The sequence below is a fragment of the Entelurus aequoreus genome, linkage group LG21 (assembly GCF_033978785.1).
Source record: "Entelurus aequoreus isolate RoL-2023_Sb linkage group LG21, RoL_Eaeq_v1.1, whole genome shotgun sequence".
NCBI classification, from domain to species: domain Eukaryota; kingdom Metazoa; phylum Chordata; class Actinopteri; order Syngnathiformes; family Syngnathidae; genus Entelurus; species Entelurus aequoreus.
In genome coordinates this window covers 45,594,154-45,666,242 of record NC_084751.1, presented here as the reverse complement: position 1 = coordinate 45,666,242, position 72,089 = coordinate 45,594,154, and the positions used below count along the sequence as shown (strand labels likewise).

General features: G+C 38.5%; 3 protein-coding genes across 4 annotated transcripts in view; 2 read left to right on the top strand and 1 right to left on the bottom strand.

Annotated features, from left to right (window-relative positions):
• The first annotated feature begins 15,202 nt into the window (after nucleotides 1–15,202).
• On the top strand, nucleotides 15,203–25,340 carry si:busm1-57f23.1 (uncharacterized protein LOC368621 homolog). Its single transcript, XM_062032234.1, has 5 exons — nucleotides 15,203–15,301; nucleotides 15,392–15,558; nucleotides 23,120–23,271; nucleotides 23,355–23,456; nucleotides 25,106–25,340. Exons 2-5 carry the CDS (start codon nucleotides 15,471–15,473, stop codon nucleotides 25,199–25,201), a joined length of 438 nt encoding a protein of 145 aa, XP_061888218.1. The 5' UTR covers nucleotides 15,203–15,301; nucleotides 15,392–15,470; the 3' UTR covers nucleotides 25,202–25,340.
• Nucleotides 25,341–29,987: 4,647 nt separating this feature from the next.
• On the bottom strand, nucleotides 29,988–62,492 carry rassf6 (Ras association domain family member 6). Of its 2 annotated transcripts, none has more exons than XM_062032232.1 (11): nucleotides 62,399–62,492; nucleotides 54,026–54,089; nucleotides 50,117–50,195; nucleotides 48,777–48,937; nucleotides 46,212–46,306; nucleotides 44,324–44,523; nucleotides 39,625–39,726; nucleotides 35,590–35,641; nucleotides 35,389–35,507; nucleotides 33,174–33,271; nucleotides 29,988–30,393 (listed from the first exon to the last, which is right to left on the bottom strand). In XM_062032232.1, the coding sequence occupies exons 2-11, from the start codon at nucleotides 54,082–54,084 to the stop codon at nucleotides 30,318–30,320; spliced, it is 1,041 nt and encodes a 346-aa protein (XP_061888216.1). In that variant the 5' UTR covers nucleotides 54,085–54,089; nucleotides 62,399–62,492; the 3' UTR covers nucleotides 29,988–30,317. The 2 variants fall into 2 exon arrangements, with proteins under 2 accessions (XP_061888216.1, XP_061888217.1); XM_062032233.1 differs by lacking the exon at nucleotides 62,399–62,492 and adding an exon at nucleotides 54,239–54,317.
• Nucleotides 62,493–71,645: 9,153 nt separating this feature from the next.
• LOC133638780 (muscle, skeletal receptor tyrosine protein kinase-like) overlaps nucleotides 71,646–72,089 on the top strand; it is a 91,018-nt gene continuing 90,574 nt past the window's right edge. The window contains exon 1 of the mRNA XM_062031721.1: nucleotides 71,646–71,858. Coding sequence (XP_061887705.1) covers nucleotides 71,777–71,858 — 82 coding nt within the window. The 5' untranslated portion in view covers nucleotides 71,646–71,776. The remainder of the gene's footprint in view (nucleotides 71,859–72,089) is intronic.

The following is a 72,089-nucleotide window of genomic DNA, read 5'->3' as shown; positions in this document are numbered from 1 at the left end:
CTTCGAGCCATAGCAACCAGACTGGCGTTGAAAACAAACCGTTGCCATTACTCTTTAACCTGTCGACCTACGCTGGTTAAACCCGTCATTCTGCCTCCAAAATGCCGAAAAACTGTGTTGTTTTTGGTTGTGCTAACCACAACCGGAAACAGGGAAAACAAAGGTTGTATTTTGTTCTGCCAAAGCGCGATAAAAGCCCACAGAGACCAGACAAATGGCTCGCAGCTTTACACCGGGAAAACGAGGACGGTTCTCACTGGAGTCCCCCAAAGTCCCGGGTCGTATGTTCGGATCACTTCGTTTCTGGTAAATATAAGGAACAAAAATCCACCTTCTTAACCACAACTTGGCTATACCGTCCGTGCTAATGTTGTACTTGTTGAATTTGTACCTTATAACGTTCGACAGCTGAAGTTGTTGTTGTACAAAAATAACATGCGGTATATACTATATAGTCTATAGCCTAGCTAGCTATTTTCGAAAACCGGACAACGAGAGGATACCAAAGGCAGCGTTAAGATGGACACCACCGGGAAAACGTAAGCCAGGGCGGCCAAAGAACACCTGGCGAAGAACAGTTGTACTTAAACAATACATGTAGCCCTCAAATCTCTCAATATTTTATACACTAACACTTGATCTTGTTGTTGATAACTTCCGCGTCTCTTTCTTAGTAGTGCGCAGGCTAAGCTAACTAGCAAGCTAAGCTAAGCCTGAGAAGCTTTAAAGTTCAATGAGACGAGTCTGACGCAAATAATACATTTTCGTTTTTTCACACGATATGCGAATAAGTAAAAATGCGTAAATGAAGGATTTAACGCCGACTTCCAAGCCACAACGCTCGTTAAATGCTTTTTCTGTCAATGCTGTGTTCGCTATGAGCTGGTTTGTTTTCAACGAATTCCCGGTTGCTAGGGGATTGGTAGGCGGAAGTGACGTAGGTCCGCCCTCACTCATTGGACCAAAAATACAAAAACAAATCTGTCTGGAGCCACAAAAAATTAAAAGCCATATTACATACAGATAGTGTGTCATGAGATATACATTGAATTAAGATGACTTAAAGGAAACTAAATGAGCTCAAATATACCCACAAATGAGGCATAATGCTGCAATATGTACATATAGCTAGCCTAAATAGCATGTTAGCATCGATTAGCTTGCAGTCATGCAGTGACCAAATATGTCTGATTAGCACTCCACACAAGTCAATAACATCAACAAAACTCACCTTTGTGCATTCACGCACAACGTTAAAAGTTTGGCAGGCAAAATGAGACAGAAAAAGAAGTGGCATAAAACACGTCCTAGAAAGTCGGAGAAAGTTATACTTGTAAACAAACTATACGGTGAGTTCAAGGACCGCCAAAATTAGTAGGACAAAACGGCGCTCGCCAAATACTCGAATCAGTGAAGCATGTTTAATATAAACAGTGTGCTTTATAACAATTAGGGAGGTTTGTGTCATGTTTGTCCTCCTACGGAAACCATAATAAAACAAAAACTTTTTTTTTTTTTCCTTAGCTTTTTCCATTTTTCGTACATTTTTAAAAAAGCTTTACATAAATAAAACTACCATAACAAAACTGTCATTAAATAAAACTAAAACCTGAGCTATATCCTCCAAAACAATGCAACGCAAGTTGTCTTAATAGGATATTATTTGAAATAAAAAATGTGTTCTAAAATAAAAGGTGAATAAATAACTTCTTAGCAAAATTCCCGATTTTTTATGTGTCAGTCATAATTAGATTTTTTGGGGTATTTCACTCTGGTAAATATTACTAATAAGTAAGCTTTATTACTTACAATAAGCACAGCAAAAACCTGCCAACAGTAGCAGACATGGCAGATTATTTTTCTTATTTTAAGGAGTAATATTTTACATTTTAGTACATAATACTTAGGATGAGTAAATTGGTCTAACAGAAAGGGCCCGATTAGAAAAAAATATGTAGCTACTCAACGGTATTTACTTTGCCTTTGCATTCATTTTACATGTCAAATATCATGTAAATAAATAAGAGATTATTCTTTCGCGGGCCACATGAAATAATGTGGCGGGCCCCGGGCCTTGAGTTTGAGACCTGTGGTCCGAAGCATGATGATACTGATAAAGCATGTTACCCAGGATCACACCCCTCCCACCCTCGGGTGTGGGCCGCCCCACTCATTCAGAAGGAGTGTCGGAGTTGTATGAACGTCTTTTTCCGGAAAGTGTCTTCAGATCAGTTTCTCTGGTGAGATGAGGAAGTTTCAACATGTCTATAATAGTCTGACTTTCAATGAGTTAGTGAGATGAGGAAGTTTCAACATGTCTATAATAGTCTGACTTTCAATGAGTTAGTGAGATGAGGAAGTTTCAACATGCCTATAATAGTCTGACTTTCAATGAGTTAGTGAGATGAGGAAGTTTCAACATGTCTATAATAGTCTGACTTTCAATGAGTCACAGTCATTATTAAATCAAAATGACAGCAAATATAGCAATCAAAAGGGAAGTGACCAATCTGGTGGTATTTGTTGCCGTTTCAACACATGCAGGTAAATACATTACACCTAAATTAATACTTTGTGATTAAATAACATATTGAAAACAACTTTAATTGGCAAATGAACTTATGGAACATCTCACAAAAGTGAGTATACCCTTTAACCATTTTTATTACACAGGGGAGAATACTAGAAATTAGGGTTGTCTCCGTACCAATACTTTTTGATACTAAAATGGCATTATTGGCTTTATTTTAACATAAAAAAATAAAAAATATGCTTATTATTGCAATTTAGTCCTTAAATAAAGTAGTGAACATACTAGACAACTTGTCTTTTAGTAGCAAGTAAACAAAAAAGAGACTCCTAATTAGTCTGCTGACATATGCAGAAACCTGAGATGGGTAGGTTGTGAGTTCAAACCCCGGCCGAGTCATACCAAAGACTATAAAAACGGGAGCCATTACCTCCCTGCTTGGCACTCAGCATCAAGGGTTGGAATTGGGGGTTAAATCACCAAAAAATGATTCCCGGGCGCGGCCACCGCTGCTGCTCACTGCTCCCCTCACCTCCCAGGGGGTGATCAAGGGTGATGGGTCAAATGCAGAGAATAATTTCGCCACACCTAGTGTGTGTGTGACAATCATTGCTACTTTAACTTTTTACTTTATCTACCTATTATTTTGTCAACATTATGAGGGACAAACTGTAAAAAATGATTATTAATCTACTTCTTCATTTACTATCTGCTTATTTTGTCTTTCAACATGTTCTATCTACACTTCTGTTCAAATGTAATAATCACTTATTCTTCTCTTCTTTGATACTTTACATTAGTTGTGGATGATACCACACATTTAGGTATCGATCCGATACCAAGTAGTTACAGGATCATACATTGGTCATATTCAAAGTCCTCATGTGTCCAGGGACGTATTTCCTGAGTCTATAAACATAATATACATTTAAAAAAGACTAAAAAAGATTTTGTGATGCTAAAATATATCGATGTAATACAGTAGTAGTAGTAGTATCGACTACATACACTCTTGTACTTGGTATCATTACAGTGGATGTTTATTATTGCAATTTAGTCCCTAAATAAAATAGTAAACATACGTGAAAACTTGTCTTTTAGTAGTAAGTAAACAAACAAAGACTCCTAATTAGTCTGCTGACGTATGCAGTAACATATTGTGTCATTTATACACCTATTATTTTGTACACATTATAAAGGACAAGCTGTAAAAAATGATTATTAATCTACTTGTTCATTTACTGTTAATATCTGCTTATTTTCAGTTTTAACTTGTTCTATCTACACTTCTGTTCAAATGTAATAATCACTTATTCTTCTCTCCTTTGATACTTTACATTAGTTTTGGATGATACCACACATTTAGGTATCGATCCGATACCAAGTAGTTACAGGATCATACATTGGTCATATTCAAAGTCCTCATGTGTCCAAGGATGTATTTCCTGAGTCTATAAACATAATATACATTTAAAAAAGACTAAAAAAGATTTTGTGATGCTAAAATATATCGATGTAATACAGTAGTAGTAGTGGTAGTATCGACTAGATACACTCTTGTACTTGGTATCATTACAGTGGATGTTTATTATTGCAATTTAGTCCCTAAATAAAATAGTAAACATACGTGAAAACTTGTCTTTTAGTAGTAAGTAAACAAACAAAGACTCCTAATTAGTCTGCTGACGTATGCAGTAACATATTGTGTCATTTATACACCTATTATTTTGTACACATTATGAGGGACAAACTGTAAAAAATGATTATTAATCTACTTCTTCATTTACTGTTAATATCTGCTTATTTTGTCTTTCAACATGTTCTATCTACACTTCTGTTCAAATGTAATAATCACTTATTCTTCTCTTCTTTGGTACTTTACATTAGTTTTGGATGATACCACATATTTAGGTATGGATCCGATACCAAGTAGTTACAGGATCATACATTGGTCATATTCAAAGTCCTCATGTGTCCAGGGACGTATTTCCTGAGTCTATAAACATAATATACATTTAAAAAAAGACTAAAAAAGATTTTGTGATGCTAAAATATATCGATGTAATACAGTAGTAGTAGTAGTATCGACTAGATACACTCTTGTACTTGGTATCATTACAGTGGATGTTTATTATTGCAATTTAGTCCCTAAATAAAATAGTAAACATACGTGAAAACTTGTCTTTTAGTAGTAAGTAAACGAACAAAGACGCCTAATTAGTCTGCTGACGTATGCAGTAACATATTGTGTCATTTATACACCTATTATTTTGTACACATTATGAAGGACAAACTGTAGAAAATGATTATTAATCTACTTCTTCATTTACTATTTGCTTATTTTGTCTTTCAACATGTTCTATCTACACTTCTGTTCAAATGTAATAATCACTTATTCTTCTCTTCTTTGATACTTTACATTAGTTTTGGATGATACCACACATTTAGGTATCGATCCGATACCAAGTAGTTACAGGATCATACATTGGTCATATTCAAAGTCCTCATGTGTCCAGGGACGTATTTCCTGAATCTATAAACATAATATACATTTAAAAAAGACTAAAAAAGATTTTGTGATGCTAAAATATATCGATGTAATACAGTAGTAGTAGTAGTATCGACTAGATACACTCTTGTACTTGGTATCATTACAGTGGATGTTTATTATTGCAATTTAGTCCCTAAATAAAATAGTAAACATACGTGAAAACTTGTCTTTTAGTAGTAAGTAAACAAACAAAGACTCCTAATTAGTCTGCTGACGTATGCAGTAACATATTGTGTCATTTATACACCTATTATTTTGTACACATTATGAGGGACAAACTGTAAAAAATGATTATTAATCTACTTGTTCATTTACTGTTAATATCTGCTTATTTTGTCTTTCAACATGTTCTATCTACACTTCTGTTAAAATGTAATAATCACTTATTCTTCTCTTCTTTGATACTTTACATTAGTTGTGGATGATACCACACATTTAGGTATCGATCCGATACCAAGTAGTTACAGGATCATACGTTGGTCATATTCAAAGTCCTCATGTGTCCAGGGACGTATTTCCTGAGTTTAAGAATATAATATGAATTTTAAGAAAATATGCTAAAAAATATTGATCTAGATATAGTGGCATCGACTAGATACACTCCTGTACTTGGTATCATTACAGTGGATGTCAGGTGTAGATCCACCCATGGCGTTTGTTTACATTGTGACGCCGGTGAGCTATTGTATCCTCCTACGGTGTGTAGTGAAGCACGTTTAGCTATTCCTCGTCCTCCAGTGATAATGCTACTTGTAATAAACATACTTTATTTGTCGCCATGGAGGCCAGGATTAGCCATGTCTTAAAGCAGCTCTTCCTGAGGGCGTTTCAGTGTTATAACTTCACCTTTATATTTACTTTTTACACCAAAATGCGTCCATTCTCCCTTTTCTGTCTACACACTGTGTCTGCTTGTAAGTACTCCGTGTGTGTGCGCTGCCGAACATGCTCCTCTGCTCATAAAACCAGCAATGTCACGACGTAATGAAGCGCCGTCATGCCTGTAAAAAAATTAATATGGCGAACCGGTACTTTTCAAACAGAGTATATATTTTTGATTCATTAGTACCGTGATACTATACTAGTACCGGTATACCATACAACCCTACTAGCCAGGCATTAAAAAAATAGACCTAAAAATGAGCGATCATCAATCTTCACCAAGACGTCACTTTGGTCACTTGATTGACATTCACGGCGCCCGAGGGTCTTGTGAGATGATGCTAGCTGCTGCCAGATCATTATTAAGAAAAAACGACCGACAGGAAGGCGAGAAAAAACGTTTTATTTCAACAGACTCTCGCGCCGTACCTGCCGTCACAACTCTAAAGACATCCTGCCTGCCTGCGTTACCAAAATAAGAGTCTCGGAAAGCTGGCGGAGGACTTTTATTCTGCTCCATTTGAAAATGTGGACGTTATCATCACGACTGTCTGATTCCAATCAATGCAAGTCATCACAATCAACTTATATTCTTGTCTTCATGAAAGAAAGGAATGGTAAACATGCTCGTATTATCGTTAAACACCCTTAACTTGTTAACAAAAACCTTAAAAAAACTATTAAAAAAATAAATACAAATAAATAAATAAAATAAATGAAATAAATAAATAAATAAATGAATAAATGAATAAATAAAAATAAATACATGATTATAAAATAAATAAATAAATAAATAAATAAATGAATAAATAAATGAATAAATAAATAAATGAATACATAAATGAACAAATAAATGAATAAATAAATAAATGAATAAATAAAATAAATAAATGAATATAAAATAAATAAATACAATAAAATGCATAGGGTAAAATAAAATAAATAAATAAATAAAATAAAATAAATATAATACATTTATATAAAATAAAATAAATAAATAAATATTTAAAATAAATAAATGATATATATGAATGAGGTAGATGCCCTCCACTTGGTACATTGGAAAGTAGCTGGCCTGCAGAAAAAGGTGTGGCCACCCCTGCATGGTGTAGATGAGTGTGCATGCCACCTGTTGAACATAATGCATGTTGCGCCCCCTGTTGTGCATTTGGACTCATTGCATTAGGGCTTGGAAACAAAACTGTCAGGTGACGTCATTAAACTGCGTTGTAAAAACATGGCAATAAGACAGTAAGACAGGGGATTAATGAACAATATATTTGATATTATAGTTTATTTGTTTCTAGTGGTGTAAACTATGCTACATCAGTATATGGATCATATTCCTTAGCTACATCCATCCATTTTCTACCGCTTGTCCCATATTGTTACATTAATATGTCATGTCAATCAAAAGCAGAATTTTCTTCTTAAATTAAATTATTTTCTTTTTTATGACGATGCAGCACTTATTAAATGATGCAGGCACACCTAATAACCAATAATAATAATACCAATAATAATAATAATAATATGACCATTGAATATGTTTTTCAGCCATCACATGTGTCAAACTAAAGGCCCCCGGGGGCCACATCTGGCCCACCACATCATTTGTGAAAGTCGAGTACATTATCTTTTTATTTATTTTTTACTAAATGTTTTCCTTCTTTCTGTTTGGACTGAAAAAATACTTGTACTTCATGCAATTGCATATATATTCAACTTTAATATGATCTAATAACGCATGAATTATGACATTTTATTGAATAATTTATCTACCGCTTGTCCATATTTTGCTGTGTTTGTTGCATTTTTGTTGTGTTTTGCGTGATTGTAAAATATGTCCATCGAGAGGTGTGACGTTCATATGTTGTCAATATTCAGTGTTTTATCCTTCATAGTTAATATTGTAAATCCCAAATTCTTTATTTTCATGTACATTCTGGGTGTCTCATTCAGTAAAAAAAAAGTAAAATTCCATTCCGTTTTTAGCATTCAATCAGAAATTATTGTGAGGTTTTGTATTAGTGTTCCTAAAAATAGATATACCGGCAAAAAAAAAAAAGAAAACAAGTTGGTACTAATTTTTCTAAATACAAAAAATAATCCCAAGTGAATTAAAATGCAAAGTAAAGCCTATTTAATAGAAATATTATTTGTTACAACGGTGCGCCCCCTCCCTTCCCGTATCATGACTCTTTTTGGACGTCACCACATCAAAAAATCAACACAAGATGTCAAAACGGCCAAAACTGTCAGGTGCCCAGGGAAGAAACAATAGAAAAGAAGAGGAGGAGAAACGAGAAAAAGACAGAGGTAGCAGGTAGGTAACGTTAGCCTACATGACATTATTTGTCTGTTACAGAATGTGATAGTAACCTGGCTTTTTAGCATTAAGCTAATGTTACATGATTCAGCAATTGCTAATCAATAAATAGCTAGTTCTGTTTTAACGTCGGGTTAATATTGTGGAGGGGGCTAAATTGTTATGGAAAATAATAATGTAACGTTAGGTAATTACAGTACTCTCTGGTGTACAGTCATTTGTAAGTCATTCCAGTTAATGCAATATTAAAAAGCCCAAATAGAGAACTCTGTAGGATCCCCTTTTTTTGTAATATAGTTGTTAAAGTCATACTGGTTTGATATCTTGTTTTGTGCAGTGCCTTATTTATATTGTATTTTTAATTTATTTTATGCAACTTGTTGACACGTTTTATTTTGTGTTTATGTTTGTAAAAAATATTGTATTTCATATATTCATTTTTTATTTTTTGTATTCATTTATTTATTCATATTTTTTTTATCTTGTTAACTATTCTGATTGTTAATTTGCTTTCTTTAGGTAAAAAAAAAAGGTCAAAGACAAAGCTATTCGGTTTCTTGTGAATATATACACTTCACTGCCGATGTGGGGGGGCGCCACCTAAAATTTTGCCTAGGGCGCCAGATTGGTTAGAGCCGGGCCTGGGTGTGACGTTCATATGTTGTCAATATTCAGTGTTTTATCCTTCATAGTTAATATTGTAAATCCCACATTCTTTATTTTCATGTACATTCTGGATGTCGCATTCAGTAAAAAAAAATAAAATTCCATTCCGTTTTGTAAGGCGGTCTGTCATAACGTTCTCGCATTCAATCAGACATTATTGTGAGGTTTTATATTAGTGTTCCTAAAAATAGATATACCGGCCCCCAGACACATTTTTTTCCTCTAAATTTGGCTCCCCTGAGTCAAAATAATTGCCCAGGCCTGAGTTAAAGTATTTGTCATCCTCGCCACTAGTCGGCGCCATGCAGCCACTCACACTGGTGTTGGTGTTGGTGTTGAGTCGACACAAGGAAAACATTGACTTTTCATCACTTGCTCTAAATAAAAGTTTATGTTTAAGCAGTCATTTTGTGGTCAGGAGTATTTCTGTGTTCCAATAAGTTCTCAGTAATTACTCTCTCCCTGAGAGACGAGTGTGAGACCCACGGTCTTTCCCGTGGCTTCTTGATGCCAGGACCACCTCATCTCTCCTCCATGTGGAGAAGCAGCGGCTTTACTCGGAATTCCTCTGGCATGACGGAGCTTCTCACAGTCGCCCTATCTCTGAGGCTATGTCTAAACTAAGTCGTTTAAACCCTTAAACCAATCATTATTTAGACTAAGCCCCGTTTCGGCCACACTAAACCAGCGTTTAAGGTGCCCCTCCTCGGACAAATGTTTACACGGGTAAGTCAGTCGTGTATTTCTTGAATCTCCGGCACTTAGCTTTGTATGGACTCATTGATCGTTTACACAGTGAGTTCGGAGAGGAAGTGACGCCAGAAAGACAGCGCCCCACACAGGAAGTGACGTCAGAAAGACCGCGCCACAGCCAGCTTCATAATAAAGCGGTTTCGTAACTCGGAGCTAACCACTGGAAATATGGAAGCGAGTCATCCAGACATGCCCGTGTTTTTCCTTCTTCTACATGTACAGACGCTTGTGGAAATCACACATGAATACCTTAAGAGAAAGCCATTGCAGCTATTTGGGATACAACACTTCTCAGACGGCAAGAGAACTTTCCAATGTCCGGGTCAGCTGTGATGCTACTTACCGAAAAAATGTGTCCATTTGTCGAAGGAGAGTCAACGAGAGAGCAAGCTCCCGTGAATGTGATAAAAAAAGATAGCATGTGCTTTGTATTACCTGGCCGTCGAGGGAAGACTTCGGAAAACATCGAATGCATTTGGACTGGCAAAGCAGACTGTATCAGTTATTGTCCGCCATGTATGTCACAGACTCAACGTCTAGGTCCGGAGTATATAAAGTCAGCAAAAAGGAATGGGCAATGAAGGTGAAGGCAAACGAGTGAGGAGTGTCCTGACCAGATATCTAGATCCCTAGATTGATAAATGTTCTTTATCACATTGTTTACGTGTCTAATAAAGATTTGATAAATTGATGATGTCTCAGGTGTGATTCACTATAATAGGGCCCCACAGCACACTAGATTCCATCCATCCATCCATCTTCAACCGCTTATCCGGAATCGGGTCGCGGGGACAACAGCTCCAGCAGAGACCCCCAGACTTCCCTCTCCAGAGCAACATTAGCGACTTCCTCCTGGGGAATCCCGAAGCGTTCCCAGGCCAGAGAGGAAATGTAATCCCCCCATCTGGTCCTTGGCCTACCGCGGGGTCTCCTCCCAGTGGGACGTGCAACGAGGACCTCCCTAGGGAGACGCTGGTGAGGCATCCGCACGAGATGCCCGAACCACCTAAGCTGGCTCCTTTCCAAGCGAAGGAGCAGCGGCTCTACTCCGAGTCTCTCTCGGGTAACTGAACTTCTCACCCTATCTCTAAGGGAGATGCCAGCCACCCTTCTGAGGAAACTCATTTTGGCCGCTTGTATCCACGTGGACAACAGCTCCAGCAGAGACCCCCAGACTTCCCTCTCCAGAGCAACATTAGCGACTTCCTCCTGGGGAATCCCGAAGCGTTCCCAGGCCAGAGAGGAAATGTAATCCCCCCATCTGGTCCTTGGCCTACCGCAGGGTCTCCTCCCAGTGGGACGTGCAACGAGGACCTCCCTAGGGAAACGCTGGTGAGGCATCCGCACGAGATGCCCGAACCACCTAAGCTGGCTCCTTTCCAAGCGAAGGAGCAGCGCCTCTACTCAGAGTCTCTCTCGGGTGACTGAACTTCTCACCCTACCTCTAAGGGAGATGCCAGCCACCCTTCTGAGGAAACTAATTTTGGCCGCTTGTATCCACGTGGACAACAGCTCCAGCAGAGACCCCCAGACTTCCCTCTCCAGAGCAACATTAGCGACTTCCTCCTGGGGAATCCCGAAGCGTTCCCAGGCCAGAGAGGAGATGTAATCCCCCCATCTGGTCCTTGGCCTGCCGCGGGGTCTCCTCCCAGTGGGACGTGCAACGAGGACCTCCCTAGGGAGACGCTGGTGAGGCATCCGCACGAGATGCCCGAACCACCTAAGCTGGCTCCTTTCCAAGCGAAGGAGCAGCGGCTCTACTCCGAGTCTCTCTCGGGTGACTGAACTTCTCACCCTATCTCTAAGGGAGATGCCAGCCACCCTTGTGAGGAAACTCATTTCGGCCACTTGTGTCAGAAAAATTGTATTTAAATTATCAAAAAACCTTCCATTCTGAGTTTCCAATGAACAGACAAGAAGCTGTCTTTGTGGCACCAAGCCAAACGCTCGGAAGATTCCGCTGTGTACGATGGAATCAGACGGGAGGGGTCATCCATTGTCCTCAAAAACCTGCCAAAGCTGAATCCACGACAAGCCCAAGGCCGAGGGATCTTCTTCTTTTGTCTTCTAATGTGACCGAAAACAAGGACTGTTTACATACTACCCATTCCTGTTGAGACAGGTGTTGTTGCGTAAACATTGAACATCTAAATAAAAGAGAGGACGAAAACCTTATTCGTCAGAGCGTGGTGCAGGACTGTGCGTGGTGCAGGACTGTGCAGAAAGTACAGTGGCCATGTCTCTCCTCAATATTGAGTCCAAATTTAATTCTGTCTCTGTTTGATTCCTTGTCTCTTGTCTGTTTAATAGATGTCATCAGTGTTTGAACCTAACCGCTTGTATCCGCGATCTTATTCTTTCGGTCATGACCCACGCTTCATGACCATAGGTGAGAGTAGGAATGTAGATAGCTCGGTAGACCGAGAGCTTTGCCTTCTGGCTCAGCTCTCGTTTCGTCACAACAGTGCGGCAGAGAGACTGCAATACTGCCCCAGCTGCTCCCGTTCTCCGGCTGATTTCCTTCTCCATCTTTCCCTTACTCGTGAACAAGACCCCGAGATACTTAAACTCCTCCACCTGGGACAGAGTCTCGTCCTCTACCCGGACTGTACAAACCATCGGTTTCCTGCTGAGAACCATGGCCTCAGATTTGGAGATGCTGATCCTCATTCCAGCCGCTGAACACTCGGCTGCGAACCGATCCAGTGAGAGCTGAAGGTCACGAACCGAAGGTGCCATCAGGACCACATCATCTGCAAACAGCAGTGACGCAACCTTTAGCCCCCCGAGACGTATACCCTCTCCGCCATGGCCACGACTCCGCCTAGAAACTGGATTCCAGTTCATTGAAATACCACAACACTGGATATTGTTCAGATAAGATACGGACGGAGGGGGGGAGGGGGTCTCATAAATTAATAAAATCTTTGTTGGACACGAAAGTACACAATGTGTTAAAGAACATTTTACAACATTTAATCTAGGGATCTAGATATCTGGTCAGGACACTCCTCACTCTTTTGCCTTCACCTTCATTGTCCATTCCTTTTTGCTGACTTTATATACTCCGGACCTAGACGTTGAGTCCGTGACATACATGGCGGACAATAACTGATACAGTCTGCTTTGCCAGTCTAAATGCATTCGATGTTTTCAGTAGTCTTCCCTCGACGGCCAGGTAATACAAAGCACACGCTACCTTTTTTGTCACATCCACGGGAGCCCGCATTCTCGTTGTCTCTCCTTCGACAAATAGACGAAGTTTTTCGCTAAGTAGAATCACATCTGACCCGGACATCGGAAAGTTCTCTGGCCGTTCCTCCGGCACAACACACTCCTTGACAAACATACCCCACCAGGCTGCCGTTCTTCCAGGCCTTATCCAAAACCGTCGCTCAACATTGCTATACACTTGTGGTGTATCCGAAATAGCTTCCGCCTCTTAAGGTATTCATGTGTGAAGATGTCAGGTTCAAACACCGAACTATCTATAACACAAGACAAGAAGCAAGGAATCAGGCAGAGACAGAATTCAATTTTGCTCATGAGGAGAAACGTATTGGGCTGCACACTCAGTTACAGTTTCACACTACGCTCTAAGGCAGTGGTCCCCAACCTTTTTGTACTTGCGGACCGGTCAATGCTTGAAAATGTGTCCCACGGACCGGGGGGGGGGGGGGTGGGGGGGTGGGGGGGGTGGGGGGGTCAGTAAATTTTTTTTTTAATTTTTTTTTTGTCATAAAGAAATACAATCAGGTGTGCTTACGGACTGTATCCCTGCATACTGTATTGAATTATATTGAGATGTAATGTATATGTAGGGTTTTTTATGTTGATTTAGTTAAAAAAAAAAAAAAAAAAAAAAAAATATATATTTCTTGTGCGGCCGCGGCCCGGTACCAATCGGTCCACGGACCGGTACCGGGTCGTGGCCCGGTGGTTGGGGACCACTGCTCTAAGGTACAGTCCCACGTGCTCCTCTATTTATTCGGGAGTTCCCTATTTAACATCACTGAGGCTGCTTCTGAAGGGAGGGGTAATGCCAGCAGCCCCAGTTAGACACAATACGTGATTATTCAGAATGGAAATGTGCTGACACTCGTGACTTCGCCCTGTATCTGTTTTGTCTGCGTTGAGGTACTCCATGTTCGTCCTTGGCTGTCAGCAGGCAGGGTCTGGAAACAAACTGCTGACACGAGACAACTCGCAATGGAAGATTACAAGTTGTGCCTCCCAGACAGATATTGTTTTTTTACACACAGACAAATCATAATACAGACAGACAGATATTGTTTTTTACACACGGATAAATCATAAAATGGACAGACATTTTTTTTTTTTTACACACAGACAAATCATAATATGGACAGACAGATATTTTTTTTACACACAGACAAATCATAATACGGACAGACAGATATTTTTTTTTAACACAGATAAATCATAATATGGACGGAGACATATTTTCTTTACACACAGACAAATCATAATACCGACAGACAGATATTTTTTTTTAAAACAGATAAATCATAATATGGACGGAGACATATTTTCTTTACACACAGACAAATCATAATACGGACAGACAGATTATTTTTTAACACACACACAGAAATCATAACATGTACAAACACATATATTTTTTTTAACACACAGATAAATCATAATACAGACAGACAGATTTTTTTTTACACACACAGACAAATCATAATACAAACAGACACATTCTTTACACACAGACAAATTATAATACAGACAGAGACTTTTTTTTAAACACACGGACAAATCATAATACGGACAGACATTTTTTTGGTTTTACACACACACAAATGATAATACGGACAGACAGATAATTTTTTTTACACACACACAAATCATAACATGCACAAACAGATATTTTTTTAACACACAGATAAATCATAATACAGACAGACAGATTTTTTTTACACACACAGACAAATCATAATACAAACAGACACATTCTTTACACACAGACAAATCATAATACAGACAGAGACTTTTTTTTTAACACACGGACAAATCATAATACGGACAGACATTTTTTTGGTTTTACACACACACAAATCATAATACGGACAGACAGATATTTTTTTTTACACACACACAAATCATAACATGCACAAACAGATATTTTTTTTTAACACACAGATAAATCATAATACGGACAGACAGATTTTTTTTTACACACAAAGACAAATCATAATACAAACACAAACGGAATACAATCATTGTATTCCATTTATGTTTACATCTAACACAATTTCCCAACTCATATGGAAACGGGGTTTGTAGTTGAAATGTGTTTTGAGAGACATTGCAGAGATTTGGTGGAATGGCCCAAAACAAAGATGAATAACAAAGCCTAAAAGAGCTCAGTGCTCCCATAGAAGAGCACACATCTGCACACAAAAGGCACTAATGAGCATTTAATCCCCGTGTGGCGTCACTAGCAGTCAGGCAGGGGCTGGGTGGGTCATCACTGACTTGTGAAACATAGCAGCTGAAAAGTCACCAGCATACACAAACACCACACTCAGGCTGCAGGACTCCAGAGGGTGAAGTCACACAGGCGAGTTACTACAAACACCAAGTCTTACTTTGTATCTTTCTTACTGCTGTTACTGATATTTACATGTCATTTCTTTCTTTATTTCCTCAGGCTGTCGGTCCTCAGGATATTTCATCAGCACTCTCTTCTCCCGGTTTGCTTCGGTGGTGGCCGACTAAACTAAGCCAAGATGAATCTGCCTTTATCGCTGCTTATTTGTCTGTCGGTGGTCAGGCTGTGTGCGGGAGATGAGCCTGTGGAGGAAGTCATCGTGCCAAGTAAGTCCAACTGCATGGAAACTATCGTATTTTTGTAAAGTTTTATTATTGGACTTAGTTACAGAGATAATGGGAAGAGTCGACTTGGGATATAAAGAGGATTCATTGGCGTATATAACTGGAATATTAACAGTATGTAATAGAAATGTGAAGGACATGATGTCAACAACTGCAGTAAATAATGAATTTGATCACCAATGCTTTTATTTCTTATATTTTGTATTTCATAGTTAATTATTGTCTTGTTTTAATACTCCTTGCAGTGGATAGCAAATACATACTGAGTTGAGTTGTTGAGTTGAGTTTGAGTTTATTTGGAACATGCGTACAACATGATGCATCACAATTTCCAGTTTTTCTATTCAACATGTTTGAAAAGGAGTAGGAAGAAGCAGAGCTTATTTAATCCTTAATAAAAAGTGTTTAACAATATGAATTTGTTGTTTACATAGTTTGAGTTTTTTTGGAATATGCAAGCATACAACATGATACATCACACATGCATGCATACAACACGATACATCACACATGCATGCATACAACATGATGCATCACACATGCATGCATACAACATAATACATCACACATGCACGCATACAACATGATACATCACACATGCATGCATACAACATGATGCATCACACATGCACGCATACAACATGATGCATCACACATGCATGCATACAACATAATACATCACACATGCACGCATACAACATGATACATCACACATGCATACAACATGATACATCACACATGCACGCATACAACATGATGCATCACCCATGCATGCATACAACATGATGCATCACACATGCATGCATGCAACATGATGCATCACACATGCACGCATACAACATGATGCATCACACATGCATGCATACAACATGATGCATCACACATGCATGCATACAACATGATACATCACACATGCACGCATACAACATGATACATCACACATGCATACAACATGATACATCACACATGCATGCATACAACATGATACATCACACATGAATGCATACAACATGATACATCACACATGCACGCATACAACATGATACATCACACATGCAAGCATACAACATGATGCATCACACATGCACGCATACAACATGATACATCACACATGCATGCATACAACATGATACATCACACATGCACGCATACAACATGATACATCACACATGCATGCATACAACATGATGCATCACACACGCAAGCATACAACATGATGCATCACACATGCATGCATACAACATGATGCATCACACATGCATGCATACAACATGATGCATCACACATGCACGCATACAACATGATACATCACACATCACACATGCATGCATACAACATGATACATCACACATGCAAGCATACAACATGATACATCACACATGCACGCATACAACATGATACATCACACATGCATGCATACAACATGATACATCACAACATTTTAGCTGTTTGCAAATTCACTATGTTGTGGAATTTCAGTATTTTTGATTCAATGAATAACGGCTTTGTATGTTCTCTATATCCAACATTATGTATTATTATAACTGATCTTTTTTGGAACACAAATGAAGTGTACTTTAGTAGTTATTTCCCCATATTTCTACACAATAACCCAGATATGTAACATTAGTGAGCAGAAGAGAATATGGAGTGATTTTTGGTCTAGAACATATTGGGTTCATCTAAGTTTGTTTCATATAATAAACATACAAACCGCCATGTAAAAATATTCCGGCATGAATTCTGATATTATGTTGCCATGCCAAAATGTAAAAAAACAACAATATATCACAAATACTGTACACCAGAGCAACCCATGGAAAACATCCAGATCTGCATACAATGAAATTAGAACCAATTTATTGAAGACTAGGCTCATAAATAGCACGGTGTGCTAGTAGTGTCTGTACTGCAGTTCTACCTGATGAACACAGTACTTTGTAGACTAAATCCAGCGTATGCCAGACAGAATGACACCATGGTAACATGCAGTACGCCTCATGATCGTTTGTGACTCAGAGGCCAAAGCCGTCATCGCTGTGCTGTTATTTGCTTTGGCGGAGTTTGGTTTGTTAACCACTCGGAAAGAAAAACTGAGTCATTCGGTACTGAACGTGGTGGCAGGGAAAAAACAACAGAATATTAGGAATGGCTCTATTATACAGTACATGTTCAAGTAAAATAGCTCATTGTTATGTGGACAAGTATGTGTGTAGCACGGCTAGTCAAAAGGCGGAGTTTGGTTCAAAACTTGGGAGACAATTGTGTAGAGAAACTGTTGTGTAGAGAAACTGTTGTGTAGAGAAACTGTTGTACAGAGAAACTGTTGTGTAGAGAAACTGTTGTACAGAGAAAATGTTGTGTAGAGAAACTGTTGTGTAGAGAAACTGTTGTGTAGAGAAACTGTTGTACAGAGAAACTGTTGTGTAGAGAAACTGTTGTGTAGAGAATTTGTTGTACAGAGAAACTGTTGTGTAGAGAAACTGTTGTGTAGAGAAATTGTTGTACAGAGAAACTGTTGTGCAGAGAAACTGTTGTGTAGAGAAACTGTTGTACAGAGAAACTGTTGTGTAGAGAAACTGTTGTGTAGAGAAACTGTTGTACAGAGAAACTGTTGTGTAGAGAAACTGTTGTGTAGAGAATTTGTTGTACAGAGAAACTGTTGTGTAGAGAAACTATTGTACAGAGAAACTGTTGTGTAGAGAAACTGTTGTACAGAGAAACTGTTGTGTAGAGAAACTGTTGTACAGAGAAAATGTTGTGTAGAGAAACTGTTGTGTAGAGAAACTGTTGTGTAGAGAAACTGTTGTACAGAGAAACTGTTGTGTAGAGAAACTGTTGTACAAAGAAACTGTTGTGTAGAGAAACTGTTGTACAGAGAAACTGTTGTGTAGAGAAACTGTTGCACAGAGAAACTGTTGTACAGAGAAACTGTTGTGTAGAGAAACTGTTGTACAGATGTACAGAGAAACTGTTGTGTACAGAATTTGTTGTGTAGAGAAACTGTTGTACAGATAAACTGTTGTGTAGAGAAACTGTTGTGTAGAGAAACTGTTGTACAGAGAAACTGTTGTGTAGAGAAATGTTGTGTAGAGAAACTGTTGTGCAGAGAAACTGTTGTGTAGAGAAACTGTTGTGCAGAGAAACTGTTGTGTAGAGAAACTGTTGTACAGAGAAACTGTTGTGTAGAGAAACTGTTGTGTAGAGAAACTGTTGTACAGAGAAACTGTTGTGTAGAGAAACTGTTGTGTAGAGAAACTGTTGTGTAGAAAAACTGTTGTGTAGAGAAACTGTTGTGTAGAGAAACTGTTATACAGAGAATCTGTTGTACAGAGAAACTGTTGTGTAGAGAAACTGTTGTACAGAGAAACTGTTGTGTAGAGAAACTGTTGTACAGAGAAACTGTTGCGTAGAGAAACTGTTGTGTAGAGAAACTGTTGTACAAAGAAACTGTTGTGTAGAGAAACTGTTGTACAGAGAAACTGTTGTGTAGAGAAACTGTTGTACAGAGAAACTGTTGTGTAGAGAAACTGTTGTACAGAGAAACTGTTGTGTAGAGAAACTGTTGTACAGAGAAACTGTTGTGTAGAGAAACTGTTGTGTAGAGAAACTGTTGTACAGAGAAACTGTTGTGTAGAGAAACTGTTGTACAGAGAAACTTTTGTGTAGAGAAATTGTTGTGTAGAAAAACTGTTGTGTAGAGAAACTGTTGTGTAGAGAAACTGTTGTACAGAGAAACTGTTGTGTAGAGAAACTGTTGTGTAGAGAAACTGTTGTACAGAGAAACTGTTGTGTAGAGAAACTGTTGTACAGAGAAACTGTTGTGTAGAGAAACTGTTGTGTAGAGAATTTGTTGTACAGAGAAACTGTTGTGTAGAGAAACTGTTGTACAGAGAAACTGTTGTGTAGAGAAACTGTTGTACAGAGAAACTGTTGTGTAGAGAAACTGTTGTGTAGAGAAACTTGGACCAGTGTAAACACATGGGTAGATCCTGGTGTTGACATTTTCACCTTGCTAGCAAACAACATAGAACGCCGAGGTCCAAACTTGTGTTTTACATAACTGAGGAGTTCCTCAAAAGTGGTAAAGGAATGGCTAAATCAGGCTAGAATGAAGGTTTTAGAATGGCCTTCCCAAAGTCCTGTGTGGACAATGCTGAAGAAACAAGTCCATGTCAGAAAACCAACACATTTAGCTGAACTGCACCAATTTTGTCAAGAGGAGTGGTCAAAAACTCAAGCAGAAGCTTGTGGATGGTTTGGACCACGACTGTATATTATTGATTTCTCAGGCCCAGGCCCGGCCCTAACCAATCTGGCGCCCTAGGCAAGATTTTAGGTGGCGCCCCCCCCACATCGGCAGTGAAGTGCACAAGAAACCGAATAGCTTTGTCTTTGACCTTTTTTTTAACTTAAAGAAAGCAAATTAACAATCAGAATAGTTAACAAGATAAAAAAAAATAAAAAATGAATATATGAAATACAATATTTTTTACATACATAAACACAAAATAAAACGTGTCAACAAGTTGCATAAAATAAATTAAAAATACAATATAAATAAGGCACTGCACAAAACAAGATATCAAACCAGTATGACTTTAACAACTATATTACAAAAAAAGGGGATCCTACAGAGTTCTCTATTTGTGCTTTTTAATATTGCATTAACTAGAATGACTTACAAATGACTGTACACCAGGGAGTACTGTAATTACCTAACGTTACATTATTATTTTCCATAACAATTTAGCCCCCTCCACAATATTAACCCGACGTTAAAACAGAACTAGCTAATTATTGATTAGCAATTGCCGAATCATGTAACATTAGCTTAATGCTAGAAAGCCAGGTTACTATCACATTCTGTAACAGACAAATAATTTCATATAGGCTAACGTTACCTACCTGCTACCTCTGTCTTTTTCTCGTTTCTCCTCTTCTTTTCTCTTTTTTCTTCCCTGGGCACCTGACAGTTTCGGCCGTTTTGACATCTTGTGTTGATTTTTTGATGTGGTGACGTCCAAAAAGAGTCATGATACGGGAAGGGAGGGGGCGCACCGTGCGGGGGGAGGGGGGTGGGGGGGGCGTAATGTTGTAACAAATAATATTTCTATTAAATAGGCTTTACTTTGCATTTTAATTAACGTGGGATTATTTTATGTATTTAGAAATAATAGTACCAACTTTTTTTTTTTTTTCTTTTTTTTTTTTCTTCCTCCGACATTTGTGGCACTGGCGTGGCGCCCCCTGATGGACGGCGCCCTTAGCATTTGCCTATACGGCCTATGCCACGGGCCGGCCCTGCTCAGGCCATTGAATGAACTGCAACTAGACTGTTCAGTTTTTCCTAGAAGACGTTTCATTCAAATCAGTTCATGTTCATAGACTCAGATTGGTCAGATATAAACTGAATGCTGGTGCCAAAGCCCCAACTATTTATACTCCAACAAGATGTGTCCCTTTTGTGCCAATAATAAAACTGAATGGAACGCCAACGTGGTCGTTTCCAGTCTAATGGCTGATTTTGGGCTGGCAGAAATTGTTTTCCCACACAATACCAAAGTGCTAACGAGGGGGAATTCCATTCTAATGACTACTGCTGGCATTGATTTTGATGGAGTCGTTGCTTCCTGGTTGTATGTAACAGTTGGTTTATTTACATCACAATAGGGCGAAACCATCCTTGCCTGAGCACGCCCTCATCTGGTTGGAGAATAAATAGCTGGAATGTCGACTAGATGTGACCAATCTAAGTCTGTGTGCACAAACTGCTGGGGTGTGAGACAGAACATATTTTTAGCTCGGGGGTTAGCAACCCACGGCTCTTGAGCCGATCGCGGCCCTAGTGACTCACTGGAGCATTTAAAAAAAAAAAGACTGAACATGGAAAAAGATGGGGGGAAATATTTATTTTGTTTTAGTATGTTTTCAGTTTGAGGACAAACATGACACAAACCTTCCCAACTGTTAGAACTACCACTGTTTAATATGTTTGTGTGTACGCTTCACTGATGACAATATTTGGTGAACATCCTTTTGTCCTACTAATTTCGGCGGCTCTTGAACTCACCATAGTGTGGACTGTGACGCAACAGCCTGTTTACATTTGTTGTTTTTTTCATTTTGTCCACCAAAAGTTTTATGCTGTGCGTGAATGCACAAAGGTGCGCTTTGTTCATGTTATTGACTTGTTGGAGTGCTAATCAGGCATATTTGGTCAGTGCATGACTGCAAGCTAATCAATGCTAACATGCTATTTAGGCTAGCTGCATGTACATATTGCATCATTATGCCTCGTTTGTAGCTATATTGGAGCTCATTTAATTTCCTTTACTTTTATCCTCTTTGGATATAATTCAGCCCTTTGAGACACTTGTGATTTAGGGCTATATAAATAAACATTGATTGATTGATTGATTGAATTTAGTTTTGCATGCATCAGGACACATTATCTGTATGTAATATTGGCTGCATTTCTGATAGTTGTTTGTGTGCCATGTTGTTCCAGACCACAGCAAACATTACCTAGCTTGCCAAAGATTGTAATACATCTATTAAAAGAAGACAGCCTGACGTTTCCTTTAACTTGGCCACACACATCTATACCTTTGAGGGATTGAAGGTCCATAATATCATGGCTTACGTGCAGTGATTTCTCCAGATTCTCGGAACCTTTTGATGATATTATGAACTCGTCAGACCACAGAACACTTTTCCACTTTGTATCAGTCCATCTTAGATGAGCTCGGGCCCAGCAAAGCCGGCTGCGTTTCTGGGTGTTGTTGATAAACGGTTTTCGCCTTGCATAGTAGAGTTTTAACTTGCACTTACAGATGTAGCGACCAACTGTAGTTACTGACAGTGGGTTTCTGAAGTGTTCCTGAGCCCATGTGGTGATATCCTTTACACACTGATGTCGCTTTTTGATGCAGTACCGCCTGAGGGATCCAAGGTCCCCAATATCATGGCTTACGTGCAGTGATTTTTCCAGATTCTCTGAACCTTTTGATGATATTACGGAGCGTAGATGGTGAAATCCCTAAATTCCTTGCAATAGCTGGTTGAGAAATGTTATTCTTAAACTGTTAGACAATTTGCTCAGGCATTTGTTGACCAAGTGGTGACCCTCGCCCCGTCCTTGTTTGTGAATGACTGAGCATTTCATGGAAGCTGCTTTTACACCCAATCATGGCACCCACCTGTTCCCAATTAGCCTGTTCACCTGTGGGATGTTCCAAATAAGCGTTTGATTAGTATTTTTTGCCACTTGTGCCAGTTTTTTGAAACATGTTGCAGGCATCAAATTCCAAATGAGCTAACATTTGCAAAAAATAACAAAGTTTACCAGTTTGAATGTTAAGTATCTTGTCTTTGCAGTTTTTATTTACCATTTACACAACGTGACAACTTCACTGGTTTTGGGGTTTAGTACAACTACTTGCATCTCCTCATACCTCCCTGAGAATACGGCGACCTGGAGGAGAATATGCTCAGTAATTGGGGGAACACTTTTATCTCAAGGGTGCAACTTCTCTCCCAGGAAAAGTGCCACTCCTGGGCGGCTGGTTTGAAAGGAGTCCGGAGTCCCAGGAGGTTCAGGCTGCAGCTCAGCACGCCGTGGACACCTTCAACACCCACTCCAAGGCCAAGAGGTTGTTCAAACTGGCATCCGTCGTCTCTGCGCAGACTCAGGTGAGGTGCATGGAAGAAATGTTACACAACATAGATTGTGTGCACTATGCACGTTAAAGTGTGTGCTTCACAAACTTCTATAGGTGACCAACGGGATCAACTATCGGATCAATGCAGTGCTGAGAAAAACCAAGTGTCTTAAGGCTGAAAATAACGACGTGAACAGTTGCACTCTGGAGAAAAAGGTAACTATGATAACTCTGTTTGTGAATTTTCCATCCATCCATCTTCTTCCGCTTATCCGAGGTCGGGTCGTGGGGGCAGCAGCCTAAGCAGGGAAGCCCAGACTTCCCTATCCCCAGCCATTTCGTCCAGCTCTTCCCGGGGGATCCCGAGACGCCAGCTGGGAGACATAGTCTTCCCAACGTGTCCTGGGTCTTCCCCGTGGCCTCCTACTGGTCGGACGTGCCCCAAACACCTCACTAGGGAGGCGTTCGGGTGGCATCCTGACCAGATACCAGAACCACCTCATCTGGCTCCTCTCCATGTGGAAAAGCAGCGGCTTTACTCTGAGTTCCTCCCGGATGACAGAGCTTATCACCCTATCTCTAAGGGAGAGACCCGCCACCCGGCGAAGGAAACTCATTTGGGCCGCTTGTACCCGTGATCTTGTCCTTTCGGTCATAACCCAAAGCTCATGACCATAGGTGAGGATGGAACGTAGATCGACCGGTAAATTGAGAGCTTTGCCTTCCGGCTCAGCTCCTTCTTCACCACAACGGATCGATACAGCGTCCGCATTACTGAAGACGCCGCACCGATCCGCCTGTCGATCTCACCATCCACTCTTCCCTCACTCCTCACTCGTGAACAAGACTCCCAGGTACTTGAACTCCTCCACTTGGGGCAAGATCTCCTCCCCAACCCGGAGATGGCACTGCACCCTTTTCCGGGCGAGAACCATGGACTCAGACTTGGAGGTGCTGATTCCCATCCCAGTCGCTTCGCTGCGAACCGATCCAGTGAGAGCTGAAGATCTTGGCCAGATGAAGCCATCAGGACCACAAAGCCCAACTCCTGAAAAACAACCCCACACCATAATTCCTCCTCCACCAAATTTCACACTGGGCACAATGCAGTCCGAAATGTAGCGTTCTCCTGGCAACCTCCAAAGCCAGACTGGTCCATCAGATTGCCAGATGAAAAAGTGTGATGCATCAGTCCAGAGAAGGCGTCTCCACTGCTCTAGAGTCCAGTGGTGATGTCCTTTACACCACTGCATCCCACGCTTTGCATTGGACTTGGTGATGTATGGCTTAGATGCAGCTGCTCAGCCATGGAAACCCATTCCATGAAGCTCTCTGCGTACTGTACGTGGGCTAATTGGAAGGTCACATGAAGTTTGGAGCTCTGTAGCAAGTGACTGTGCAGAAAGTCTTTGCACTATGCTGACCTCTCTGTCAGTTTACGTGGCCTACCACTTGGTGGCTGAGTTGCTGTTGTTCCCAAACTCTTCACTTTTCTTATAATAAAGTTGATTTTGGAATATTTAGGAGTGAGGAAATGTCTTGCCTGGATTTGTTGCACAGGTGGCATCCTATGACAGTTCCATGCTGGAAATCACTGAGAGCGGCCCATTCTTTCACACATGTTTGTAGAAACAGTCTCCATGCCTAAGTGCTTGATTTGATACGCCGGGCCAAGTGATTAGGACTTCTGATTCTCATCATTTGGATGGGTGGCCAAATACTTTTGGCAATATAGTGTAGCTTGTCGCCTTCAGGATCCCACGCTCGACATGTGTAACAACGCTCAGTCTTGATTCCCAAGGTCAGAAAGGTGTTCATTTAACCAAAGTTTTCCTTTGCACTGATTTGATTTCCTCTCTTCGCAGCATCTCAAGTGCCACTTTGAGGTGATGTTCAACCCCCGCAACAACAAACATGAGCTGCAGGAGCACAAGTGCAAGAAGACTGTGCCCAAAGTTTAGTTGTGCTTATTTTTTCTTTAGGAACACTTTCTTTCATTTTGATACAATATTGAAGTGATTTAAAATGTTGCACAAACACAAAAAATATGCTTGGAATACTGGGATGCCACTTTATATTAAATGTAAGTTATTACACCAATGTTGTTTGTTGTAATCCTTTTTGTCACGGCGGGCTTTTTGCAGCTTACTGCGAGGTTTGTTCTCCCGGGATGCAAACGGACTATTCTGGACAAGGCTTGCAGGTAGGAACATATTTATTAATCTTCTCAAAACTCAAAGTACTACAAAAAAAACGGAAAACAAGGCAAAGGCACAACGTGCTGACCGCACTTGGAGCCAGGCCTGGCCCTAACTAATCTGGCGCCCTAGGCAACATTTTAGGTGGCGCCCCCCCACATCGGCAGTGAAGTGTATATACTCACAAGAAACCGAATAGCTTTGTCTTTGACCTTTTTTTTTACTTAAAGAAAGCAAATTAACAATCAGCAGTATAATATATTATATGAGAATGTTATGTTATGATTATCTTTAACCTAATATATAAAGGGGTGGAAAAGTGACTATTACCTGCAGGGCAAACATTAGCTAACCAGAAGGCAATAACAATGTAAACAAAAAACACCTGCTTAAAAGATCTAATACAAATGTCCCTGAGGAATGTAAGGTGGGAGTACTGTAATTACCTAACGTTACATTATTATTTTCCATAACAATTTAGCCCCCTCCACAATATTAACCCGACGTTAAAACAGAACTAGCTAATTATTGATTAACAATTGCGGAATCATGTAACATTAGCTTAATGCTAAAAAGCCAGGTTACTATCACATTCTGTAACAGACAATTTAATGTAGGCTAGTGCTACCTACCTACTACCTCTGTCTTTTTCTCGTTTCTCCTCTTCTTTTCTCTTTTTTCTTCCCTGGGCACCTGACAGTTTTGGCCGTTTTGACATCTTGTGTTGATTTTTTGACGTGGCGACGTCCAAAAAGAGTCATGATACGGGAAGGGAGGGGGCGCAGTGTTTGGGAGGGGGAGAAGGGGGGGGGGGGGTAATGTTGTAACAAATAATATTTCTATTAAATAGGCTTCACTTTGCATTTTAATTAACGTGGGATTATTTTTTGTATTTAGAAACAATAGTACCAACTTTTTATTTTTTATTCTTTTTTTTCTCCAACATTTGTGGCACTGGCGTGGCGCCCCCTGATGGACGGCGCCCTTAGCATTTGCCTATACGGCCTATGCCACGGGCCGGCCCTGCTTGGAGCTAAACTAACACTTAGCATAAACTATGGCAAGGAAAACTCACTAACTGTGGCATGAACAAACAAAAACTTACGTATACAAGGCATGAAGCGAACACTTAACATAAACTTGGAGTCAGACATGAACCGAACAATGACGCCAGGCCGACTGACCGGCAAAGGCAGGCTTAAATAGTGTCTCTTGATTAGAGCCCGGTGAGCAACCATGGCAACCAAAACAAACAAGAGTGCACAAAAAACAGGAACTATGGAGTTAAGCTAACAGAACATAACGAAAACATGATTTGGACAACGGATCATGAAACTTTTATTTCTCAGTAAGTGCAAAAACATGTACAAAATCATACAGCACAAAATATTTTTTAACAACCTACAGACCCTGAAAACACTAATTACTTTTTGGGTAAAAAGTAACTATAATATTTAGAAGCTTAGCCACCATTTTTGTGCAATTTGTTGAGCAGCTCGGTTTGAAAAGAGGCAATTATAAACGTAATAGAATGCTATAGGATATCTAAAGGATATCACCACATGGGCTCAGGAACACTTCAGAAAACCATTGTCAGTAACTACAGTTGGTCGCTACATCTGTAAGTGCAAGTTAAAGCTCTACTATGCAAAGCGAAAGCCATTTATCAACAACACCCAGAAACGCCGCCGGCTTCTCTGGGCCCGAGATCATCTAAGATGGATTGATACAAAGTGGAAAAGTGTTCTGTGGTCTGACGAGTCCACATTTCAAATTGTTTTTGGAAATATTTATCGACATCGTGTCATCCGGACCAAAGGGGAAGCGAACCATCCAGACTGTTATCGACGCAAAGTGTAAAAGCCAGCATGTGTGATGGTATGGGGGTGTATTAGTGGCCAAGACATGGGTAACTTACACATCTGTGAAGGCGCCATTAATGCTGAAAGGTACATGCAGGTTTTGGAGCAACATATGCTGCCATCTAAGCGCTGTCTTTTTCATGGACGCCCCTGCTTATTTAAGCAAGACAATGCCAAGCCACGTGTTACATCAACGTGGCTTCATAGTAATAGAGTGCGGGTACTAGACTGGCCTGCCTGTAGTCCAGACCTGTCTCCCATTGAAAATGTGTGAAGCCTAAAATAGCAGAAGGGAGACCCCCGGACTGTTGAACAACTTAAGCTGTACATCAAGCAAGAATGGGAAATAATTTCACTTTCAAAGCTTCAAAAATTAGTTTCCTCAGTTCCCAATCATTTACTGAGTGTTGTTAAAAGAAAAGGCCATGTAACACAGTGGTGAACATGCCCTTTCCCAACTACTTTGGCACGTGTTGCTGGCATCAAATTCTAAGTTAATTATTATTTGCAAAAAAAATATAAAGTTTATGAGTTTGAACATGAAATATGTTGTCTTTGTAGTGCATTCAACTGAATATGGCTTGAAAAGGATTTGCAAATCATTGTATTCCGTTTATATTTACATCTAACACAATTTCCCAACCCATATGGAAACGGGGTTTGTAATTAGGAAGTAGCTTGCTTTACAAATGGAAAGCAATATTGGTAAAGATTTAGACATGTTACTTGAGGCTGTCTTGCTGGCCTTTCTCTAGAGCACAGGTGTCAAACTCAAGGCCCGGGGGCCGGATCTGGTTCGCCACATCATTTTATTTGGCCCCGGAAATAATATGCGTCATTAAAGTGCTTCATACACTACCGTTCAAAAGTTTGGGGTCACCCAAACAATTTAGTGGAATAGCCTTCATTTCTAAGAACAAGAATAGACTGTCGAGTTTCAGATGAAAGTTCTCTTTTTCTGGCCATTTTGAGCGTTTAATCGACCCCACAAATGTGATGCTCCAGAAACTCAATCTGCTCTAAGGAAGGTCAGTTTTGTAACGAGCTAAAGTGTTTTCAGATGTGTGAACATGATTGCACAAGGGTTTTCTAATCATCAATTAGCCTTCTGAGCCAATGAGCAAACACATTGTACCATTAGAACACTGGAGTGATAGTTGCTGGAAATGGGCCTCTATACACCTATGTAGATATTGCACCAAAAAGCAGACATTTGCAGCTAGAATAGTCATTTAGCACATTAGCAATGTATAGAGCAGGGGTCACCAACCTTTTTGAAAGCAAGAGCTACTCCTTGGGTACTAATTATAGCGAAGGGCTACCAGTTTGATACACACTTCAATAAATTGCCAGAAATAGCCAATTTGCTCAATTTACCTTTAACTCTATGTTATTATTAATAATTAATGATATTTACACTTAAATTGAACGGTTTAAAAGAGGAGAAAACATGAAAAAAATGACAATAAAATTTTGAAACATAGTTTATCTTCAATTTCGACTCTTTAAAATTCAAAATTCAACCGAAAAAAAGAAGAGAAAAACTTAAAAAAATAATTTATGTAACATCATTAGTAATTTTTCCTGATTAAGATTAATTTTAGAATTTGGATGACATGTTTTAAATAGGTTAAAATCCAATCTACACTTTGTTAGAATATATAACAAATTGGACCAAGCTATATTTCTAACAAAGACAAATCATTATTTCTTCTAGATTTTCCAGAACAACATTTTTAAAAGAAATTCAAAAGACTTTGAAATAAGATTTAAATTTGATTCTACAGATTTTCTAGATTTGCCAGAATAATTTTTTTGAATTTTAATCATAATAAGTTTGAAGAAATATTTCACAAATATTCTTCGTCGAAAAAACAGAAGCTAAAATGAAGAATTAAATTAAAATGTATTTATTATTCTTTACAATAAAAAAACAATTTTTTACTTGAACATTAACTTAAATTGTCAGGAAAGAAGAGGAAGGAATTTAAAAGGTAAAAAGGTATATGTGTTTAAAAATCCTAAAATCATTTTTAAGGTTGTATTTTTTCTCTAAAATTGTCTTTCTGAAAGTTATAAGAAGCAAAGTAAAAAAATTAATGAATTTATTTAAACAAGTGAAGACCAAGTCTTTAAAATATTTTCTTGGATTTTCAAATTCTATTTGAGTTTTGTCTCTCTTAGAATTAAAAATGTCGGGCAAAGTGAGACCAGCTTGCTAGTAAATAAATACAATTTAAAAAATAGAGGCAGCTCACTTGTAAGTGCTGCTATTTGAGCTATTTTTAGAACAGGCCGGCGGGCTACTCATCTGGTCCTTACGGGCTACCTGGTGCCCGCGGGCACCGCGTTGGTGACCCCTGCTATAGAGTGTATTTCTTTAAAGTTAAGACTAGTTTAAAGTTATCTTCATTGAAAAGTACAGTGCTTTTCCTTCAAAAATAAGGACATTTCAATGTGACCCCAAACTTTTGAACAGTAGTGTATTTTCTCACTAAACATTTTTCTGTAAAAATGCAGTTGTATTTTTACAGTAAATAAACACTGTACATTTTATAGTAAAATTCTATCAACTGAGCTGGCAGTTTTGTACCGTAAAAACGGTTGTACTGGTTTTTTTCCCATTTACAGTAACATGCTGAAAAAAACACTGTAAATTTTACGGTCACATTTTTGCGACTGACCTGTTAAGTTTATTACTGTGAAATATACAAACATTTTTTACATTGTACATGAAAAACAAATCATCAAACGCATAGGCAATTGTTTAATACAATATTTCACTGTTAGAAGTGGCCCATAACTGCGATGTGGCCCTCAATTAAAACCAGTTTGACTGACCTGGTTGCCAGCAGACACAAGTTGCTAGTGCTTTCTTTACATGACATTGCTATTGTTACAGTTTAATTACCATCACATTCCAATTGGAAGCAGTTTTTCTTTGCCTGTTCCTGTTTGGGTAAAAAATTCCAGAAGCCACAATTTGGCCAGGTTTATTCTCCAGGAAGTGCATCCTTTCAGACACTGGTCTCAATATGAGGTGAAATCTTGCAGCTCAACGTCCGGGACAGTAGTCTGTGATGTTTGTGGTATCTGTGAGAGACACACACACATATTAACACAACACACAACATACTACACTTTATATTAACACAACACACGCATGATTGGGTGTTAGGATGTTATTCTAATGTTGTTTCTAAATCCATCTCCTGATACTTCAACTTTTACGTTGCAACTCTACAAGCCATCAAGAATATAATCCTTACCACACGCTTCAAATATCGCGGCTTCACTAAATTGTGGGTTTTTTAAATTTATTTTAAAGTACATTCTACATGTTTTTGGCCTACATTCATGTATTACAGTGCAGTATTTGTGTTATTTGTGCAGCTTGAGTAGCGCTTTTTAGCTGCAGCCGGCCCACCGTGGCTCCCACTCCCCCCCCCCCCCCCCCCCTCTGTTGCAAGTTTTGTGATTATATGTAACATAAGCAAACAGCATCCTCAGGGACTCATCCCACCAAGGTCACCACTGGCTTGAACTCTTGCCCTCGGGGAGGCGCTATAAGACCATCAAAGCAAGGACAAATAGACTGAAAAACGGTTTCTATCCGAGAGCTGTTATTGCCCTAAACTCCGCACTTACCTGAACACTCACCACTTTATTACTTGCTTACCTCTAAAAGAGTTCTGCTGTGCAATATGTTTTTAACATTTTATTATGTTTTTAAATTTTTATATGTTTTATTATTGTTGTTGTCTTAAGACTATTTTATGCAGGTTTGTTTTAAAAGCACTGAGTCCAATTTCGTTATTTCCATACAATGACAATAAAGGTACTCTGATCTGATTCTGATTCTGAACATGTAGAGATGTCCAATAATGGCTTTTTTGCCGATATCCGATATTCCGATATTGTCCAACTCTTAATTACCGATTCCGATATCAACCGATACCGATATATACAGTGGTGGAATTAACATTATTATGCCTAATTTTGTTGTGATGCCCCGCTGGATGCATTAAACAATGTAACTTTACCATGAATTGATTAACGTGGACCCCGACTTAAACAAGTTGAACAACGTATTGGGGTGTTACCATTTAGTGGTCAATTGTACGGAATATGTACTGTACTGTGCAATCTACTAATACAAGTTTCAATCCATCAATCAAAAACAAGGTCTTCCAAAATAAGAGGTGGAGTTGGGGGTATCGGGTTTGGTGGTAGCAGGGGTGTATATTGTAGCGTCCCAGAAGAGTTAGTGCTGCAAGGGATTCTGGGTATTTGTTCTGTTGTGTTTATGTTGTGTTACGGTGCGGATGTTCTCCCGTATTGTGATTATTTTTTTGTAAATGTAAAAGACTTCCTTGTGCTTTACATAACATGTAATGGTGGTGCTTTGGTCAAAATGTTGCATAGATGATGTTTTTTACAGACCGTCTTCATTTCTTCAGGAAGCACAGTTTTGTGGGTAGTCTTATTTATGTAGCTCCACTTTGACAACGTCTGCTCCCTGTTATTTTTGTTGTATCGGTAGCTTTTAGCACTTCTATAGCAAATTTTCTGACAGATAGAGCTAAGAAAATGTGTTATTTCATGATATACACTGTACATATATTATGTATATATTCGTATATACTCATATATATGTTATATCGCTATATTTGGTCTATTTATACCTGCATTGTCCTTTCCATCCTTACACTTTCCATCATTGTAACTGAGCTACTGTGTGGAACAATTTCCCCTTGTGGATCATTAAAGTTTGTCTAAGTCTAAGTCTATATTGCAAATCAAAACGCCAGATAATATGTCTCCTAGTAGGTGCCCTTTTGGGGTCATTGTAAACACACCATAGGAATACCTGTGTGTTGAAGCACAGTACGTCTGACTATGGTAGCCGTAATGCACTGACAAAGTCGTACGAAAACATTTTGACAGATTTTTTGGCGCCGTGTGTAATGTTTTAAAAATTGTTTTAATTATATTTATATAGCGCTTTTCTCTAGTGACTCAAAGTGCTTTTACATAGTGAAACCCAATATTTAAGTTAGTCGTACGAAAACATTTTGACGGATTTTTTAGCGCCGTGTGTAATGTTTTAAAAATTGTTTTAATTATATTTATATAGCGCTTTTCTCTAGTGACTCAAAGTGCTTTTACATAGTGAAACCCAATATTTAAGTTACATTTAAAGCAGTGTGGGTGGCACTGGGAGCAGGTGGGTAAAGTGTCTTGCCCAAAGGACACAACGGCAGTGACTAGGATGGCGGAAGCGGGGATTGAACCTGGAACCCTCAAGTTGCTGGCACGGCCGCTCTACCAACCGAGCTATACCGCCCCAAATGTTCTATATTCTCAACGAAATATCAAAGTTGCGGGCTTGCTTTCTAACGTCGTTTATCGAACAGGCGTCAACTTGCAGTGCACACGTATTTCTTACGTGTGAATGCCATCTACTGGTCACACTGATCATTACACCATGTACCAAATAAAAATTGCATCGATGTCGCTAATCACAACCAGAATAAATACATACATTCGGCGCACAAGGTTATAAGGCGCACCGTCAATTTTTGAGAAAATAAAAGGGCTTTAAGTGCGTCTTATAGTACGAAAAATATGGACATTTTGGCGATGTTGTGAAGATATTTACCAACAGAACTTTTGTTTCCGGGAAAGAGTGAACAATGCCAACAACAAAAATTGACGAATCCATCTATCTATCTAACTTTTGGCAGAACAACTTTTTGATGGACTTCATCTTCAACCAGACTCGGAGTGGCTTCATTACTAACAAGACTGCAATCAGCTTTCATCAGTATAAGCAATTTTAAGTGGAGATGAAGCAAACATCGGATACTCACTTGCTAATAACCATTTGGATCTCTTTGTTCTCCTCTTCTCGAAGATTTAGTAAAACCTGCTCCAGAATGGGAAGCTCCAAGTTAAGATACTGGGCCACCTGATGAACGACACCAATGAAATGGAAATCAAATCAACTATTATTCCCAGAGAAACGCACAAAAGTGTGAATGATAATCAAAGTAGTTTGTATGCAATAGGATCTGAGTTGCTTATAGTCGGGATGTACATAAATTAGAGAAGAACTGTATAAAATGTATGAAATAGAGTGAGCTAACCAGCAGAGGCGCTGTTGATTCAACTGAATCTAATCTTTGTGGTCCAAAGACAAACAACATGAGTGCAAAGGTTATTTTATTCCAGCAATTAGATTTGATCAGGGCCGGCCCGTGGCATAGGCCGTATAGGCAAATGCTAAGGGCGCCGTCCATCAGTGGGCGCCACGCCAGTGCCACAAATGTTGGAGGGAAAAAAAAAAAAAAAAAAAAAAAGTTGGTACTATTATTTCTAAATACATAAAATAATCCCACGTTAATTAAAATGCAAAGTAAAGCCTATTTAATAGAAATATTATTTGTTACAACATTACGGCCCCCGTCCCCCCGGCACGGTGCGCCCCCTCCTTTCCCGTATCATGACTCTTTTTGGACGTCACCACATAATTAAAAAATCAACACAAGATGTCAAAACGGCCAAAACTGTCAGGTGCCCAGGGAAGAAAAAAGAGAAAAGAAGAGGAGAAACGAGAAAAAGACAGAGGTAGCAGGTAGGTAACGTTAGCCTACATGAAATTATTTGTCTGTTACAGAATGTGATAGTAACCTGGCTTTTTAGCATTAAGCTAATGTTACATGATTCGGCAATTGCTAATAAATAAATAGCTAGTTCTGTTTTAACGTCGGGTTAATATTGTGGAGGGGGCTAAATTGTTATGGAAAATAATAATGTAACGTTAGGTAATTACAGTACTCCCTGGTGTACAGTCATTTGTAAGTCATTCTAGTTAAGGCAATATTAAAAAGCACAAATAGAGAACTCTGTAGGATCCCCTTTTTTTGTAATATAGTTGTTAAAGTCATACTGGTTTGATATCTTGTTTTGTGCAGTGCCTTATTTATATTGTATTTTTAATTTATTTCATGCAACTTGTTGAAACGTTTTATTTTGTGTTTATGTATGTAAAAATATTGTATTTCATATATTCATTTTTTATTTTTTGTATTCATTTATTTATCCATATTTTTTTTAATCTTGTTAACTATTCTGATTGTTAATTTGCTTTCTTTAAGTAAAAAAAAAAAGGTCAAAGACAAAGCTATTCGGTTTCTTGTGAGTATATACACTTCACTGCCGATGTGGTGGTGGTGGGGGGGGGGGGGGGGTGGGGTCACCTAAAATCTTGCCTAGGGCGCCAGATTGGTTAGGGCCGGGCCTGGATTTAACAAGGTGAAACTAATATAAGACACATAACCTGCAACTCAGGATAATTAAAGCCTTATTTTGATATAATTTTGATAACTGTGGCTGACAAATTGGCAATCAGAAGATTTGGGTTTTTAAAAAACTGTAACCTATCATCATGAAAATTATAACAAATAAAGGCTTGACAAATCACAACATTCTTCCAGAAGGTCTTATCTTGGTCCATGTGATGTCAGATGAAACAAAAATGGAGCTGTTTGGCCACAATTCACTAGCAATATGTTTGGAGGAGAAAAGGTGAGGCCTTTAATCCCAGGAACACCACACCTACCATCAAGCATGGTGGTGGTACTATTATGCTCTGGGCCTGTTTTGCTGCCAATGGAACTGCTGCTTTACAGAGAGTAAATGGGACAATGAAAAAGGAGGATTAGCTCCAAATTCTTCAGGACAAGCTAAAATCTTCAGCCCGGAGGTTGGATCTTGGGCACAGTTGGGTGTTCCAACAGGACAATGACCCCAAACACACGTCAACAGTAGTAAAGGAATGGCTAAATCAGGCTAGAATGAAGGTTTTAGAATGGCCTTCCCAAGTCCTGACTTAAACGTGTGGACAATGCTGAAGAAACAAGTCCATGTCAGAAAACCAACAAATTTAGCTGAACTGCACCAATTTTGTCAAGAGGAGTGGTCAAAAATTCAAGCAGAAGCTTGCCAGAAGCTTGTGGATGGCTATACTGTATATATTTTTTAAATATACATATATATATATATATATGTGACTGATACACTCACGTCGTTGCTGACTTCCTCTTCATCCATGTCCATCAAGAAGATCTTCATGATGTCATCAGAGGGCCCCATCAGTATACGCTCCCACAGCGGCTGGTCTTGATTGTTCATCTTTCTCTTTTCTACACAAAAACAAGACGTCAACATCCACTTGCAGGAGTCACCGAAGTACTCACTGATTGGATTATAATACACAAACCTTACCACCACTCTGGTGAACGCAATACAGTGCAAACTCTTGAGGGTCATTCTCTATCTGTGAGGTAAAACAAAAGTTACATGTAGGCATAAAATGCAGAAACAAGTACAATACATACCAGGAAAAAAAAATTGCTAAATATCAACAGAAATTGACCTTGATCAAAAAGGTTCATTATGTCTTCTTATTCATATTTTCTTGTAATCAGACCATATTTTCAGACCACCTCAACAGTATTGACAAGACTGGAAACATCAAATTTACACATGAGGAAATGAACGGGACCATAACTTTTTTGGGACATGAAAATCCACCGCAAAGATGACGGCAGTCCAAACATTACTGTTCATCGAAAACCGACACACACCGACTAACATCTACTCTGGACTTCCGAACATCCCACAGCACACTAACTATCAGTCGTGAGAACACTCTATGAACGGGCCAACATCAAAACAGAAGAACAAGATAGGAAAAAAGAAGAGAAACACATCAAAAATGCACTCCAAAACTGCCAATATCCAACTTGGGCCATCAAAGAAGGGGAACAACAAGTAAAAAACAAAGAAAAGAGAACAAAGAAGAAACCCAATACAGCGGGTCATGAAAAAACACAACAGTTAAACCTCACACAAAAACAAGACAGTTACTGGTGCATCCAAAAGACAAAATAGAACAAGACAAGAAATGCAATGTGTCAGGTTCAAACACTGATGACATCTATTAAACAAGACAAAAGGCAAAGAATCAAACAGAGACAGAATTCAATTTGGACTCAATATATTGAGGAGAGTCGCCGTCGACCTGTAACCTCTTACAGTGTCTCAGCACGCTCTCCCAAACGACTGTATTCCTCCTTCTTTATTGGACTTTCTCCCCCCACCTGACCACAGCTGCTTCCAGAGGGAAGTGGGTCGTAAACAGCGTTGCCTTTGGTTACCGAACAGTTCAAAAGAAGAGGTCGTAGAATAGTTCAAAAAGAGTTCCATAAAATAGTTCAAAGAGAGTTCCATAAAATAGTTCAAAAAGAGTTTGTCTGGAAATTGGGCAGATCCTGTCATCTCTCCGCTTTGAAGTCCCAGTGGAGTTTTACAAGCCTTCTTCTCGGTTGGTTTCAAAGACAGCCTTTTGTCTTTTTGCCTGGAACTCATTGTAACACAAAGTTTTTTGTGATAACTTACAATTATTCTAACACAATGTCTTTCACAAAATCCTGTGTAAATCACGCAAAAAAATCATACATGGGAGAAACAGGGAGGGCATTCAACACAAGGAAGAAAGAACATCAGAAAGAATGCGAAAAAGAGACAACTGGAAGGTTTACAAGAAGCCTAAAACAAAAATCCGAACAGGAAATCTTCAAATCAGCCATATCGGATCATCGAAAAACAAATAACAACATCATGGACCGGGACAGCGGCAAAATCATCGGCACGGAAAGTAACAAATTCAAACGATGGATTAAGGAGGCGATCGAACTAAGGAAGCGGCCCAAGGAAACCATCAATCGGGATGAGGGAGCATATCTGGGACTCCCTCCTCCATTAACCATCAAGCGGCTGGGGGGGGGGGCTGGGGGTTGGCAACCACCCATGGCGTGGTGCGGTTGGGAGAGTGGCCGTGCCAGCAACCTGAGGGTTCCTGCTTCAATCCCCACCCTCTACCAACCTGTTGTGTCCTTGAGCAAGACACTTCACCCTTGCTCCTGATGGGTCGTGGTTAGGGCCTCCCGCCATCAGTGTGTGAATGTGTGTGTGAATGAGTGAATGTGGAAATAGTGTCAAAGCGCTTTGAGTACCTTGAAGGTAGAAAAGCGCTACACAAATATAACCCCTAGGTAGACTTGACAGGTCTGCCTGGTTGGCCACGCCTATAAGAACAGCTGAGAGGCAACATGTCACAGTGGTCAGGTGACCCTTCTGAAGAAGACTGCAGATGACGGTCCAAACATGTCAGGTAAAAATGGTCAGGTTCAAACACTGATGACATCTATTAAACAAGACAAGAAGCAAAGATTTAAACAGAGACAGAATTCAATTTGGCTCAATTGAGGAGAGTCGCCTGTACACTGTACCCTTGCACAGTATCTCAGCGCGCTCTGGCGAAAGATTGTACAACTCCTCCTTTATTTGACTTTCTCTGACCACATGACCACAGCTGCTTCCAGAAGGGAAGTGGGTCGTAAACAGCGTTGCCTTTGGTTACGGAACAGTTCAAAAGATAAGGTCGTAAACACTTCACAGAAAATAATAATGGATTAGATTTTATATCGCGCTTTTCTATTGTTAGATACTCAAAGCGCTCACAGAGAAGTGGGAACCCATCATTCATTCACACCTGGTGGTGGTAAGCTACATTTGTAGCCACAGCTGCCCTGGGGTAGACTGACGGAAGCGAGGCTGCCAGTTTGCGCCTACGGCCCCTCCGACCACCGCCTATCGTTCATTCATCATTCATTCACCAGTGTGAGCGGCACCGGGGGAAAGGGTAAAGTGTCCTGCCCAAGGACACAACGGCAGCGATTTGGATGTCAAGAGGCGGGGAGCGAACCTGCAACCCTCAGGTTTCTGGCACGGCCGCTCTACCCACTACGCCAGGGGTCGGCAACCCGCGGCTCCGGAGCCGCATGCGGCTCTTTGACCACTCTGATGCGGCTCAGCTGCATACTTGCCGACCCCCCGATTTTCCCAGGAGACTTGTGGATCTCAGTGACTGTCTAAGAAATCTCCAAGGGCAATTATAATCCTATTTTCACTCTAATACTAAATAAAGGGCGTGCCCTAAATGCACTGCAGTAATTGTCCTCTATAGCATTTACTAACAGCATGCCAGCCCGGCCACATGTTGTATGTAGCTTTTACTTGCACACGTAGGAGACAGCAAAGCATACTTACTCATCAGCCACACAGCTTACACTGACGGTAGTGTAACACAACACAACCAATACCCAGAATCCCATGCAGCCCTAACTCTTCCGGTCTAGATTATACACCCCCGCTACCACCAAACCCCCCCACACATCAACCCTCCCCACCTCCGTGCGTCGGTTGAGCGGAAGAGTTAGGGCTGCATGGGATTCTGGGTATTTGTTGTGTTGTGTTTATGTTGTGTTACAGTGCAGATGTTCTCCAGAAATGTGTTTGTCATTCTTTTTTGGTGTGGGTTCAAAGTGTGGCGCATATTTGTAACGTAACAGTGTTAAAGTTGTTTTTGTACGGCTACCGTCAGTGTAAGCTGTGTGGCTGTTGACGTAGTACGCCTTGCTGTCACTTACGTGAGCAAGCTGAAGCTGCATTTTACATGTGGTTGAGCAGGCACACTGTTTTGGCAGACTGTAGAGGGCGCCAAAAGCAGTGCCATCACGCCGTGATATTCGGGAGTCTCCCGGAAATAATGAGAGGATTGGCAAGTATGACGCTATCGAACGCCAAAACTCGCGGGCTGCACTAACATCAAATTTCCATATTAGGGTGCGTGCCGGTGCGTGTGTCTGAGACCCCTGGTTAACATAGCACAAAGCAATTTAAGCTTTGTATGCGGTGTTTTTCATTTTAAATTAAAAATTTTTTTTTGTGGCTCCCATTATTTTCTTTAATTTGTGAAACTTGCCAAAATGGCTCTTTGAGTGGTAAAGGTTGCCGACCCCTGCACTACGCCATACTGCCCCTAAAGGAAAAGGTCGTAAACGAGTTGAAAAAGACGTCCGTAAAACAGTTGAAAAAGAGGTCGCCTGGAGGGGGTTCTGGTCCTGCTTCCTCTTCGCTTTTATAGTCCTTGGGTCAGACAATATCTTTCAAGAAAGAAACAGGAACACCTTCATCTTGCTTCCCCCCTACACAGTGGAGTTTTACAAGCCTCACTCTTGGTAGGTTTCAAAGACAGCTTTTGCTTCTCACCAGGCACTCAAAGTAACACAACGTTTTTGTAAATAACTTAGAAACAAATATTCTAACAACAATTCCTTCTAATATACTGAAAATATGGTCTGACTGCAAGAAAATTGGAAAAAGTATAGAAATTGACCTTTGTGCACAGCTCACCTTGAATTTGTTCAACAGCTGCTCAATGACCTGGTTTGTGGCCATTTTACTGGTAATGCGGACCTTGGTTGCCGTACCAAAGCAAGGCGTAAAGATGGAGGTCTGGAGAAGACATGGAGATATTTTTTAATACTGACACCGATTATTGAAAGAGTCCATGGTCAGGTGGCACACTTGTATAGGACTGGGGTCGGGAACCTAGGGCTCTTTTGATGACTGCATCCGGCTCTCAGATAAATCTTAGCTGACATTGCTTAACATGAGTTGTGGTATCTATGAGAGACACACACACACACATATTAACATATGCACACAACATACTACACACATGCTAACACAACACACACGCATGATTGGGTGTTAGGATGTTATTCTAATGTTGTTGTTTCATAATCCATCTCCTGATACCTCAACTTTTACGTTGCAACTCTACAAGCCATCAAGAATATAATCGTTACCACACGCTTCAAATATCGCGGCTTCACTAAATTGTGTGCTTTTTAAATTTATTTTAAAGTACATTCTACATGTTTTTGGCCTACATTCATGTATTACAGTGCAGTATTTGTGTTATTTGTGCAGCTTGAGTAGCGCTTTTTAGCTGCAGCCGGCCCTCCGTGGCTCCCACTCCCCCCCCTCTGTTGCAAGTTTTGTGATTATATGTAACATAAGCAAACAGCATCCTCAGGGACTCATCCCACCCAGGTCACCACTGGCTTGAACTCTTGCCCTCAGGGAGGCGCTATAAGACCATCAAAGCAAGGACAAATAGACTGAAAAACAGTTTCTATCCTAGAGCTGTTATTGCCCTAAACTCCGCACTTACCTGAACACTCACCACTTTATTACTTGCTTACCTCTAAAAGAGTTCTGCTGCGCAATATGTTTTTAACACTTTATAATGTTTTGAAATTTTAAATTGTTTTATTATTGTTGTTGTCTTAAGACTATTTTATGTAGGTTTGTTTTAAAAGCACAGGGGTGTCCAAAGTGCAGCCCCGGGGGCCATTTGCGGCCCGCAGCTAATTGTTTAGCGGCCCGCCGCACATTCTGGAAATACTATTGTAAAATTAAAAAAGAACATTAAAAAAAGTGGAATGAGGTGAAATCTAACGAGAAAAATCGCAATGTTGACACAAAAGCTGCCTTGCAGGCTGTTTTTTTTTCTTTTGTCTTTCTTTATTTTTATTTTTTTTGCCATTGCTCAAAAAAAAAAAAATCCATGTTATAATGAATTATTTTCAGGGCTCCAATTACCTCAAATATTTCACTTTAAAATGTTGTATGTGGTAAATATTGCATATATTGTGTAGTAGCCATATAAAAACATCAACGTTTTTTTTGACAAAAGCGCATAAAACAAACAAAATAATAGTTCCAGCATAAAATCAACAGATATATCTGAAGTTGATCTCGTAACTTAAGTGTTGAAAGTAAAAGAAAAACCTAATAAAAATGTATCACTTTATGAGTGGGGCACCTTTTGGATCCCAAATATATTTAGTGATTTTTTATTTATATTTTCACTGTGATGACTCAAAAATATGAAAGAATTTAAATCAATGGTGTCCTGCATTATTGATTTTAGGGCTCTAATTAGCAAATACTGCATATTTCAGTTTTACTATAAAAAAACTAAGTTGTTTTTGACAGAAAAGCCATAAAACATGTTTTTAAATTTGTATTACTTTATATCAACTTGAAGTTGATATAGAGATTTACTGTAAGCGTTAATAATTAAAAAAATAATAATAATCTGACTTATTTTTAACATTTTAATGACTGAGACCCTTTATGGTCCCCGGGACCCCTAAAGGTAAAATAAATAAAAATCCATATATTTTGTTCTGGTTTTGAAAATGAAAAACATCAAAATGGCCCCCGCATGCTTTAATTTTTCCGTGTGTGGCCCTCAGTGGAAAAAGTTTGGACTTCCCTGGCTTAACACGATAAATGATGAATAATCTCGCTGGAGATCCAGTGTTAGAAATAACGTTCAAAATATAAAACATTCTCATGCATTTTAATCCATGGCTAATTTTTTTTTAAATGTTCCTGAGGGAACTCTCACCGAAGGAATCAATAAAGTACTATCTATCTATCTATCTCAGGGGTCACCAACGCGGTGCCCGCGGGCACCAGGTAAGCCCGTAAGGACCAGATGAGTAGCCCGCCGGCCTGTTCTAAAAATAGCTCAAATAGCAGCACTTACCAGTGAGCTGCCTCTATTTTTTAAATTTTATTTATTTACTAGCAAGCTGGTCTCGCTTTGCCCGACATTTTTAATTCTAAGAGAGACAAAACTCAAATAGAATTTGAAAATCCAAGAAAATATTTTAAAGACTTGGTCTTCACTTGTTTAAATTAATTCATTAATTTTTTTTACTTTGCTTCTTATAACTTTCAGAAAGACAATTTTAGAGAAAAAAATACAACCTTAAAATTATTTTAGGATTTTTAAACACATATACCTTTTTACCTTTTAAATTCCTTCCTCTTCTTTCCTGACAATTTAAATCAATGTTCAAGTACATTTCTTTTTTTTATTGTAAGGAATAATAAATACATTTTAATTTAATTCTTCATTTTAGCTTCTGTTTTTTCGACGAAGAATATTTGTGAAATATTTCTTCAAACTTATTATGATTAAAATTCAAAAAAATTATTCTGGCAAATCTAGAAAATCTGTAGAATCAAATTTAAATCTTATTTCAAAGTCTTTTGAATTTCTTTTAAAATTTTTGTTCTGGAAAATCTTGAAGAAATAATGATTTGTCTTTGTTAGAAATATAGCTTGGTCCAATTTGTTAAATATTCTAACAAAGTGTAGATTGGATTTTAACCTATTTAATCAAATTTCTAAAATTATCTTAATCAGGAAAAAATTACTAATGATGTTCCATAAATTCTTTTTTTAAGTTTTTCTCTTCTTTTTTTCGGTTGAATTTTGAATTTTAAAGAGTCGAAATTGAAGATAAACTGTTTCAAAATTTAATTGTCATTTTGTTCGTGTTTTCTCCCCTTTTAAACCGTTCAATTAAGTGTAAATATCATTAATTATTAATAATAACATAGAATTAAAGGTAAATTGAGCAAATTGGCTATTTCTGGCAATGTATTGAAGTGTGTATCAAACTGGTAGCCCTTCGCATTAATCACTACCCAAGAAGTAGCTCTTGCTTTCAAAAAGGTTGCTGACCCCTGATCTATCTAAATCAGGCTAGAATGAAGGTTTTAGACCACAGAACATTCCTCCAGAAGGTCTTATCTTTGTCCATGTGATTGATTGATTGATTGAGAAGTTTATTGGCATCTTAAAGAATTGAATCTGTCATGATCCGTGATCCGGATCATGTTTTGTCTATTCTGTTTGTTTTGGACTCCTTTAGTTCCTGTTTGTGCTCCTGAGTTTAGTCACCATGGTTACTTATGATTTTCACCCGCCTCTGTTGTTCGGGACACTCACCTGTTTGTAATCAAGAGACACTATTTAAGCCTGCCTTTGTTGATCACTCGTCCTGGCTTCTTTGTTTGCGTCACGCTACTGATACGTGGGTATTCCTGTCCCTAATCCTTGCTAAGTGCTAAACTAGCATCCAGCGCGATCAGCACTTTTTTACCCTCGTCTGTTTTTTTTTCTTCTGTTTTTGGGTGCTTCGTTGTTTTCACAAGATTAAAAATGTTCCTACCTACTTAAGTCCTGTCCGGTGTGATCCGTTTGCATCCCGGGGGAACCAACCTCGCAGCAAGCTGCGTTAACCCAGCCGTAACAGAATCCACGTAATGCTTTAAAAAGGCAAATGGATGGCACAAAAAGCCAAAAGGCTTGTTTCCATTGTGATGTCAGATGAAAAAAAAAATGGAGATTTTGGCCACAATACCCAGCAATATGTTTGGAGGAGAAAAGGTGTATATTTAATCCCAGGAACACCATGCCTACCGCCAAGCATGGTGGTGGTAGTATTATGCTCTGGGCCTGTTTTGCTGCTAATGGAACTAGTGCTTTACAGAGAGTAAATGGGACAATGAAAAAGGAGGATTTGGTAGCCATCCACAAGCTTCTGCTTGAATTTTTGACCACTCCTCTTGACAAAATTGGTGCAGTTCAACTACATTTGTTGGTTTTCTGACATGGACTTGTTTCTTCAGCATTGTCCACACGTTTAAGTCAGGACTTTGGAGAGGCCATTCTAAAACATTCCTTCTAGCCTGGTTTAGCCATTCCTTTACCACTTTTGACGTGTATTTGGGGTCATTGTCCTGTTGGAACACCCAACAAGACCCAACCTCCGGGCTGGTGATTTTAGCTTGTCCTGAAGAATTTGGAGGTAATCCTCATTTTTCATCGTCCCATTTACTCTCTGTAAAGCACCAGTTCCATTGGCAGCAAAAACAGGCCCAGATATAATACTACCACCACCATGCTTGGCGGTAGGCATGGTGTTGACACCAGAACTTTCCTCCAGAAGGTCTTATCTTTGTCCATGTGATGTCAGATGAAACACAAATGGAGCTGTTTGGCCACAATACCCAGCAATATGTTTGGAGGAGACAAGGTGAGGCCTTTAATCCCAGGAACACCACACCTACCGTCAAGCATGGTGGTGGTAGTATTATGCTCTGGGCCTGTTTTGCTGCCAATGGAACTGGTGATGTTCTTCACAAGTGTATGTACACTTTTGACCACGACTGTAGTTACCTTATAGTTATAGAAGTGTCCGTTAATAGAAAACCGGTGCTGTCGCTCTCGCTCTCTTTGTGCCGCTGACTTGCCTCGACGACTCCTCCTCTTGACCAACGAGGCATCGCTCATGCAGCGAATCAGGCTGGACTCGGACTCCAGCTCGCAGCTCTTCTGCCTCAGAGGACGTAGCGTTGTGGTCTCATACACGGCCGAGCCTGTGAAGTACTTTTAACGGTGAGCCCATTTAGACGTGAAATACTGCATGTTGCTCCTTCATTCATGTTCAATTGCTTATCCTGTTCAGGGTCATTAATGAGCTGGAGCCTATCCCATCACATTTTGAATGGGAGACTGACCATCAGAATATCATACAGAACCCAAAAGCAGTGAAGTTGTCACGTTGTGTAAATGGTAAATATAAACAGAATACAATGATTAGCAAATCCTTTTCAACTTATATTCAATTGAATAGACTGCAAAGACAACATATTTCCTGTTCAAACCGGAAAACTTTGTTATTTTTTGCAAATATTAGCTCATTTGGAATTCGATGCCTGCAACATGTTTCAAAAAAGCTGGCACAAGTGGCAAAAAAGAGTGAGAAAGTTGAGGAATGCTCATCAAACACTTAATTGGAACATCCCACAGGTGAGCAGGCTAATTGGGAACAGGTGGGTGCCATGATTGGGTATAAAAGCAGCTTCCATGAAATGCTCAGTCGTTCACAAACAAGGACGGGGCGAGGGTCACCACTTTGTCAACAAATGCCTGAGCAAATTGTTGAACAGTTTAAGAACAACATTTCTCAACCAGCTATTGCAAGGAATTCATGGATTTCACCATCTACGCTCCAAAATATCAAAAGGTTCAGAGAATCTGGAGAAATCACTATGGCCGTGACCTACAATCCCTCAGGCGGTACTGCATCAAAAAGTGACATCAGTGTGTAAAGGATATCACCACACGGGCTCAGGAACACTTCAGAAAACCACTGTCATTAACAACAGTTGGTCGCTACAACTGTAAGGTAGGTTAAAAGTAAGGTTAAAACTCTACTATGCAAAGCCAAAGCCATTTATCAACAACACCCAGAAACGACGCCGGCTTCGCTGGGCCCGAGCTCATCTAAGATGGACTGATGCAAAGTGGAAAAGTGTTCTGTGGCCTGACGAGTCCACATTTCAAAGTGTTTTTGGAAACTGGGGACGTCGGAACAAAGAGGAAAAGAACCATCCGGATTGTTCTAGGCGCAAAGTGTAAAAGGCAGCATGTGTGATGGTATGGGGGTGTATTAGTGCCCAAAACATGGGTAACTTACACATCTGTGAAGGCACCATTAATGCTGAAAGGTACATACAGCTTTTGGAGCAACATATGTTGCCATCCAAGCAACGTTATCATGGACGCCCCTGCTTATTTCAGCAAGACAATGCCAAGCCACATTCTGCACGTGTTACAACAGCGGGGCTTTTTAGTAAAAATGTGTCTCCTCAGTTCCCAAACGTTTACTGAGTGTTGTTAAAAGGAAAGGCCATGTAATACAGTGGTGAACATGCCCTTGTGACAACTTGTTTGCAATGTGTTGCTGCCAATAAATTCTAAGTTAATGATTATTTGCAAATAAATAATAATTTCTCAGTGTGAACATGAAATATCTTGTCTTTGCAGTCAATTCAATTGAATATAAGTTGAAAAGGATTTGCAAATCATTGTTTTCTGTTTTTATTTACCATTTACACAACGTGACAACTTCCCTGCTTTTGGGTTTTGTATACCAGAATTACATCATTTGGGAAAAGATAAATAGCCTATAATGCTGTACTTCCCCACTACTCCTCCATTTTGAACACAACTGAAGACATTAAGCATGTTCTTTTAAAAAGACAATAAAAAATGTATTAACCTGGTAAAGGATTGTTGACCACAGTTTGGTGTGCCGTCTCACCCATCTCGTCTATCTGGTGAAGATCCACGTACTCCCCCCAGCGTGACATACCCCTGCGGAGGCAAAGCTCTGTCAGTTTAAATGTATCATCATCTCAACAAGACTACACAAAAGTGACAATATAAATGCTGTTTGTTTCATGCCACAGTTTCGTGTTTGTTCCACGCCATAGTTTATGCTGTTTGTTTCATGCCACAGTTTCGTGTTTGTTCCACGCCATAGTTTATGCTGTTTGTTTCATGCCACAGTTTCGTGTTTGTTTCACGCCATAGTTTATGCTCTTTGTGTCATGCCAGTTTTGTGTTTGTTCCACGCCATAGTTTATGCTCTTTGTTTCATGCCACAGTTTTGTGTTTGTTTCACGCCACAGTTTTATGCTGTTTGTTTCATGCCACAGTTTCGTGTTTGTTCCACGCCACAGTTTATGCTGTTTGCTTCATGCCACAGTTTCGTGTTTGTTCCACGCCATAGTTTATGCTTGTTTCATGCCAGTTTTGTGTTTGTTCCACGCCATAGTTTATGCTGTTTGTTTCATGCCACAGTTTTGTGTTTGTTACACGCCATAGTTTATGCTGTTTGTTTCATGCCACAGTTTCGTGTTTGTTCCACGCCATAGTTTATGCTGTTTGTTTCATGCCACAGTTTCGTGTTTGTTCCACGCCATAGTTGATGCTGTTTGTTTCATGCCACAGTTTCGTGTTTTTTCCACGACATAGTTTATGCTGTTTGCTTCATGCCACAGTTTCGTGTTTTTTCCACGCCATAGTTTATGCTGTTTGCTTCATGCCACAGTTTCGTGTTTGTTCCACGCCATAGTTTATGCTGTTTGCTTCATGTCACAGTTTTGTGTTTGTTCCACGCCATAGTTTTTGCTGTTTGTTTCATGCCAGTTTTGTGTTTGTTCCACGCCGTAGTTTATGCTGTTTGTTTCATGCCATAGTTTCGTGTTTGTTCCACACCATAGTTTATGCTGTTTGTTTCATTACAGTTTCGTGTTTGTTCCACGCCATAGTTTATGCTCTTTGTTTCATGCCACAGTTCCGTGTTTGTTCCACGCCATAGTTTATGCTGTTTGTTTCATGCCACAGTTTCGTGTTTGTTCCACGCCATAGTTTATGCTGTTTGTTTCATGCCAGTTTCGTGTTTGTTCCACGCCATAGTTTATGCTGTTTGCTTCATGCCACAGTTTCATGTTTGTTCCACGCCATAGTTTATCTCTAGTTTTTTTCATTTGCACTTTGATTGCATTGACAGTTTATTTTAAGAAACATATAGATTGTTGTTATTTATTATTAAATTTAGTTCGAATTTCTTTATTTTAGCACTGCATAATTCGATTTTTCATCAGGTTTTATGAGTCCCTTCTTTTGCAGTATATTTTTATTAGTATTTATTTCTGTAAATCAGACTGACCTAAGCCTTGTTAATAATCTTTGTGGTTAACACATTATTTTACATCATTTGACACGTTTGTAAACTGTAAGTAGATTAGATATAATTATTGAAAATGATTAAAACCAAGAGTAAGATTAATGATTCAGCGTTAATATTTGTAGTGGAAAAGTTGGGCTAGGATGTCAAATGGGTTAAGAATCCCTAACTAATATGTACTAAAATCACAAACGTATTACTCAAAGTAAGCCTAGCAATTTTCCCATTGATACTTGCCAAAACTCTATTTTACTTGTTTGAAGCTGTTTGGTAAGTCTATTTTTCTTGTTTGGTTGGCAAAATGTTTTGTTTAAGTAGTACATGTCAGATTGTCACGGCGTGGGCTCGAACTCGCTTTTCCCCGGCAGCTGGGTCTTCCAGCACCAGACACAAGCCGGCAAGGCTGTGGGCGATCAGCAATCTGCACACCTGGAGCTGATGATCAGACCTGCCTTCATAAGCCTGCACAACCTGCCATCCCTCGCCGGAATATAACCTTCTGTTGGCGTACCGTAAGCGATCGTTAGCTCTTTGCTCTCCGTGTTCTTCCCGTCCTTGATTTGTTCCCTGTCTTCTCCCTTGTGCCCGCAGTGTTTTCCTTCCGTTGCCCTGGATCTGGACTGCCTCCCTTGGTCCTCGACCCCTGCTCTGGACACGGACTCTGACGCCTCTCTCTGCCCCACGGACCTCGCTTGGATCACGGACCCCTTTTGCCCATAGCCCCTTTGGATTTGTCTGCTTCCTCATCCAACAATTATGGTAATACTCAACAGGTAATTATTCATACACACAGTCTTCCACCATACACCCCTTTTGGATCTACTTCACACACCATTCCTTTGTTGTTTAATTAAATTATTGTTCATTATTTATTATATTGTTTATATATACATATAATAAATACATGGAGCAATATCGCCCCCTTGTGGTTCTGTGCTGTCACAACTCCCTCCTCCAACCACAACACAGATTTGAGCACAGACTACTAAGTATGAGCTATTTGGTCAACCATAGAAATAGAGCATATTAAATCTCGCTTAAATTCGATTTGACAGTGTTTACTCTAAACAACAATAGAAAGCTGAAGTCAACCTCCTGTTTCCAATTGGGCTGACCGGGCTTGTTGGGTCGGACGAGATCAGGGGAGCAAAGGGAAGCATCTGTTTTGCATCCTGTATTTTCAGCCGAATGGGTCTCTTCACTCCCCAGCAGATATTTAGGAAGCCCTCCACGACCACTTCTCCGTCATCGCCCTGTTTTAAAAACCATATCCACAAATATTGTCATTAGAAAGGGTTGGGGATTTGTAAGTGCAAGTTAGAACTCTATGTAAAGCCAAAGCCATTTATCAACAACACCCAGAGACGCTTCGCTCTAAGATGTACTGAAGCAAAGTGGAAAACTGTTCTGTGGTCTGACGAGTCCACATTTCAAATTGTTTTTGGAAACTGTGGACGTCGGACCAAAGAGGAAAAGAACCATCCGGATAGTTCTAGGCGCAGAGTGTAAAAGGCAGCATGTGTGATGGTATGGGGGTGTATTAGTGCCCAAGACATGGGTAACTTACACATCTGTGAAGGCGCCATTAATGCTGAAAGGTACATACAGCTTTTGGAGCAACGTTAGCATGGACGCCCCTGCTTATTTCAGCAATACAATGCCTTTCTACAATTCTTAGTAAAAGAGTGCGGGTACTAGACTGGCCTGCCTGTAGTCCAGACCTGTCTCCCATTGTGGTGCAATATGAAGCCTAAAATACCACAACTTAAGCTGTACATCAAGCAAGAATGGGAAAGAATTCCATTCCAAAAAATGTGTCTCCTCAGTTCCCAAACCTTTACTGAGTGTTGTTAAAAGGAAAGGCCATGTAACACACTGGTACAAAATGCCTGTGTAAAGGATATCACCACATGGGCTCAGGAACACTTCAGAAAACCACTGTCAGTAACTACAGTTGGTCGCTACATCTGTAAGTGCAAGTTAAAACTCTACTAAGCAAAGCCACAGCCATTTATCAACAACACCCACAAACGTTTCGCTTAAATATCTTGTCTTTGCAGTCAATTCAATTGAATATAAGTTGAAAAGGATTTGCAAATCATTGTATTCTCTTTTTATTTACCATTTACCCAACGTGACAACTTCACTGGTTTCGGGTTTTGTACAAATTATATGATTTTTAGTCAAAAAATATTTATTTTCACAGAAAACACACATAAGTTGGTAAAAAAAAATGTTGAATACAGGATACTAATGCATACAATAGTACAACATAACAATACATACACACAGTGCACCATGACTGTATCAAGTGATATCAATCCAACATGGCGGCACCATGTTGGATTGATTTATTTATTGGGTCTTGTTAAGAGTGTGCAGGTTTAGCAAGTGCAGCGTCAGATGAGCGTAAAAGAAAACACAAGTCATACCTGGAAGTAACTGAGGTGTAGTTGAGTCTTGTCCTTGAGGAAGCAGTTGTAGGTGTTGATCAGTGAGAGGAACTCTGCTCTGAAATCAACAGCAAAGGGTGAGAATAAAACACTTCTGGAGAAGGAACATGTGAAAAAAAAACCCAGTGAAGTTGTCACGTTGTGTAAATCTTAAATAAAAACAGAATACAATGATTTGCAAATCCTTTTCAACTTATATTCAATTGAATAGACTGCAAAGACAAGACATTTAAGCGAAACGTTTCTGGGTGTTGTTGATAAATGGCTGTGGCTTTGCATAGTATAGTTTTAACTTGCACTTACAGATGTAGCGACCAACTGTAGTTACTGACAGTGGTTTTTTGAAGTGTTCCTGAGCCCATGTGGTGATATCCTTTACACACTGATGTCAGTTTTTGATGCAGTACCGCCTGAGGGATCCAAGGTGTGTAATATCATGGCTTACGTGCAGTGATTTCTCCAGATTCTCTGACACTTTTGATGATATTACAGACTAGGGATGTCCGATAATGGCTTTTTGCCGATATCCGATATGCCGATATTGTCCAACTCTTTAATTACCGATACCGATATCAACCAATACCGATATCAACCGATATATACAGTCGTGGAATTAACACATTATTATGCCTAATTTGGACAACCAGGTATGGTGAAGATAAGGTACTTTTAAAAAAAATGAATCAAATAAAATAAGATAAATAAATTAAAAACATTTTCTTGAATAAAAAAGAAAGTAAAACAATATAAAAACAGTTACATAGAAACTAGCAATGAATGAAAATGAGTAAAATTAACTGTTAAAGGTTAGTACTATTAGTGGAGCAGCAGCACGCACAATCATGTGTGCTTACGGACTGTATCCCTTGCAGACTGTATTGATATATATTGATATATAATGTAGGAAGCAGAATATTAATAACAGAAAGAAACAACCCTTTTGTGTGAATGAGTGTAAATGGGGGAGGGAGGTTTTTTGGGTTGGTGCACTAATTGTAAGTGTATCTTGTGTTTTTTATGTGGATTTAATTAAAAAAAACAAAAAAAAAACAAACAAAAAAAAACGATACTGATAATAAAAAAAACGATACCGATAATTTCCGATATTACATTTTAACGCATTTATCGGCCGATATCGGACATCTCTATTACAGACCTTAGATGGTGAAATCCCTAAATTCCTTGCAATAGCTGGTTGAGAAATGTTGTTCTTCAACAATTTGCTCAGGCATTTGTTGACAAAGTGGTGACCCTCGCCCCGTCCTTGTTTGTGAACGACTGAGCATTTCATGGAAGCTGCTTTTATACCCAATCATGGCACCCACCTGTTCCCAATTAGCCCGTTCACCTGTGGGATGTTCCACATAAGTCTTTGATGAGCATTCCTCAACTTCCTCACTTTTTTTTGCCACTTGTGCCAGCTTTTTTGAAACATGTCGCAGGCATCAAATTCCAAATGAGCTAAACATTTCAAAAAATATCAACGTTTACCAGTTCCAATGTTAAATATCTTGTCTTTGCAGTCTGTTCAATTGAATATAAGTTGAAAAGGATTTGTTGTATTCTCTTTTTATTTACCATTTACACAACATGACAACTTTTATAACTCCATATAAAACTACAGTTGGAAAAAGGTTGGCATTTTTCAGAGCCACAAATTGACTGTTCACCAATACTTTATTGAAATAAAAAGACAATCAAAATGATTATTTCACTTTATCACATTAAAATAGATGTTTATGTTATGAAATAACAAAACTGTGTTTTGTTACAGAAAGGATATGAAGAGCAAAATAGATGATTATTATTATTCATATTATTTTTCCATCAATGTGTACTACAGTTAGACATTTTTTTCTCTGGGGAACACATTTGATGCACCCCAAAAAAACCAAAATGTAAACTTAATGACTAAATGAAGAGCACTTTAGGAGTCATTATCAGCTGGCAGTCTGTTTCTTTAAACACCTTCACGTTGTACAGACAGTATACAAAAACAAGAGCAAAAAGGCATGGAAAGAGAAACTGAAAGCTGATACAACTAAGCAGTGTCCTTCAAATGACATTGAAAATGTAATAATCTCTGAACACAAGACAAGAATGACTGTGCATGTGAGCGGTGTGCTCGGTATTTTTATGTATTTTTATCTATTTATCTATGTTATGTTTGTATGTGTTATTATGAATTTGCACTAAATTAGCTTTGCTTACAATTTTGTTGTACAATGTACAATGGCAATAAAGATATATTCTATTCTAATAAATACATATAAATATGACAAAATACAACAATATGTAAAATAACATTACATTTTTTTTTTTACCCCGGACAAGGGTAGCGGGTAGGAACATATTTAATAACCCTACAGGGCAGAAATGACAGGAACCAAAACAAAAGGAAAATGTGCCGGTCACACGAGAGACAAAGGCACAAAACTTAGGACGTGAAACATGAAACTATGGACATGAAAACCTCACTAAACTATGGCATGAAACAAATAGCATTAACTCCGGAATCGCATGAAATAAGCAAGACTTGCTGCGGCAAGAAAAGAGCAGCGTCGCCAGGACGACTAACTGGCAAAGACAGGCTTGAATAATAGTCTCTTGACTAGAGACAGGTGTGACCCCAACACCAGAGGCAGGTGAAAATCATACGTCGTCATGGGAACTAAAACAAACAAGGGTGCACAAAAACAGGAGCTTTCGGACGAGTCTTAAACTAACAGAAAATAACAAAACATGATCCAGACCACAGATCAGGGCCGGCATAGGCCGTATAGGCAAATGCTAAGGGCGCCGTCCATCAGGGGGCGCCAAGCCAGTGCCACAAATGTTGGAGAAAAAAAAAAAGAATAAAAGTTGGTACTATTATTTCTAAATACAAAAAATAATCCCACGTTAATTAAAATGCAAAGTAAAGCCTATTTAATAGAAATATTATTTGTTACAACATTACCCCCGCCCCCCAACCCCCCCCCCCCCCACCCCCCCCAGCCCGCCCCCTGCACGGTGCGCCCCCTCCCTTCCCGTATCATGACTCTTACCACATCAAAAAAATCAACACAAGATGTCAAAACGGCCAAAACTGTCAGGTGCCCAGGGAAGAAAAAATAGAAAAGAAGAGGAGGAGAAACGAGGGGGGGGTTCACCTATAATCTTGCCTAGGGCGCCAGATTGGTTAGGGCCAGGCCTGCCACAGATCATGACAGTAGATATAAATACAGTATACTTTCTTTTTTACATAATAAAATATACCCTAATGGATTATTTAATTGTTTTTATTATCTTTGGTGGAAAAGCTTTGGACACCCCTGACACTATTTTTAAGAACGCCACACATACTTTATTTGACAACATTTTTTTTCAATATTTGCGTTCCCACTTACTCACATGGATTACAACAATCTCAGATTAATGAACAGCATTTTTTCAAAGACGTTACTTTTGATATTTTATTTGATTTTTGATTTTTATTAAGGATCCCCATTAGCTGGTTGCCACAGCAACCCACTGGTCTTCCTCGGGTCCACAAACTCAATACAATTACAAGTAAAAGCATATCATTTGAACTACACAATACAGAAACAAATAAAAGCATCGATAAGAAAACAAGCAAACAATTTACAGTCACAGAATAATAATTGCCACAACTACACAATATAAAACCAAAGAAAATCATCAACAAGCAAATTAATTTAAAGACTGAGATAAAATATTACTTTCTTTTTAAAAACCTGTTTAATTTCAATGCCAGTGAAAGCGATACAGATCTATAAATAAAATATTTCCGCATAGGACGAGGGAGTACAAAATGTCCTACTATATTACTATCAATAATAATATGTTTAATATGTGATTAAAGCATCTGCTGCGATTTTGACCCACCTGGACAGTGCCCTCCCGTCTCCTGCCTGGACCACGGGAAGCAGAGCCGCCTCATTCATCTCAGCTGCGGACAAAGAGGCACAGATTAGATCCCACAGACAACATCATGCATGTGAATGACAGGCTTGAAAGAAGCAAACATTATGTTGATATTATTCCTGCACATTTTCCTTTAAATAGAATTACTGGATTAAAAAAACCAGAGAATCTTACGTTTGCTCCGAGCTCTTTTATGTCTTTGTCTGCGGCGCTTTCTTCTCTCTGTGTCAAATATTTCTTCCCAGTCTTTCTCTCCCCCTCTGTAGTTTTTAAGTTATATTTATCCTCTCTCTCACTCACTTCTGGCCCAGCCTTCACTCTCCAAGAGAGTTAATAACAGGACTGCACCCTCTAACCAGTCTGCACTTTTTACCCTTCACTCCATCCAGCTCTTACTTTCTTCCTTCTTCCTTCCAGTGCAGCTCTCTAACTTTGCATCTTTCTTGTCTGCAGCTTTGTCTCAGCATGTTTGCTGCCTGGAAAACATTTCAGGTATTCAGTCGTCGTCCGCAGGCGCTGACTGACTGACTGACTGACTGACTTTGACACAGGCAGGAGTGACATTTAAAGGTGCAACGTGACGCCTTGTGCAGAATTGGCTATTTTTTGGAATTCCACCAAACTATCCAAGCATGAAGCAGACTTTTAGGGATATTTTGCATCATTAATAGCTTGTAGAAGGATTTTTATTGGAGTGGAAGTCACAGTTTGCCCCCAAGGCCTCCCTGTGCACTGCAAAAAGTCAGTGTTCAAAAACAAGGAAAAATTAAAGCTGCAAGCAGCGTTGGTCGGGTCCGCATTTTGGCTGGTGCTAGTCCTAGGTGTCCCAATACTTTTGTCCAGTGGTAGTCCTGAGTGAGACCTACATAGTGGTTTTTGTTTCGTGTCTCTACGATATTCGTACTGGGAGTTAGAGGAAGTTGTGTCTGTGTTTTTTTCCTAGGTGTTGCGGCACAGTGGTTTTTTTCTTTGAAGGCTCGTAAAATCAAAACCGTAGCACGAATCAAAACGCCGTCGTCAACTTTTAATCAGAAGGGTTCAATCTCCTGTAGTAGTTTGAAGCCGAAACGACAAACGCGCTCAGAGATCATGTTTGATGTTTGGTGACCGGTTTTAACAAAAATGTTGTTTTGAAGGAGGGATTGCAAACTTCCTGTTGATTTTTGCTGAAGGGTGTCAATCTATGAAATGTAGGTCTAGGTGAGACCTACATAGAGGTATTTGTTTCATGTCTCTACGACGTTCTTACCAGAAGTTACAAGCAGTTTTGTCTGAGTTTTCCTCTGAGAAGCAATTTTGTCTCTGTTTTATTCAAAAATTGCGCTAGAGCGCAATTTTGAGTTTTGGGGTTCGGTTTTTTTTTAGATGGCAATATCCACCAGTCCCGATGTGTGTGAGAAGTTTGGTGAGTTTTGAAGTATTTTAAGGGGGTGAAATTACAGCTCAAAGAGGCAAAAATTTGTGTTTTTAGTAAATTTTTGTCTTAAATGGGAAATTGCCAACTTCCTGTTGGTTTTTGCCCGATTATGAATTGTAGGTCTAAGGGAGACCTACATACAGGTTTTTGTTTCATGTCTCTACGACCTTCCTAGTGGGAGTTACGGGCAGTTTGTTTTTGTTTTTTCATAGGGGGCGATAGAGCGCAATTTAGATTTTTGGGGTTTGGTTTTTTCACTAAAGTGTTGTGGCATCGTTGTTCTATGTGTGTGTAAAATTTGGTGAGTTTTGAAGCATGTTAAGGGGGGCAAAGTAGTGCGCAACGGTGCAGAAGAATAATAAAGAATGACAATGGTCCTGTGCGGACCCTAATAATAATAATAATTAAAGCTGCAAGCAGCGTTGGTCGGGTCCGCATTTTGGCTGGTGCTAGTCCTAGGTGTCCCAATACTTTTGTCCAGTGGTAGTCCTGTGTGAGACCTACATAGAGGTTTTTGTTTCTTGTCTCTACGATATTCGTACTGGGAGTTAGAGGAAGTTGTGTCTGTGTTTTTTTCCTAGGTGTTGCGGCACAGTGGTTGTTTTCTTTGAAGGCTCGTAAAATCAAAACGGTAGCACGAATCAAAACGTTGTCGTGAACTTTTAATCAGAAGGGTTCAATCTCCTGTAGTAGTTTGAAGCCGAAACGACAAACGCGCTCAGAGGAGATCATGTTTGATGTTTGGTGACCGGTTTTAACAAAAATTTTGTTTTGAAGGAGGGATTGCAAACTTCCTGTTGATTTTTGCTGAAGGGTGTCAATCTATGAAATGTAGGTCTAGGCGAGACCTACATAGAGGTATTTGTTTCATGTCTCTAAGACGTTCCTACCGGAAGTTACAAGCAGTTTGGTCTGAGTTTTCCTCTGAGAAGCAGTTTTGTCTCTGTTTTATTCAAAAATTGCGCTAGAGCGCAATTTTGAGTTTTGGGGTTCGGTTGTTTTTTTTTTAGATCGCAATTTCCACCAGTCCCGATGTGTGTGAGAAGTTTGGTGAGTTTTGAAGTATTTTAAGGGGGTGAAATTACAGCTCAAAGAGGCAAAAATGAGTGTTTTTAGTACATTTTTGTCTTAAACGGGAAATTGCCAACTTCCTGTTGGTTTTTGCCCGATTATGAATTGTAGGTCTAAGGGAGACCTACATACAGGTTTTTGTTTCATGTCTCTACGACCTTCCTAGTGGGAGTTACGGGCAGTTTGTTTTTGTTTTTTCATAGGGGGCGCTAGAGCGCAATTTAGATTTTTGGGGTTTGGTTTTTTTCACTAAAGTGTTGTGGCATCGTTGTTCTATGTGTGTGTAAAATTTGGTGAGTTTTGAAGCATGTTAAGGGGGGAAAAGTAGTGCGCAACGGTGCGGAAGAATAATAAAGAATGACAATGGTCCTGTGCGGACCCTAATAATAATAATAATTAAAGCTGCAAGCAGCGTTGGCCGGGTCCGCATTTTGGCTGGTGCTAGTCCTAGGTGTCCCAATACTTTTGTCCAGTGGTAGTCCTGTGTGAGACCTACATAGAGGTTTTTGTTTCGTGTCTCTACGATATTCGTACTGGGAGTTAGAGGAAGTTGTGTCTGTGTTTTTTTCCTAGGTGTTGCGGCACAGTGGTTGTTTTCTTTGAAGGCGCGTAAAATCACAGCAGCGGAGCAACTTTAGTGCTGCGGGTCTTTGAAGGCTCGTAAAATCAAAACGGTAGCACGAATCAAAACGCCGTCGTCAACTTTTAATCAGAAGGGTTCAATCTCCTGTAGTAGTTTGAAGCCGAAACGACAAACGCGCTCAGAGGAGATCATGTTTGATGTTTGGTGACCGGTTTTAACAAAAATTTTGTTTTGAAGGAGGGATTGCAAACTTCCTGTTGATTTTTGCTGAAGGGTTTCAATCTATGAAATGTAGAGACCTACATAGAGGTATTTGTTTCATGTCTCTAAGACGTTCCTACCGGAAGTTACAAGCAGTTTTGTCTGAGTTTTCCTCTAAGAAGCAGTTTTGTCTCTGTTTTATAGAGCGCAATTTTGAGTTTTGGGATTCGGTTTTTTTTTTAGATCGCAATTTCCACCAGTCCCGATGTGTGTGAGAAGTTTAGTGAGTTTTGAAGTATTTTAAGGGGGTGAAATTACAGCTCAAAGAGGCAAAAATGAGTGTTTTTAGTACATTTTTGTCTTAAATGGGAAATTGCCAACTTCCTGTTGGTTTTTGCCCGAGGATGTGTCATTATGAATTGTACATACAGGTTTTTGTTTCATGTCTCTACGACCTTCCTAGTGGGAGTTACAGGCAGTTTGTTTTTGTTTTTTCATAGGGGGCGCTAGAGCGCAATTTAGATTTTTGGGGTTTGTTTTTTTTCACTAAAGTGTTGTGGCATCGTTGTTCTATGTGTGTTTAAAATTTGGTGAGTTTTGAAGCATGTTAAGGGGGGCAAAGTAGTGCACAACGTTGCGGAAGAATAATAAAGAATGACAATGGTCCTGTGCGGACCCTAATAATAATAATAATTAAAGCTGCAAGCAGCGTTGGTCGGGTCCGCATTTTGGCTGGTGCTAGTCCTAGGTGTCCCAATACTTTTGTCCAGTGGTAGTCCTGAGTGAGACCTACATAGAGGTTTTTGTTTCGTGTCTCTACGATATTCGTACTGGGAGTTAGAGGAAGTTGTGTCTGTGTTTTTTTCCTAGGTGTTGCGGCACAGTGGTTGTTTTCTTTGAAGGCTCGTAAAATCAAAACCGTAGCACGAATCAAAACGCCGTCGTCAACTTTTAATCAGAAGGGTTCAATCTCCTGTAGTAGTTTGAAGCCGAAACGACAAACGCGCTCAGAGGAGATCATGTTTGATGTTTGGTGACCGGTTTTAACAAAAATTTTGTTTTGAAGGAGGGATTGCAAACTTCCTGTTGATTTTTGCTGAAGGATGTCAATATATGAAATGTAGGTCTAGGTGAGACCTACATAGAGGTATTTGTTTCTTGTCTCTAAGACGTTCCTACCGGAAGTTACAAGCAGTTTTGTCTGAGTTTTCCTCTGAGAAGCAATTTTGTCTCTGTTTTATTCAAAAATTGCGCTAGAGCGCAATTTTGAGTTTTGGGGTTTGGTTTTTTTTTAGATCGCAATTTCCACCAGTCCCGATGTGTGTGAGAAGTTTGGTGAGTTTTGAAGTATTTTAAGGGGGTGAAATTACAGCTCAAAGAGGCAAAAATGAGTGTTTTTAGTACATTTTTGTCTTAAATGGGAAATTGCCAACTTCCTGTTGGTTTTTGCCCGATTATGAATTGTAGGTCTAAGGGAGACCTACATACAGGTTTTTGTTTCATGTCTCTACGACCTTCCTAGTGGGAGTTACAGGCAGTTTGTTTTTGTTTTTTCATAGGGGGCGCTAGAGCGCAATTTAGATTTTTGGGGTTTGTTTTTTTCACTAAAGTGTTGTGGCATCGTTGTTCTATGTGTGTGTAAAATTTGGTGAGTTTTGAAGCATGTTAAGGGGGGCAAAGTAGTGTGCAACGGTGCGGAAGAATAATAAAGAATGACAATGGTCCTGTGCGGACCCTAATAATAATAATAATAAAACCTTACAATTTCAATAGTGTCCTTTCGTCCCATTGCAAAAGGACTCCCTTTGGGATTCCTTTGACAATGGTCCTGTGCAGACCCTAAAAATACAAAAAATGAGGGGTATTTTATTTGAACTAAGCAAAATTATCTGCCAATAGAACAAGAAAATGTGGCTTGTCAAGACTTTCCAAAACAAGTCAAATCAGCTAACCTCAATGAACCCCAAAATAGCTTAAAATAAGTATATTCTCACTAATAACAAGTGCACTTTTCTTGGTAGAAAAAAAAAGAGACCTTTTTGCTCAATATGTTGAAAAATATTCTTAAAGTAAGTAAATGCTAGTGCCATTATCTTGACATAATTTCTTGAAACCAGCAAACTTATACTCAAAACTAATTTATTGTTCTTAATGGAAAGGCAACAAGGCAAGCGCTTGTTACTCTCGGGGTCTCCTAGCCGCTCAGGCAAATCATATGGTCTAAAAATGCATTTTTCCATGGATAACATGACATCATCGCGTCAAGTGCATGCTCTTTCAGTCAATTAGTGCGCATATATACAGCCCGGCCCCCGGCCAGAATATTTTTAATTGTAATTTTGAAGAATTTATCTGAATGTGCATGAACTATTTCTGTTCAAAATTGCTTGAAATGTCAAATGTTTAAATATTAACTGTCAGTTTACTGTACTGTGCCAACTGTACTACTATATGAGTACATGTTTTCTATTGTTTCATTGGAAATAAAACAGTAAAGTCCATTTGGCTGTCATCTGTTTTAATTACGAGACACAATTGTGTCAAAGCCATGATTTTTTATTTCATGCTTGAAATAAGAAATGATGACTTTAAAAAGGTAGTTTTCTACTTGTGAGTGTTGATGACACAGCTTTGCAACACTTGATATTCTAGTTTCAAGCATGTTTTACTCAATATAGCTCATCAAATCTCAGCAACAAGCTGTAATATCTTACTGACATCATTTAGGAGCAAAACACTTCAAACAAGTAAAACACTCTAACATCAAATCTGCCAAGAAGAAGCATCTTATTAGACATAAAATAAGCAAATATCACCCTTATTTGACATATTTCATCTTACTTAGATTGCAGTTTTTGCAGTGTGGCTTAAGGACTTCATGTTTTTCTTGGATCTAGAGAACATTAAATATAATCTGAGGGGTACAACAACACAATTTGACGTGACCTGGGGCTGTATGATTAGTTGCAGAGCTAAATTAAAGACACTATGTGACACTCACTGTTGACAATGAACCTTTCCACTTAACTCAATTATATTCAGTAACACTTCTCTGTGTCATGTCTGTTCATGTTTTTGTTTTGGCCATGTGTTTGTTTTTTGGACTCTTTTTCGTTCCTGGTTGCACTTCCTTGTTTGTTTGTTTCCATAGCAACTCATTAGTTTTCACCTGTCCTGTCACGCACCTGTTTCACGTATTGAGTCACGCACCTGTTTTCACTGATCATGTCACTATTTAAATCTGTCTTTTTTCTGTTGTTCATCCTGGCGTCCTCACACTATTTCAGCACTCTGCTTCATGTCTTGTCACAGTTCTTTGCCAAGTAAGTTTTGTTCATTTATGCCACAGTTAGTGTTTTTGTTTTATTGTTCATAGTTTCTGCCTTTGTGCAAGTTTTGTGTTTATATCCAAGTTTTGTATTTCCGCCTTTGTGCGCGCCTTTTGTTTCCATAGTCAAGTTGTTACCTCCACTGTGAGCGCTTTTTGTTTATTCCTTTTTTATTGTTCAAATTAAATCATGTATTCAACTTCACGCCATGTCCGCTCCAACTTTTATTGCATCTCGGAAAAACAAACCCGCCATAGTCCACACCTTGACACTCTGTATGTTTTTTATTTTTATTTGATTTTTGTACTTTTTTAAATTTTTTTTTTTAGTCAGTTCATTTGATTTTCTATGTGCTTATGGGAGGTACAATGTTGTTTTTATTTTTTATTAATAAATGTTTTAATTTTTAATTTTTTGTGTCTGTTTCTCAGTACCTGTATTATGATTTCCCTATCAAATGAATAAATAAATATTATTAAAACAAATTAAAAATGCTTTGTCTTATGATAGTCAACATACTAAAAATAATAATGTATGAATAGAATATATATATATATATATATATATATATATATATATATATATATATATATATATATATATATATATATATATATATATATATATATATATATAAAAGTTTAACTACCGATGATTGTCACACACACACACACGAGGTGTGGCAAAATTTAACCCCCAATTCCAACCCTTGATGCTGAGTGTCAAGCAGGGAGGTAATGGCTCCCATTTATATATATATATATATGTATATATATACACTACCGTTCAAAAGTTTGGGGTGGAATAGTCTTCGTTTCTAAGAACTAGAATAGACAGTCGAGTTTCAGATGAAAGTTCTCTTTTTCTGGCCATTTTGAGCGTTTAATTGACAAGACTTTCCAAAACAAGTCAAATTAGCTAACCTCAATGAACCCAAAAATAGCTTAAAATAAGTATATTCTCACTAATAAGTGCACTTTTCTTGGTAGAAAAAGAAAGAGACCTTTTTACTCAATATGTTGAAAAATATTCTTAAATAAAGTAAATGCTAGTGCCATTATCTTGACATTAAGATATGCGCTCGGCATCATTATTTTTTTTTTCATGCTTGAAATAAGAAATGATGACTTTAAAAAAGTAGTTTTCTACTTGTGAGTGTTGATGACACAACACTTGATATTCTAGTTTCAAGCATGTTTTACTCAATATAGCTCATCAAATCTCAGCAACAAGCTGTAATATCTTACTGACATCATTTAGGACACTTAAAACAAGTAAAACACTCTAACATAAAATCTGCTCAGTGAGAAGAATGATCTTATCAGACAGAAAACAAGCAAATATCACCCTTATTTGACATATTTCATCTTACTTAGATTATGTTTCTGCGGTGTAGTCAAATAAAATCACCTCAGTGTGAAGTCATGTAGCCTGTGGGAAATAATCCAAGATACCTTGTGACACACCCACTGTCTCTGTTTACCTTTACACACCTCTTTCTTTCTTTGTCAACCTATTTCACATTTCCAGTTGGATTAAAACCAGAACATTGCACTTTTATTATTATTCAAATAGCTGATATAAGGATGGCGTCACTTTGGTTTAACTTCAAAGAAGAATATTAAGTACTAAAAGTAGTAGTTTGTGGTTTTATACATAAAACCACAGGGATGATAATGATATTACTTTGCTAGTTCAACACTTTGTAATGTGGTATAAAGATCCAGTCCTACCTGGCGAGTATTTGATATCTCCCGACAGCTGAATGTGATTGGCTGTAAGATGGAGGTCTTCCGCCTGGTGTGTGGTTCATAAGTCCAGAGTGCATGTGGCAGAGGAGGATCTCAGGTGTGGACACGCAGCAGCTGGTTAATCATCATAGGAGGAGGTAAAGGACCACGCAGGGTTGGGCTGCACTCACGTCACACCCGACTTTTTGTTCCAGGAGTGCTGACAAATATCTTCTCCTCAGGCAGAGATTTAAAAGACTTTTACAGGAACATTTACCACATACACAACCCCAAAGCAGGGAAGTTGTCACGTTGGGTAAATGGTAAATAAAGACAGAATACAATGATTTGCAAATCCTTTTCAACTTATATTCAATTGAATAGACTGCAAAGACAAGATATTTCATGTTCAAATTGAGAAACCCAATTTCTTTTGCAAATAATCATGTCACAGGGGCATGTTCACCACTGTGTTACATGGCCTTTCCTTTTAACAACACTCAGTAAAGGTTTGGGAACTGAGGAGACACATTTTTGAAGCTTTTCAGGTGGAATTCTGGACTACGGGCAGGCCAGTCTGGTACCCGCACTCTTTTACTATGAAGCCACGCCGTTGTAACACGCGGCTTGGCATTGTCTTGCTGAAATAAGCAGGGGCGTCCATGATAACGTTGCTTGGATGGCAACATATGTTGCTCCAAAAGCTGTATGTACCTTTCAGCATTAATGGTGCCTTCACAGATGTGTAAGTTACCCATGTCTTGGGCACTAATACACCCCCATACCATCACACTAACCCTAACCCTAACCCTAACCCTAACCCTAACACAACCCTAACCCTAACCCTAACCCCTAACCCTAACCCTAACCCTAACCCTAACCCTAAACCTAACCCTATAACAGTCCGGATGGTTCTTTTCCTCTTTGGTCCGGAGGACACGACGTCCACAGTTTCCAAAAACAATTGGAAATGTGGACTCGTCAGACCACAGAACACTTTTCCACGTTGCATCAGTCCATCTTAGATGAGCTCGGGCCCAGCGAAGCCGGCGGCGTTTCTGGGTGTTGTTGATAAATGGCTTTAGAGTTTTAACTTGCACTTACAGATGTAGCGACCAACTGTAGTTACTGACAGTGGGTTTCTGAAGTGTTCCTGAGCCCGTGTGGTGATATCCTTTACACACTGATGTCGCTGTTTGATGCGGTACCGCCTGAGGGATGGAAGGTCCGTAATATCATGGCTTACGTGCAGTGATTTTTCCAGATTCTCTGAACCTTTTGATGATATTACGGAGCGTGGATGGTGAAATCCCTAAATTCCTTGCAATAGCTTGGTTGAGAAAATGTTGTTCTTAAACAATTTGCTCAGGCATTTGTTGACAAAGTGGTGACCCTCGCCCCGTCCTTGTTTGTGAACGACTGAGCATTTCACGGAAGCTGCTTTCATACCTAATCATGGCACCCACCTGTTCCCAATTAGCCTGTTCACCTGTGGGATGTTCCAAATAAGTGTTTGATGAGCATTCCTCAACTTTCTCCGTCTTTTTTGCCACTTGTGCCAGCTTTTTTGAAACATGATGCGGGCATCAAATTCCAAATGAGCTAATATTTGCAAAAAATAACAAAGTTTTCCAGTTTGAACGTTAAATATCTTGTCTTTGCAGTCTATTCAATTGAATATAAGTTGAAAAGGATTTGCAAATTCTCTTTTTATTTACCATTTACACAACGTGACAACTTCACTGCTTTTTGGGGTTTGTAAATAGCAAAACTCATGAATATTTCTGTACAATTCTAATCAACTCTGTGATATTAAACAGTATATAATAATAATAATAATACTTATATTAACAATAATATAACAACACCTATAATACATTTTCTTTACAAGTGCCAGATTGAACATGTTTGGGCCGAATGTTCTTCTTAGTCTCTGCCGTTGTGTCCTTGGGCAAGACACTTTACCCACCTACTCCCAGTGCCACCCACACTGCTTTAAATGGAACTTAGATATTGGCTTTCACTATGTAAAGCGCTTTGAGTCTTTAGAGAAAAGCGCTAAATAAATATAATTCACTTTACACATATTTTATGAATGTTTTTTTTTGTGGTATATTTATTCTGCCACTTTTTTTATTTATTTATTTAATTCAAACAGGAAAAAAAGCAAGCTGACAAACAGGATCCTCCTGCTGTTGTTGGTACAATGAGCAGTGATAAAGTTACATGTTACTTCCTGTTTGTTTGACACTTCTGTTGCTTTGGGCAATGCAGCTTACTTTGCTTGGCAAGAACCCAGTGGAACACAACCTTTATCATGAGCAAAAGTACATGTTTGTTAGCGCAAAATATTGACTTTGATTGGTAAACTTGAACAAAATGCAAAGTTGCCTATTCCGTCAGTACAGGGAGTGAGAGTGCAATTATTGAAATCAATAATATACTTAAAGAATAAGAGCAAAATATTAAAAAATAATATAATATATGTTTTTCTACTTAGTATCAATACAGTATAATAGGTTAGTGTTGTTGTATTCAGCTACCAATGGTGGCATTGACACATGCAAACAAACTGTATACTTTGCCCGGTGTTATAGCACCATCTAGTGGTTTAATAAGTGTACTTTAAAAGATCTCAAACTGAGAAAACCAGAGTTGTTAGGTTCTTAACCTTGTTGGAGCTACCGAACCCACCAGTTTCATATGCACATTCACCAAACCCTCCTTTTTTTTCAAATTCAAGACAAAGTTATATGTTTTTGGTAACACTTTAGTATGGGGAACATATTTTAAGTAACAAAGACTTAATTTAGAGTTTTTTGGAAACTAGGGGAACATATTCTAAGTAACAAAGACTTAATTTAGAGTTATTTGGACACTAAGGGAACATATTCTAAGTAACAAAGACTTAATTTACAGTTATTTGGACACTAAGGGAACATATTCTAAGTAACAAAGACTTAATTTACAGTTATTTGGACACTAAGGGAACATATTCTAAGTAACAAAGACTTAATTTACAGTTATTTGGACACTAGGGGAACATATTCTAAGTAACAAAGACTTAATTTACAGTTATTTGGACACTAAGGGAACATATTCTAAGTAACAAAGACTTAATTTACAGTTATTTGGACACTAAGGGAACATATTCTAAGTAACAAAGACTTAATTTACAGTTATTTGGACACTAAGGGAACATATTCTAAGTAACAAAGACTTAATTTACAGTTATTTGGACACTAAGGGAACATATTCTAAGTAACAAAGACTTAATTTACAGTTATTTGGACACTAGGGGAACATATTCTAAGTAACAAAGACTTAATTTAGAGTTATTTGGACACTAAGGGAACATATTCTAAGTAACAAAGACTTAATTTAGAGTTATTTGGACACTAGGGGAACATATTCTAAGTAACAAAACCTTAATTTAGAGTTTTTTGGACACTAGGGGAACATATTCTAAGTAACAAAACCTTAATTTAGAGTTATTTGGACACTAAGGGAACATATTCTAAGTAACAAAACCTTAATTTTATATTCTAACATATTCTAAGTAAAAAAGACTTAATTTAGAGTTATTTGGACACTAGGGGAACATATTCTAAGTAACAAAGACTTAATTTATAGTTTTTTGGACACTAGGGGAACATATTCTAAGTAACAAAGACTTAATTTAGAGTTATTTGGACACTAGGGGAACATATTCTAAGTAACAAAGACTTAATTTAGAGTTATTTGGACACTAGGGGAACATATTCTAAGTAACAAAACCTTAATTTAGAGTTTTTTGGACACTAGGGGAACATATTCTAAGTAACAAAACCTTAATTTAGAGTTATTTGGACACTAAGGGAACATATTCTAAGTAACAAAACCTTAATTTATAGTTTTTTGGACACTAGGGGAACATATTCTAAGTAACAAAGACTTAATTTAGAGTTATTTGGACACTAGGGGAACATATTCTAAGTAACAAAGACTTAATTTAGAGTTATTTGGACACTAGGGGAACATATTCTAAGTAACAAAACCTTAATTTAGAGTTTTTTGGACACTAGGGGAACATATTCTAAGTAACAAAACCTTAATTTATAGTTTTTTGGACACTAGGGGAACATATTCTAAGTAACAAAGACTTAATTTAGAGTTATTTGGACACTAGGGGAACATATTCTAAGTAACAAAGACTTAATTTAGAGTTATTTGGACACTAGGGGAACATATTCTAAGTAACAAAACCTTAATTTAGAGTTTTTTGGACACTAGGGGAACATATTCTAAGTAACAAAGACTTAATTTAGTGCTCCAATCAATCTATCACAAAAAAATAAGAGTTGTAGAAATGATTGTAAACTCAAGACAGCCATGACATGATGTTCTTTACAAGTGTATGTACACTTTTGACCACGGCCGTATGCCTGCCTAGAACCGGCCCTGGCCGCAGCACAGTGGTTGGGAATCACCACAATAACATATTTACAGTAACAATAGTTGACATCCGAAGCAGAACGGATGAAAAGCAGATGAAGTGCCATTCCTTTCCTAAAATAAGTCAGGCTATACGAGCAACAGGTGGACACTTCCTGCCCTCGGCCTACGTCCGTCACATTATAAATACATCCATCCATGTTTTGTAACGCAATCTTTTCTCTCTCTCCTTCTAGTACTTGAACGCCCTGAAGCAGGGGTCACATGGCGCCAAGTGCGTGCTCTTTCAGTCAATTAGTGCGCATATATACATTTCTTTTAATTGTAACTTTGAGGAATTTATCTGAATGTGCATGAACTATTTCTGTTCAAAATTGTTTGAAATGTCAAATGTTTAAATATTAACTGTCAGTTTACTGTACTACTATATGAGGACGTGTTTTCTAGGGGTGGGGGAAAAAATCGATTCGAATTCGAATCGCGATTCTCACGTTGTGCGATTCAGAATCGATTCTCATTTAAAAAAAATCTATTTTTTTTTTAATTTTATTTATAATTTTTTTTAAATTTTTTTATTTTTTATTTTAATTAATCAATCCAACAAAACAATACACAGCAATACCATAACAATGCAATCCAATTCCAAAAGCAACACTCAGAAGTGCAATAAACAGAGCAATTGAGAGGAGACACAAACACCACACACAACAAACCAAAAGTAGTCAAACAAAAATGAATATTATCAACAACAGTATCAATATTAGTTACAATTTCAACATAGCAGTGATTAAAAATCCCTCATCGACATTATCATTAGACATTTACTTTATGACATGCGATGCAAGTGTAAGTCACTGTGACACTATTGGTCATTTTTTGTAATTTTTTTTAAATTAATGTTTGTAATGATAATATCAATGAGGGATTTTTAATCACTGCTATGTTGAAATTGTTACTAATATTGATACTGTTGTTGATAATATTCATTTTTGTTTCACTACTTTTAGATTGTTCCGTGTCATGTTTGTGTGTCCTCTCAATTGCTCTGTTTATTGCTATTCTGAATGTTGCTGGGTCGGGTTTTGTTTTGAAATTGTATTGCATTATTATGGTATTGTTGTGTATTGTTTTCATTAAAAAAAAATAAAAAAAAATAAAAATTAAAAAAAAATAAAAATAAATCGTTTTTGAATCGAGAATCGTGTTGAATTGAAAAAAAAAAAAAATCGATTCTGAATCGAATCGTGACCCCAAGAATCGATTTTGAATCGAATCGTGGGACACCCAAAGATTCACAGCCCTAGTATTTTCTATTGTTTTCACATTATTGTGGTATTGTTGTGTATTGTTTTGTTGATTGATTAATAAATTCATTTAAAAAAAACAAACAAAAAAAAAAAACAGTTGATTTTTAATTCAAAAAAATATTTTCTAACTTATAAAATGGATTTGAAATCCTATGAAATAAGTAAAAAAAATAAATAAATAAATAAAAAAATAAAATAAAATAAAAAAATAAAATAAATAAAAATAAAAATAAAAATCGTTTTTGAATCGAGAATCGTGTTGAATTGAAAAAAAAAAAAAAATCGATTCTGAATCGAATCTTGACCCCAAGAATCGATTTTGAATCGAATCGTGGGACACCCAAAGATTCACAGCCCTAGTATTTTCTATAGTTTCATTGAAAATAAACCAGCAAAGTCCATTTGGCTGTCATCTGTTTTAATTATGAGACACAATTGTGTCAAAATCATGATTTTTTTTTTTTCATGCTTGAAATAAGAAATGATGACTTTAAAAAAATTAATTTTATACTTGTGAGTGTTGATGACACAACAGTTGATATTCTAGTTTCAAGCATGTTTTACTCAATATAGCTCATCAAATCTCAGCAACAAGCTGTAATATCTTACTGACATCATTTAGGACACTTAAAACAAGTAAAACACTCTAACATCAAATCTGCTTGGTGAGAAGAAGAATAAAATAAGCAAATATCACCCTTATTTGAGATATTTCATCTTACTTAGATCTCAGTTTCTGCAGTGTGTGCTTTATTTGATGTTTTAGTATATTTAACAATATACTATAATATATATATAATAATATACTTATTTGAAGGTATTTTTGGGTTCATAGGGGTTAGCTAATTTTACTTGTTTTGGAAAGTCTTGACAAGTCAAATTTTTTTGTTCTATTGGCTAACCTAAGTAAAATACCCCTCATTTTTGTATTTTTTTTCCCTTGTTTTTGAACACTGACTTTTTGCAGTGCATGTGGGAATAGCTAAAATGAGTTTGACACCCCTGCTGTACATCAACGGTACTTATTCAAAAACCAAATCATGAAAACCGAGCCACCATCAATTTAAGTGGATCCCGACTTAAACAAGCTGAAAAACTTATTGGGGTGTTACCATTTAGTGGTCAATTGTACAGAATATGTACTGTACTGTGCAATCTACTAATAAAAGTCTCAATCAATCAATCAAAACCGCTGTATTTTGAGATTATATTCAATATTTGCTTGACAGTATCACGGTTTTATGTCATTATTACTTTCTGACTGCAGCTCATGAACACTGACACTGCAAAAAGTCAGTGTTCAAAAACAAAAACAAAAATAATACAAAAATTGGCGGTATTTTATTTGAACTAAGCAAAATTATCTGCCAATAGAACAAGAAAATGAGGCTTGTCAAGAAAAGTAAAATTAGCTAACTTCAATGAACCCAAAAATAGCTTAAAATAAGTATATTCTCACTAATAACAAGTCCAGTTCTCTTGGTAGGAAATAAAAAAGAGACCTTTTTGCTCAATATGTTGAAAAATATTCTTAAATGAAGTAAATGCTAGTGCCATTATCTTGACATAAAGATATGCACTCGGCATTACATTTCTTGAAACCAGCAAACTTATACTAAAAACTAGTTTATTGTTCTTAATGGAAAGGCAACAAGGCAAGCGCTTGTTACTCTCGGGGTCTCCTAGCCGCTCAGGCTAATCATATGGTCTAAAAATGCATTTTTCCATGGATAACATGACATCATCGCACCAAGTGCGTGCTCTTTCAGTCAATTAGTGCGCATATATACAGCCCGGCCCGCGGCCACAATTTTTTAATTGTAATTTTGAAGAATTTATCTGAATGTGCATGAACTATTTCTGTTCAAAATTGTTTGAAATGTCAAATGTTAAAATATTAACTGTCAGTTTACTGTACTGTGCCAACTGTACTACTATATGAGTACGTGTTTTCTATTGTTTCATTGGAAATAAAACAGCAAAGTCCATTTGGCTGTCATCTGTTTTAATTATGAGACACAATTGTGTCAAAATCATGTTTTTTTTATTTTCATGCTTGAAATAAGAAATTATTACTTAAAAAAAGTAGTTTTATACTTGTGAGTGTTGATGACACAGCTTTGCAACACTTGATATTCTAGTTTCAAGCATGTTTTACTCAATATAGCTCATCAAATCTCAGCAACAAGCTGTAATATCTTACTGACATCATTTAGGACCAAAACACTTCAAACAAGTAAAACACTCTAACATAAAATCTGCTTAGTGAGAAGAATGATCTTATCAGACAGAAAATAAGCAAATATCACCCTTATTTGACATATTTCATCTTACTTAGATTTCAGTGTTTGCAGTGTGACTCTGCAGCTTTGGGGAATTTGGATCTTTGAGCGTGGCTGAGTGCAGGGCCGGCCCGTGGCATAGGCCGTATAGGCAAATGCTAAGGGCGCCGTCCATCAGGGGGCGCCAAGCCAGTGCCACAAATGTTGGAGAAAAAAAAAAAGAAAAAAAGTTGGTACTATTATTTGTAAATACAAAAAATAATCCCACGTTAATTAAAATGCAAAGTAAAGCCTATTTAATAGAAATATTATTTGTTACAACATTACGCCCCCCCCCCCATCCCCCCGCACGGTGCGCCCCCTCCCTTCCCGTATCATGACTCTTACCACATCAAAAAATCAACACAAGATGTCAAAACGGCCAAAACTGTCAGGTGCCCAGGGAAGAAAAAAGGGAAAAGAAGAGGAGGAGAAACGAGAAAAAGACAGAGGTAGCAGGTAGGTAACGTTAGCCTACATTAAATTATTTGTCTGTTGCAGAATGTGATAGTAACCTGGCTTTTTAGCATGAAGCTATTGCTACATGATTCGGCAATTGCTAATCAATAAATAGCTAATTCTGTTTTAACGTCGGGTTAATATTGTGGAGGGGGCTAAATTGTTATGGAAAATAACAATGTAACGTTAGGTAATTACAGTACTCCCACCTTACATTCCTCAGGGACATTTGTATTAGATCTTTTAAGCAGGTGTTTTTTGTTGACATTGTTATTGCCTTCTGGTTAGCTAAAGTTTGCCCTGCAGGTAATAGTCACTTTTCCACCCCTTTATATATTAGGTATAGTTGTAAGCCTAGTTGTTAAAGTGCACATCATTAATGTTAATTAAGCAATATCACATGAGAGGGAATGCTGTTTTTTAATTTGAGCACTGCTGTTATTCGGTTAAAGATAATCATAACATAACATTCTCATATAATATGTTAATTTGCTTTCTTTAAGTAAAAAAACGGTCAAAGACAAAGCTATTCGGTTTCTTGTGAGTATACTGTATACACTTAACTGCCGATATCTAAAATCTTGCCTAGGGCGCCAGATTGGTTAGGGCCAGGCCTGGCTGAGTGACTACATGAGAGCTTGGCTAGCAGCTGCTGATGTCACTCACATACACACACACACACACGCACACACACACACACACACACACACACACACACACACACACTGAGCGAGTGGTCAGTGTTGAGCATGGCTCCCTCTGACCAAACAGGCCAAGTGAATTTAATAGAAGCCATGGGAGAATAAATTGCATTTTTTTTTTAAAATACTAAGGTCCAGAGGGCTCATTTTGGAGCCAGCATGAAGACTACCGGACCCATTTTAGTCTTGAACACCCTCTTTCTTTTAGTGTTGGTCACCTTGAGTAACGGGATACAGAGAGGTAAGTGGAACCTCCATACGCCGAATGCTTTTAAAGTGACTTTTACATGTAACATTTGAAGACAAAGAGAGTTGCTGACATATTACTTGGACCCCTTTCACCTGTAACAACTACAAACACTAACAAAGGGAAACGACGTACTAGAAGTACGATGTTTTTCCACCAGTTTTGTAGTATAAAGACATTACGGTATAAAGCGTGTGTACACCATGTAACCCTGACATCACCCTT

Excerpts from the sequence above, each read along its gene's own strand:
- si:busm1-57f23.1 (XM_062032234.1), top strand. The coding sequence starts at position 15,471 with ATGAATCTGCCTTTATCGCTGCTTATTTGTCTGTCGGTGGTCAGGCTG. Across the intron at positions 15,559-23,119 it reads GGAGGAAGTCATCGTGCCAA|GAAAAGTGCCACTCCTGGGC; the intron begins GTAAGTCCAACT and ends CTTCTCTCCCAG. Across the intron at positions 23,272-23,354 it reads TCGTCTCTGCGCAGACTCAG|GTGACCAACGGGATCAACTA; the intron begins GTGAGGTGCATG and ends AAACTTCTATAG.
- rassf6 (XM_062032232.1), bottom strand. The coding sequence starts at position 54,084 with ATGAATGAGGCGGCTCTGCTTCCCGTGGTCCAGGCAGGAGACGGGAGG. Across the intron at positions 35,642-39,624 it reads AGCTGTTGAACAAATTCAAG|ATAGAGAATGACCCTCAAGA; the intron begins GTGAGCTGTGCA and ends TTTACCTCACAG. Across the intron at positions 30,394-33,173 it reads ATCCAAATGGTTATTAGCAA|ATACCACAAACATCACAGAC; the intron begins GTGAGTATCCGA and ends TGTCTCTCACAG.